Source organism: Peromyscus leucopus, chromosome 5, assembly GCF_004664715.2.
Source record: "Peromyscus leucopus breed LL Stock chromosome 5, UCI_PerLeu_2.1, whole genome shotgun sequence".
NCBI lineage: Eukaryota > Metazoa > Chordata > Mammalia > Rodentia > Cricetidae > Peromyscus > Peromyscus leucopus.
Window position 1 is genome coordinate 138,016,461 of NC_051067.1, and position 72,089 is coordinate 138,088,549.

Here is a 72,089-nt window from a genome sequence, read left to right on the forward strand (position 1 = left end):
GGTAAGACGCAGAAAGTGCCTATCAGAAGTCAACTCACAAACCCAAGCCTTTGACAGCACACTGCGACACTCGGTGGGACACATAAAGTTTGCCAGCTGGCTCAGCAACAAGGAAAACTTCATCCAGGAAGCTCAGCTTCCTCTCTCCTGCAGAAAGTGGGCAGCCCCTTTTGATTTCGAGTTAGCATGCAGAAAGGATGAGGAAGAGAGAATAATTGCTTGGGATCAAAGATTGTGAAGAAGAAAATAAAACTGTGGCAGTCATTCCGTTAATCTCACTCCTCTGGACCCTCAACAACACAAAGTGAATGTTTAAGATGGAATCCGGGCCTGGGAACATTAGAATAGAAAACAGGAGTCTACCCACGCAGACAAAAAGACAGAATGCATGTAAATGTTTGCCTTTCATTTATTTTGAGCAAACAGTTCCTTCCACGTAACAGACTCATCCCGACCAGCAGCTTCCACCTGGTGTTCTTTCAGCCAGATGGAAGTGTAAATTATTTAAATACATGATCTTCCATTAGCTGTTGAGCTTAAGTGCCTCAAAAAAAATTTAAAGTGCTTTTCCAGGATTCTAGAAAGCATTTGCACTAAGATAGATAAACATATTTTCAAGACACAACTCCAATGACGGCAATTTTTAGATTTTAAAATACAGTCAGCGCTAGCATTTATAAGTAATTATGAATTCTGCAAAAGTCTGTTTACACTGTAAAAAAATAAAATCAGAGTTACTGATATAATTAAAGGTTTTTTCCCCTCCACATGACAAGGTTCCATAAAAGCCAAGCCTCATGCTCATGACACACTGAGGAGCTATAATGACCCACCTTGAACACATAAATACTTCTACTCATTCATGGAACCCACCTTGAACACATAAACACCTCCACCCATTTATGGATCTGACTTTTAAAAAAAAATATGTTCTTAAGTGAAGGATTTTTTTTCAAAAAAGGTGTTTTTTTTTTTTATTTAAACAGTCTCCTGAGGAGAAATAGTGTCAGTACTCATGAAACTATAGTAACAGCCATGTCCATGTGTGCATGCAGTGTGTAATAAGTAGATTCAGAAGAGGAAAGATGTCTGAGATGACTTCCAGAACCATAATTACTCACTTGATTGTAAAATTAGAAAAGGAATACATTATAGCTAAGTATTTAAAAGTCATTCTTCAGAAACTGAAATTGAAGGTGTCCTGTATTGGTACTTAACAAATTGATCTTGGTAAACTACGAATTCTTGATCATTAGCTCTGAAGTGCTCCCAGCCAGTCTCCATTTCTGACATGCTCAGATGATGCTGATGCTGCTCACCTGTGACCACTCTAATAACTAAGCTCTAATTGTTAGGTGTGCCTTCATCATCCCTTTGGGGATAGAACATCTTGAGGGGGTAAAGGAATCGAATTTCACAAAATGGGAGGGAAAAAAATCATTTATTTGCCTTCATGTACCTTTTTACATCCAGCAGTCAATCAATATGTCAAATATCAAAATAAAGGTTATAGTGATGTATGGTATATTGGTTCATTTTCTGCTGCTACAACACTAGAAGACGAGAACTCTATAAAGAAGTTTGCTTAACAGTTTCAAATCCATGACCAAGTACCTCCATCTATTTGGCCTCTAGTAAGTACAAGAGGGACATCATCAGATTGTGCTGGACATTGTAGCAAGCTTTTTCATCAGACTTTCTTTGGACCACCAGCCCCTAAATAATGACCCAGAGACTTATTATTGATTATGAAAGCTTGGCCTTAGCTTAGGCTTGTTCCCAACTAGCTCTTATAACTTAAATCAACCTGTTTCTATTAACCTACATTCTAGCACATGGCTCTTTACCTCTCCTCCATTCTGTACATCTGACTCCCTTGTGTGTCTGGCTGGGGAAGTCTTTGTATGCCTCAGATTCTTCCCGAGTTCCTCTCTCTCACCAGAACTCCTGCCTAGCTATTGGCCATTCAGCTCTTTACTAAACCAGTCAGAAGGTACCTTAAACAGAGACACATCTTCACAATGTACAAAAACATTATCCCAAAATAGGCCATCACAAAGGCAACAGCCCAAGCCAAGGAGCTCAAATGGAGATGCTGGAAGCTGGAAATCAGAAACTTATTCTTCCTCTAACTCTCCTTCATAGGTATGCTCAGGTCCTACATGAACCCCTTTCATCACTGATGAGGGCAGTTTCCCCAGTGGCCTCACCTTTTCCCACTGGGCCCCACCTCTTACATACAGGTTCTACCACCTGTTAGAGTATCATCTCATCAGAGACCATATCTCTAGCACAGAACCTCTGAAAGACACATTGAACCAAACTGTCCCACACAGTTGTTTTTTTAACTTGTTTAGCATAAGAAATTAATCTTTTGAAAGACATTTACTCAGAAGTCTGGTCTTTAAGGAAAATCAAAATAGAATTATTTAATTGTGTATCTCAACTCTGGGACCACTCGCTTCTCAGCCCTAATTCACTCAATCATCAAGACTAATCCAGATGTCAGAATTCTTCAACTTTGGCAAAAAGGAGTCCACTGTCTGTGACCTTGTTTAATCTTTATGTTCCTGGGCCACGTTCCTTCTTTACCTATGTCTTGATCCAAGCTTTTCAAAGAAGTAGCCCCAACCTGACAAATACTTGGACTTGAGGTCATGTCTGAATTCAAAGTTTCACTTCATAGTCCACTTTCTCTTCCTTCCTTCCTCTATTTTTTTTTTTTTTTTTTTTTTTTTTTTTTTTTTTTTTTTTTTTTTTTTTTTTTTTTTTGGTTTTTTGAAACAGGGTTTCTCTGTGTAGCTTTGTGCCTTTCCTGGAACTCACTTTGTAGCCCAGGCTGGCCTCTAACTCACAGAGACCCACCTGCCTCTGCCTCCCAAGTGCTGGGATTAAAGGTGTGCGCCACCACTGCCCGGCCTTCCTCTATCTTTCCCTCCCTCCTTCCCTCCATTCCTTCCTTCCTTTCATTCATTCTTTCTTTTTTTCATATGACCTAATTTGTTTTAGACAATGTTTATTTGGTATGTTTTTAGTCAGTTTTTGTTACTGTCATGAAAGGATTTACCAGAAAGGATTTAAAAGAGGAAAACCTTTTTATTTCAGCTTCAGAGGCTTCAGTCTCTTGTTCTTGGGGCTCCATCATTCCTGGGTAAGGCAAGTGTCACAGCAGAGAGCACATGATGGAGCAAGGAAAGTTCATGATCAGAAACCAGAAAGCTGACTAAAACAGATCCAAAAATAAGATATGCCCTTCAAAGTCATTCCCCCAGCAACCACCCCCTCCAACCAGGTGCCTCCATGGACCATTCAGCCATGAAGTTTCGATGTGTTATCCATTAAGAGTAAGGTCATTATGATCCAGTTACATTTCAGAAGGCCATGATCTGGCAAACAAGCCTTCAGAGGACAGTTCTAGAGTCAAGTGATAAAATGTCGCTCCTTCTTTTCTTATCCTTTCATGACTGTTCTTCAATCCCATAGCTCCTTTGACAGATCTCATTCCTATTTCACTTTAGAAGACACAGAGCTCTGCTTCTGTGTCTTCCCCATCATCTCTGTCATGGAGCCAGATTGCTCACAACAAGCAGGGACTGTGGCAGTTTCTACTACATCAGCTCAGCTGAGGTTTCTGCTTTCAACAAAACTGACTTTTGGAGCTTTAGCTCTTAATAACCCTGTATTTTTCTTGCCATTATAAAGAATGAACTTAAAATCTGCTTCACTTAAAAATCTGAGGTTTGAAAGCTTACAAATAACACTTCTTTTCTCCAACCAAATTCAGAAATGAGATGCACACAGATCCAGGATGGTGAAAATGAAATATAAGTCTCATTTTCAATAAAGCCATTAGAGAATTTTTTTAAAGGTGAGAAGAATAAATGTAACCTCTCAGGATTGTTTGATGGTCTTAAAATCACAGACTGGGTCCAAGAAGTGCTGGGCACTATTCTTGCCAGTCCTGCAGCCTCATTAAGCATGTTCTACCCCTCCCAAATCTTGTGTTGAACCAGTTCCACCTAGTTTACTATATATCCAAGAACTGATATCTTCCTCTCAAACTTTTCTTTCAGATATATTTTTCTCTGCTCATGCTTCTTTCCAGAAATTCTGAGTAAGAGATGCAAAGGAAGGCGGTAAACAAGACAGTAAAAGGAGTGGAAGCAGTATTTCACCTGAGTATGGGCTCATAGATGGACATAGATGGACAATTTAATATAATTTGCTGGCTCTTTCCCTGTATCTATGTATGCTTGCCAACACAGGCATAAAGAAATCTCTATTTTATTGGCCTATCTTTATTGTTTGAATGAAAATGGCTCATATGTTTGACTCCCCAGTTGGTGGAACTATTTGGGAAGGATTAAAAGGTGTGGCTATGTTGGAGGAGGTGTGTCAATGAGAGGAGAGAGTTTTGAGGTTTTAAAAGCTCACCCATTCCCAGATAGCTCTCTCTGCTTCCTACTTAAGGATAAGGTTGTAAGCTCTCAGCTACTGCTCTAGTACCATGCCTGCCTGCCTGGTGGCATGCTCCCTGTCATGATGGTCATAGACTTGAGGGAGTAAATAAATATTTTAATAGCAATTCATGATGATACTTTGAAAGATATCACACATCAGCATGCAAGTTGCTTCTACAACAATTCAAAGTAAAATAAGAATCCAGAAGGGGAAGAAATCTTGATAGGTTAGAGCTAGGATGGTGTTGTTGCATAAGGGCATTTTAATACAAGTATGTGCTGTTTGATGAAGATCACCCCAATACCTCCTACCTCCCTCTTTCTCCCCACAACTTTCTCCCATTCTGAGGTAACCTTTGTTACCTCAGAAAATTTTGTTTCTCTTTTCATATCATCATATATACATACATACATGACTTGCACATGAGACCTGATTTTTAAAATTTGTTCATTCTAATTTTATGTGTATGAGTGTTTTGCCTGCATTGTGTACATCAACCATGTGTATAACTTGTGCATGCAGAGGCTCAAATAAAGCATCAGCCATCCCAGACTCAGAGTTATGAACAAAGTGAGCCAACATGTGGGTGCTAGGAACCAAACCCAGGTCCTCTGAAAGAGCAGTAAGTATTTTTAGCCACTGACAAATTACCCCATCCTCCAAATCTGATTTTTTAAATCTAAGCCCTAATAGCTATAAATTTTCATGTAAGGATTGTCTTTGATGTATCCCAAAGATGCTAATAAATTGTACTTTTATTTCATTTGATTCTAGAAATTATTTTTTTATTTCCTTTTGGACTTCTTCACTGACCCTCTGGTCATTCAAAAGTATATTGTCTCATCTCCAAGTATTTATGCAGGGTCTGTAGTTACTCTTGTTGATTATTTTTGGTTTTATTATATTATGTCCTCATAAGATAAAAGAAACTGCTTTTTTTTTCTTTTGCATGTGTTAAAACTTGCTTTTTGGCTTAAAGTGTGATCTACTCCAGAGAAAGTTCAGTGGGTTGCTGTAAATTTGCATTCTATATGTGTTGGATGGGAGGTTCTATAGATATTGGTTAAGTCCATTTGGTTAATAGTGTAGGTTAACTTTAAAGTTTCTTCTGAGTTTTTGTATAGATTACCATCTAAATAAGAAGGTCAAGTATTGAAGTCACTGAATTCTGTATCAGTTCTTGTCAGAACTTTTATGTCTTTACTATTGACTTTATGAAACTAGGGGAATCAACATTTGGTACCTATCTGTTTATAATTATTATAGCTTCCTGATGAATTGTTCCCTTTATATAGTGATCTTCACCTTCTACATTTTGTTTTAAATCTGCTTTATCAGACATTAGAATAGCTATACCAGCTTGTTTGGAGCTTTGATCAATTGACTTCCACCCTTTGACTTTCAATCTCTGGGTATCTTTGCCTGTGAGGTATGTTTCTTTGGGATAACAGAAAGTTGGGTCGATATCTCCTCCATATCTCTTTATTTGCTAGTTGAGGTTATTTCCATTTAAGACTACTGCTGATAGATTTTCACTAATCCCTGTGATTTTGCTAGTTGTTTTTCTGGTTGGTTAGATTGCTGTTTGTTCTTTATTTTCTACTCTCATGGTATTGTCTGCTTGTTTAGTAGGCTAGACATGGTAAATTCTTCTCTTTTTTTCTTTCCTGTCTTTCTTCTTGCTCTGTGTATAGTATCCATTTAAATGTCTTTTATGGTAGTAACCTGGTGGTCACTAACCCCCATATTTTCAGCTTGTCTTAAAATATCCTTATTTCTACATCAACTCTAACAGATAGCATTGATGAATATAGCAATCTTGGTTAGCATTCATTTACTAACATGACCTTACGTACATGTTCCCATGCTTCCTGGCTTTTAAGGTTACTAATGAGAGATCTAGTAATAGTCTAATGTTTGTTGCTGTAGGTGACTTTATGGTGTTTCCCTTACGTCTTTTAATATTGTTTCTTCAATTTGTATTTTTGACATCTTGTCTGTAAAATGTCATGAAGTTTATTTCTGTTCATTCTATCTGGGGTTGTGAATTCCCTTTGTTTGGGTTCTCCCTTCTTTCTCTAGAGTCTAGAAATCTCTTTGTGATTTCACTGATTAGATCCTCCATGCCTCCAGATTTTATCTCAGCTCCAGCCTCAACCCCACAGATTCTTAGGCCTGGTATCATGACTGTACGCAGAGTTCTCAGAATTCATGATCATATGTGGCTTTTTTTTATTGATATTTGATTGTAGTATTTCCTCAGCCTTTTCCTCTGTCCCCATTATCCTTTCTTCTGCTTGACCAAGTCTGTTGGTGACATTTTAGTGTGTTTTTTATTGGATTAATTGAATTTATTTCTATTTGGTCTTTTATTTCAAAATCAATCTCCTTGATGAATTTTTCCATGTTGCTAACTGCATCCATGTTGCTGGTTTTCTTATACATTTTGCTGCCCTTTACTCTATGCTACTGACTTTCTACCCCAGGTCTCGCATTGAATTCATCTGTTTGTTTGTCATCTCTCTAAGGTCACTGGTCATTTTCAGTAGTCAACCTCTGAAATCTTCATCCTGTGTCTGTATCTTTCAAGTCTGTAGTTAAGGGGTCATGATCTTTTGGGAACATCCTGTTGCCTTATTTTCTATGTGCTTCTTGTGTTTTTGTGTTGCAATTTGCCCATCTATCAGTTTAAGTATCTCTCCCAGTTTCATCTGGAGATCTTGGTGAGCAGCCAGCTCTTTACAACTCAATTCCCAATACTACTCAGGGAAAAGCAAACTGCTGTAACAGCAACAACGTGGAGCCATACAAGACATAGAAATGTCTTGGTTTCCTTTTCTGTTGCTCAGATAAAATAGCCTACAACAGCAGCTTAGAGGAGAAGGGGGTTTATTTTAGCTCACAGTTACAGGCTGTCATCTATAGTGTTGGAGATGTCATAGAGGCAGGAGCTCTAGAGAGATGGTCATGGGCATCCGTAGTGAAGAAGCAGACAGGAAGGAATAAATGCGTCAATGTGTCTACCTTTGCCTCACTTTTTCCTTATATAGTTCAGGGTCCCCTGCTTATGGAATGATGTCACCCACAGTGGACATGTCCTCCCACATTCTTTACAACTGTTTCCCAGCATTCCATTACCTGGGATTGTGACAGGTTAAATTCAGGATCCCTGGCTTGTAGTTGTTTCCTGTTTCAGGGTTACAGCGTAGCTCAATTTTAAGTAATAGATTCCTTCTCTATGGTCCCAGCCACTGCCCTCTGAATCACACATAATGACAAGGTGGGATTCTACCCCACTGCTACTCACCCACACAAGTGTCAGCATCTCACACAAGCAGGCGACTGGACTTGGGTTTTGTGAGGCTGTGGGCTTGTCAGGAAAGGAATGCTAGGCCTTTTTTAGCAAGGTTTCTTGGCTTACATTTTAGAAGGGGCTTGTGCTTTCCCTCCTGGTGTAGGGAGCCACATGGCTGGAGTTCTCGCTAAAGCATGGAGTTAAAGCATCACCCAATTTATCAGCTCTCCTCGATGTCCTACTTTGTGGATTTCCATGTATCTGTCTTGTGTGTGTGTGTGCCTGTGTGTGTGTGTGTCTGTGTGTGTGTGTGTGTCTGTGTGTGTGTGTGTCTGTGTGTGCTGACTCTTGTCCTTACCACAAGGCAGCTGCTAGTCTTCTACCTTCCCCAGAAGTGCTGCCCTTAAGGTTTCTGTGAGCAGTAAGACATTAAGTGACAAGGATAGCACAGGTAAGTATCGGATAACTGTCAATCATGTCTTCATTGTCACTACACTTTTCACTCACCAGTTAAACCTCTAGTGACTCCAAGAGCACTTGCCAGTTAAGTTTATTCAATATACAATTGACTTGGACTCTCGAGTTCTGGCAGCCTGATCAGACTTCACTGAGTACCACCTAAAAAAAAGAACAAACAAAATCAAAACAGGTTGGGGGTACAGCTCAGTGATAGAGCATACATCTAGCATGTCTGAGGCCCTGTGTTCAATTCCCAGCATAACAAAACAAATTCTATTATTTAAAACTTCAAATATTTGTCATAACAACAGTATATCTAGCTGTCATCCAAATTTAGTAATTGTCAGCTCACAATAGATTTACAGTTTAATCTACATGCTACCCAGAACCTTTTCAAATGTTTTATCCTTTGAAATGCTATCTCATTCTCAAATGTTACATCATTCCATCTTAAGTTTTCCATATATTTTTGTAAAAACGTAGCTACACACCCACCATGTCATTATCACACCTAAAATATGTTTACATGTTCAAACAACACAAGTAAAATTTACCCAAATGATTCTAAAAGTATTTTTTAGTTGAAGCAGATTCCAGATGAATTCACATATTGCAATTCGTTAGTGTGTCCTAAGCTTTTGTTGCTTGTTTGGTTTGTTTTTTGTTCTGTCCTTAGCCTCTAACACTGTCTCTTTCAAGGGATTGGGGAAAAAGGCTAGTCCTCAAAATGTCCATACTTAAGATGCGAATTTGTCCTGTAGAGATCTCCCCCGACTTGGTCTTGCCTTTAGTACCTGCAATGGTGATTTAATGAGCTCCTCTGTCCCCCATCCTTCCTGGTAATTAGGACTAGAAGCCTCAACAGACTCTGGCTCAAGTTTTAGCACAAGTTCTTCAGAGATGTTGCCTCCACTCCTATCACGGAACACTAATGTCCTGTTGGATTTTGCACATTAGTGGTCATTTCTGATCATTGCCTAAACTAATGCTTCATTAGTTCCAAACTAGTCATTTTCTTCTATTTCTCTTCATCCAGTATTACAATTTTATTAGCTTGAAATGTTTAGAAAAAGAAATCTCCATCAGTAATTCCATTGCCTGCATGCCTGATTTATATAAGGAGTAAATACTTGATTTTCAGAATAATAAACTGACTGACTCCCTGGTATTCCCCACAGGTGATGATTGACAACAGTTTTACTTTTGATTTGCTTTTAAATATTAATTTAATCATAATTGGAAAAGCTTTGTTTCGCTACAACTCCAACCCTCACTGATACTCAAATTACTCCACTGTTTGACAGTAAAGGCAAGCTGACCTCTTTGGTAGCCTTTGATAGATCCAAGCTCTGCAGTACAGTGAAATGCAACAAGTTCTCCTAGAGCAGTGTGTGGTGATATTTTATTTGTGCTGAAATGTGATATTTTATTTGTATGTTAATAAAGAGAGTTTGCATGGAGATCAGAGGTCATAGCGAGCCAGGAACAGAAATAAGGCGGTGGTAGCCCATGCCCTTAATCCGATCACAGGGCAGGCAGAGTCTCTGTGTGGTCAAGGACACAGCCAAGTGTGGTGACATGAGCCTTTAATCCCAGTGCCAACCATAGAAACCTGGAGGTCTGTATATAGGCAGTGATGAGGAAGTCATGTGGCTGAGCTTAGAGCCAATGAGAAGGCAGAACAGGAAAGCAATAAAAGCACAGTTCAGGCAGGAAGAAGCTCTGTCGTGTGGGAAACTATGGTTTGGTGGTAAACTAAAGGGTATTCAGTGGCTCTTCGCTAACCCTCTGATCTCTTCAGCTATTACCCCTGTATTTGGCTCTGTATTTCTTGTTTACTTACTAAGACTGTTTAAAAATTCATCTACAGCAGTGCCTACTAAAGATCCTCACTTCTCTGAGGGATCCTGCTTCTCCAGAAAGCAAACAAGGGCCTGAACATCAACTTTGCTGATGGTTTCTTCATTAGCAATGGTTTCCATGACTTTTTAATGAACACAACTAGTTGTTGTCTTATCACATTAAAATTAGATACATCATGAACTCTGTTCTAGCTCTGTTTCACACTCAGGCCTCTTAGGTTTGTGACCTAGTGTGACATAGCCTCATGGTGTTAACTAAGGTCTTTTGTCCAATGACAAGCACACTAACTTATTTGCTTCATCTAAAAAGTACACATTGAACACTCTTAAAATAATTATGCTAACACTACCACCTACTACATAATTACTGAAAACAGTTTCCATTCTGGTTTTTTTTTCTCAAATATATCCCACTAGAAAAATATGGCTAAAGAAGCCTGTTTTAAAGTCATAAAAAATAGTTTTGTGTATGTATTAAAATGCCATAAGGAAACCTGTCACTTCATATGCTAATGGAAAAATAAAATAAAATTTAAAAATAAAATAAAATAATGTCTTCATAGTATGCCAATACTCAATACTCTATGCTTTATTTCATTTTAATTTTACTTTCAAGAACTTTATATTTAACTTTGTTTGATAATTATATAAATATTTACATGGTTTCAAATTTAAAATAATGTTTACTCTGAGCAACATAAGTCCTCTGTTACACATGTGTGTTTGTATAGCTTCTGTTGAAGGTTGAATAATGTTCCTGAAAAGATACACTGGAAATGGTTCCTTCGCAGGTATGACCAAGTTGAGCTGTGATATTGGATAGTGACTTTATCAGTCAAGGCAGAAGGGATTAGATCCAGACACACAGAGGTAAGACATCCATATGAATATGGAGGCAGAAGTTGATGTGGTATAACTATAATCTAAGGACCAGAGTCAGGAAGCAACCAACAAACATCAGAAAGAGACTGTTTAAGCTCCTCCATTTGGCCCTGATGAGGAAGCATGTCCTAACAATTTGGTTCTGGGCCTCTAGCATCCAAAATTTTGAGTCATAGATCCCCTGTTGCATTAAGGGTAATTTCATATCTCTGTGCTTAAAGAGGCTAATGATATATGCCTGCTGCATACAGATCCCAACCTTGGTGTCCTTAGAGTATTGATGTCATAGGACAAATTTTTCCCTACTTTGATTTTTTTCTTACCTACAATGTATATCCTGAAGATTACAGCATATCCAAGTGGTTCTCATTCTTCCTAGTGTTATGACCCTTTAATACAGTTTCTCATGTTGTGGTGACCCCCCCAATCATAAAATTATTTCATTGCTACTTCATAAGTGTAATTTTGCTATTTTAGAAATCATAATGTAAATATCTGATATGCAAGGTATCTGCTATATGTAGCCAGAGTTTTCCTGGTCCTGCCCAGCTCCTGCAGCCCCATGGTCCTGCAGCTGCTTGGTCCCAAATAAACACACACAGGCTTATATTATTTTTAAGCTATGGCCATGGCAGGCTTCTTGCTAGCCAGCTCTTATATCTTAAATTAACCCATTTCTATAAATCTATACTTTGCCATGTGGTTTGTGGCTTACTGATATCTTTACATCTTGTTTCTCCTGGCAGGAGCTAGCAGCATCTTTATGTTCTCTTTCTCCTTCTTCTTTCTCTAGTTGGAATGCCCCACCTAACCTTATTCTGCCTCACCATTGGCCAGCTATATTTATCAGTCAATCAGAGCAACATATATTCACAGCATACAGAAGGACATCCCAGAGCACTTCCCTTTTTCTGTCTAATAAAAAAGGAAGGTTTTAACTTTAACATAGTAAAATTACATATAACAAAACAGTTATCTAGCAAGAATTACAGTTACAATATCTAGTCTATTTGTATTTGGCAAAATTAAAGAAAATATTCTATCATCTACCATATATTTGTGGATCTAAAGTTTCATGTCTAATTTATCTTTTATCATAACCAAGGAAAATTATAATTATAACTATCTAGTCTTCAACTACATCAAAGACACCAGAAGGATATAATGTTACCTAAGTAAACAGGAAGAACATTGTAAGCAACTTCAAAAATCTAGAATGACAGAGACAGCTGACTACCTGGACAGTCACCCTAAGTTCCTCTGTAACATTGGGACATCCATCTTCAGCCTATAGGCCTAGGGTCTCTCAGTTGCTTCTCCTTGTGTCCTGTAGAATGTCTGGCAGTTTCTTCTGTGAAGCAGGAACCTGAGGAGTCATCTTGCCTTGCAAAGTTCAGTGGTCATCTTCCTATGGGTCCTGCAAGTCCAGTTTATACAACATATTATCAAGCAGTCGATGCAAGGGCATTTTTTTTGCCCAGTGGCTGACTTTTGCCACAAAGAAAGCAAACTCCATAATGAGTTTCTTCGATGCCCATTATCTCCTCTGAAGTAGATTGGTGTTGCCTAGAGCAGACATGTTTCAATGTCCAGAAAGTCAAAGTTCTTAAAACATTTTAAATACCATATTCTGCAGGTCTTTGAAGTGTTTGAAGATTATCTACCTAATTGAAACATATCTATGTATACCTAACATGACTATAAGTTTGACTATCATAGAAGACTAATTATTAATCTGTATTTCTTAATTATCCCTTACAATTTAAATGAGCTACACAAACATAATACCTTAAACAAGACTAGAAATATGCATACAGGATAACAAAATTAACTTTAAATTTGTATCAATAAACTAAAATCTATACCAATATAAAACATTTTAAACAAGCTACTCTTTAAAAGTAGGTTCAACAATCCACCCTTTTATCCTATCATATCTATATTTCTATATTTCTATAACATACCCCCCTTTCTTCTTTTAGGGAGATATGGACTATGACCAATAACATTTGTAACCAACAATCTAAACAAAGACAAACATCCATAATCCATTTTTTGGGAATGTGGGCATAGTTTTCTAGGCTACTTCCTGCTATTAGAGGGTGCTGTATTCTTATGGGAATCCTGAGAAAATTAAGAATTATGTTCAAGTCCTGACTGGAGTAGTCTGTGATGCTGTATTCTCTGAGCCAGTTGCCTTGAAATTGTTTTTGGATGTTTGACCATCTGGGTCTCTTGATCAAACCATATTAGCATGGAAGCAATCCAGAGGATCTCATCTTCTGTGAAAACAAAAACATAAACTCTTTTCAAAAACAACGTATCCTTAGACATGAATTTTGAAATCAAGATATCTTTAAAATATACATATTGATTTATCTCAGCAGCTTTTACAATCAAGTGTCTCTCTGCAGTTAAAAATCCCAAAGACAGATTCACAATCCAGATTCTCTGTGTAATATCTATCTCTTTGTGGCTTGTTTTTTATATTACTTTTACTTTCTCTAAAAATTTTATTTTTTAAAACTTTCTATTTCTTTATATAGCTGTCTATATTCCTTTTCCTCTCTCTTCCAAGCCTGCATACATTTTTACACACATTGTAAACTGTTTAGGGTTTATCCCATCTGAATCTTTCTTATTGTGAACCTACTGATTTAAACTGCTGCATTACTAGGACTGAAATGGCAGCTTTGGCTGCTGGCTCCACCCACCTTCACTTTCCAACATGGCAGAACTATGTTTACCACCAGCTCTGGGGGAACTGACTCTGTGAAGCAGTGGGTCTACACTTCCAGCTAGCAGCATGTAGCCCAAAAATCCTTTTTTTTTTTTTTTTTTTTTTTCACTAGCAAAAGCTAAATCCACCACACAGTACACTGAGCGGCTCACAGACATCACTATGTACAGTGGCAGGAATCCACCATGCTGCACTCAGGCCCATATGCAGTGAACCTGCCATACTGTAGCTCAAGTCCACACACCATGGTGTCTCTGTATCACAGCTTTCCTGAGAGACACAACTAGGAACTGCTCTTGGCTCCATTTTAGAAGCCTTTTTTAAAGCTTTCTCAGGTTTAGGGTGGAAATTTTTGCCCCATGTCTGGGGACCATTTGTAGCCAGAGTTTCCCTGGTCCCACCTGGCTCCTGTGGTCCCACAAATAAATACACATAGGTTTATTTTTTTTTAACTATGGCCATGGCAGGCTTCTTGCTAGCTAGCTCTTATATTTTATATTAACCCATTTCTATAAATCTATACTTTGCCACTTGGCTTCAGACTTACCAATGTATTTACAATCTTGTTTCTCCTGGCAGTGGCAAGCAGCATCTCCCTGCCCTCTTTTTCTCCTTCTTCTTTCTCCAGTTGGAATGTCCTGCCTAACCTTATTCTGCCTCACCAGTGGCCAGCTTTATTTATCAACCAATTTGGAGCAACATGTATTCACAGAATGCAGAATGACATCCACAGCAGTTATGTGGGTTGTGAAAGGGTCTTCACAACCCACAGATTGAGAATCACTGGCATAGCCTAATCTTCACTCAATAGCAAATGTTTATTTGTGGTGTTTTTTGTTATGGTTGTTGGTGGTGTTTTTTTGTTTGTTTGGCTACACAAAACTCCAGCTTGGGCATACACAATAGTTTATTTTTACTTTTTAAATTTTTTCTCATGTATTTTGATGATATTCTTTCCCTTCCCTAACTTCTTCCATATTCAATCCACGCAAATCATGTTCTCATTCTCTAGCACACACAATTGCATGCTATCTTACTATCATCTCTCAAAAACAAAACAAAACAAAATAATAAGCCCCAAAATACCAAAACAATAAAAAAAAGTCCACACAGAAAAAAATTTAAAACCATGGAATCTGTTGTATATTGGCCAACCATTTCCTGGGCATGGAGTCTGACCTGGAGTGTGGGTGATATACCCAGAGACACGCCATTGAAGAAGAATGATAATTAATCTCTCCCAGAAAGTATCAGTTCCAGATAGCTTCTTGGTTATGGGTGAGAGTTGTGTCCACTCACCATTTTCACATTCTCAGTGCTGGGATCTTGTCTGGTTCAAACCTGTGCAGGTTTTGTGCATGCTGTCACAATCTCGGAGTTCCTGTGTGAATTATCTCTGTTCTCTTTGGAAAATGCTGTTTCCTTAGAGTCAACCACCGCCTCTGGCTCTTACAATCCTTCTACCCCCTTTTTCTGCAGAGATTTCTAAGCCTGGATACCCCATTTAAGGTTGAGCGCTACAAAGTCTCTTACTCTCTGCCACATTGTCCAGTTGTGAGTCTCTGTGTTAATTACCATCTACTATAAGAATAAGTTTCTATAATGAGGATTGCTGATCTATGGATATAGCAGCATGTCACTAGGAGTTATTTTATTACTGTGTTCCTTTTGAAGAATAACAGTAGTAGGTTTTCCCCTGTGGCCTATGACCAGTCTAGTCTCCGGTTCCTAGACACTTTGGTAGTGTCAGATATGGGTTCCATCTCATGAAGTGGGCCTTAATTTTTTTAAGAAGATGTTTACTCTCATAGTATTTGTGCCATTATTGCACCAGCATATCTTGCAGACAGGCCACTTTTGCAGGTCACGGGATTGGGTGATCTTGATGATTACTTTTCCAGGCCAGAAACATACAACATAGAACCGTGGATACTAATCAATGAGAATGAAACTTCTAGTGAGGCACCAGCTCGATTTCTCCACATTTGGAGACCTAAGTAAGTTACCGCTCCAGCAATAGGGTCTTACTGTAAGGCTTTAGAGAGCAACCAATAGGCTTGGCAATGTAGCCTTTGATGTTTTGGGGGTCTAGTGGACCTCCTAAGCCAACAATGCAAAAGATGTAGACCTTTCCTAAAGCTGAAGGTTTCACATGTAGGTATAAGGTGTCTAGTTAGTGTTTTCTCTCTTAGTTACATGGTGACTCCATTCAAATTTCTTCATATATGAATATATTTTAGGAAGCTTCTACAATAGTAGGCTTCCATATGCCTTTTCCAAATACCTTTAGTGTTAGTTGTCTCTCCCCATATTCTCTTGTTTATCCTGTCTTTCAATTCTTCTCCCTATTTAATCCTCATATTCTAGTTTTCCTTTTACATAATCACACTATATTCTATTTCTGTTTCCTTGAAAATCCCATGCTCCTACTCCACCCTCCAGTCTCTCACAAGCCACCTAACCTCTGTAATTACTCAGACTGGAAAACATATACAGAAGGTTTAAGCACCAACATCCACATCTAAGAGAAAATGTGCAATGTTTGTCTTTTGAGGTCTGGGTTACCTCACATAGAATGATTGTTTCTATGTCATACATTTACTTGAAATTACATAATTTTATTTTTTTAAAACTGGATGTTGTACTAACATTCCATATTTTCATTATCTATCATCAGTTGATGAACATCTAGGCTATTTCCAATTAGAGGCTATTTTGAATAGAGCAGCAATGAGCATGAGTGAGCAAATACCCCTAGAGCAAGATGTAGAATCCTTTGGGCATATGCCTAAGAGTGGTATAGCTGGATCTTGAAGTAGATCAACATTCAGCTTTGTGAGAAACCACCATACTAAGTTCCATAAGGGCTGTACAAATTTGTACTCCCACCAGCAATGGATAAGTGTTCCCCTTTTTCTGCATCCCTGCCAGAATGTGCTGTCATTCATATTGATCTTGGCCACTCTGAATGAGAAAAAGTGAAATTTCAAAGTAGTTTTAATTTGCATTTCCCTAGTGACTAAGGATATTGTCTTAGTCAGAGTTACTATTGCTGGGATAAAACGCCATGACCAAATGAAATTTGGAGAGAAAAGGGATTACTTAGTTTACACTTCCATATCACTGTTCTTCACTGAAGGGAGTCAGGAGAGGAACTCAAAACAGGGCAGGATCCCGGAGGCAGGAGCTGATGCAGAGGCCATGGAGGAGTGCTGCTTACTGGCTTGCTCATCGTGGTTTTTTCAGCCTGCTTTCTTATAGACCCCAAGACCACCAACGCTGGGGTAGCACCACCCACAATGGGATGTACCCTCCTCCACCAATCACTAATTAGGAAAATGTCCTTCAGTCAGATCTAATGGAGGCAATTTTCTCAATTAAGGTTTCATCTTTTCAGATGACTCTGCTTTGTGTCAAGATGACATAAAACTAGTCAACACAAATGTTGAAGAGGTTTTTTTTTTGGTGTTTCTCAGCTATTTGTGTTTCATCTTTTGATAACTCTCTCTTTTGTTCTATACCCCTTCAATTGGGTTGTTTTTTGATGTTCCAGGGTTTTTTTCTTTATATATTCTAAACACAAGCTATCTTAGTTATTGTTCTATTGCTGTGAAGAGACACCACAAACAAGCCAACTTATAAAAGGAAGCATTTTATTAGGGACTTGCTTAGTTTCAGAGGGTAAGTGCTGCAAGCCGCAGAAATATGAAGTAGGAATTCAGCTGACAGTGGCAAAAGCTGTTACCTGGAAGAATCAAGAACCTTTCCAGAGGATATAGCCAAAACTCAAGGAGTCTTAGTAATACTGGTTTTTTAATATATTAGCTATTTCCTGCAGTGGATTTCTTATGTGCTATTGTAGCTTTTCCATTTGATTCTTTTCCCAAGAACTTCTGCCAGTGTGGTTTATCATTTATTGGGCACAATTTTCCCAATACTGTTGGGGTATTTGGATAACATCCCCCAACTGTGTTGACAACAGTCACACAGTCAAGACCCCTTTTCCAGGCCTTTTTTCTTTTTTAACATTAGACTCAGAAGTCTGTCTTTCTGAAATTTTCTTCATTAGCAAACTTCTGGCCAGGGCCATCTCCAGACAAAAGTATTTTATCTGAGATACTTCTCAAACATCCAAGGACAGATTGCAGATAGGTAAGTCCATGATCATCATGGCAGGAAGCATGGCAGCAGGCATGAAGATGGAGCCATAGCTGAAAGCTAACCTCCTGATTCGAAAATTGGAAGCAATGAAACAAGGAGAAACTGGTTTGTTATGGGATTTGTAAAACTCAAAGACCACTACATGGAGACACCTCCTCCAAAAATGCCATGCCTCCTAATCCTTCCTAAACAGTCCACCAACTTGGAACCAAACATTCAGATATGTGAACTTATGAGAGTCATTCTCATTCAGACCACTGCTCCCTCTATAAGATGTAAATTGCTAAAGGTCTTTTTTCAATTCTGTAGGCTGCTGCTTTGCCCAAATGATGGTGCCCTTTGCTTTATCAAAGATTTTGCTTCATGGGGTCTCATTTATTAGTAGTTTTAATGCCTGAGCTACCAGTGTCCTATTCAGAAAGTTCTTTCCTTTACCAATGAGTTAAAACATATTAGCCATCTTCTCTTTTATCAGAGGTCCTTGATCCATTTTGAGTTGAATTTTATACACGATGATAGACATGGATCTATTTTCATTCCTCTACATGCAGCCATTCAGTTTAACCACCATCATTTGTTGAAAATGCTGTATTTTTGGCTTCTTTGTAAAAAAAAAAAATCAGATGTCTATATGCTTGTGGAATTATATCTGGGTCTTCAATTCAATTCCATTGTTCATTGTGTCTGTTTTTATGAAAATACCATGCTGTTTTTATTGTACAGCTCTGTAGTACAACTTGAAATCTGGGATGATGATACATTCAGCAGCTGGCTAATTATTCAGGATTATTTTAGCTTTCCTGGGTTTTTTGTGTTACCACATGAAGTTGAAGACTGTTTTTCAATTTCTGTGAATATTGTGTTGTAAGTTTAATGGAGATTGGGATGAAATCTAAAGATTGCTTTTGGTAACATGGCCGTTTTCACTGTGTTAATCCTACCAATCTATGAGCATGTGAGATCTCTTTATCTTCTGATATCTATTTCTTCCTTTAACGTCTTATAGTTTTTGTTATGTAAGTCTTCAACTTACTTGGTTAAGTTACATCAAGTTACCTTATTTGTTGAGGTTATTATGAAACATACAGCTTCCATGATTCTTTTTAAGTTTGTCATTTCTATATAGAAAGGTTACTAACTTTTCTATGTTAATCTTGTATCCTGCTCCTTCACTGAAAGTGTTTATCAGTTATAGAATTGTCCTGGTGGAGTCTTTATGGTATCATATCATCAGCAAATATAAATATTTTGACTTTCTTATTTATATCCCCTTGATCTCCCTCAATTGTCTTAATGTTCTAGTTAAGACTTCAGGTTCTATATTGAATAGATATAGTGAGAGTGGACATCATTGTCTTGTTCCTGATTTTAGAGAAGATGCTTTGAGTTTCTCTCCATTTAGGATGATGCTGACTATGGGCTTACTGTTACTGCCTTTATTATGTTGAGGTATGTTCTATGTATCCCTAGTCTCTCTAGGGGTTTTGTTTTGTTATTATTGTTGTTATGGGTTCTTTTTGGGGGTTTTGTTGTTGTTGTTGTTGTTGTTGTTGTTGTTGTTGTTGTTGTTTTAGTTTTTAGAGACAGCATTTCTCTGTATAACCCTGGATATCCTGGAACTCTCTCTGTAGACCAGGCTGGCCTCTAACTCAGAGAGATCCACCTGTCTCTGCCTCCTGGGTGCTTGGATTAAGGGCATGCACCACAACTGCCCAATTTAGATTTTTTTGTATCATGAAGGATTGTTGGATTTTTTTCAAAGGCCTTTGTACATCTAATGGATCATGTGTTTTTTGTCTTTCAGTCTGTTCATGTAGTTGGTTATATTTGTTGATTTATATGTGTTGAAACATCTTTCCACTCTGAGATGAAGCCTACTTGATTGTGGTGGATAATCTTATTAATGTACTCTTGGATTCAGTTGCAAGTATTTTACTGAGAATTTTTATATCTATGTTCATAAGAAATACTGGTCTATAATTTTCTCTTTTCCCCCCCTTGGGTCTTTGTGTGGTTGTAGTATCAGGGTAATAGTGACTTCATAAAAATAATGAGGAAACTTTTTTCAGTTTATATTTTATGGAATAATTTGAGGATTATTGAAGTGTTATTTCTTTGAATATTTTTAATGACTGCTTCTATTTCACTAGGAATTATGGGGCTATTTAAATTGATTATTTGATCTTGATTTGACTTGTTAGGTCATACTATCAAGAAATTCATCCATTTCTTTTAGATTTTCCAGTTTAGTGTATACAAATTTTTAAAGTATTTTTTTCATAGTTCTCTTGGTGTCTATTATAATGTTCTTTTCTTCTCCAATTTTATTAACTTGGATCTTCCCTTTGTGTATTTTAGTTAGTTTGGCAAAGGCTTTGTCAGTATTGCTGCTTCCCCCCCCCCCCCCCGGAAAGAACAAAGTTTTGTTTCATTCTTTTATTGTTTCTTGTTTGTTTTGATTGCATTGATTTTGGCCTTGAGCTTGCTGATTCCTCTCCATCTACTCTCCTGGAGCATTGTTTATTCTAGCTTTTCTTTTTGGTTTTTGTTTGTTTGTTTGTTTTTTGTTGTTTTTCGAGACAGGGTTTCTCTGTGTAGCTTTGCTCCTTTCCTGGAACTCACTCTCTACCCCAGGTTGGCCTCAAACTCACAGAGATCCACCTGGCTCTGCCTCCCGAGTGCTGGGATTAAAGGCGTGAGCCACCACCACCCAGCTATTCTAGTTTTTCTATAGATCTCATGTATGTTGTGAAGTTATTAACATAAGATCTCTCCAGTTTTTTTTTTATTTAAGCACATAGAACTATGAACTTGCCACTTAGAACTGCCTTTGTCCCATAGATTTTGATATGTTGTGTTTTTGTTTATCTTTCTTTGTTTTGTTGTTGTTGTTTCCTTTTATTGAAAATAGATTTTTTTTCTCATATAATATATTCTGATTACTGTTTCCTCTCACTCAACTCCTCCTGGGTCCTTCCCTCCTCTCCTCCCATCCACATCCACTCCCTTTCTGTCCATCATTACAAAACAAATAGGCTTCTAAGGGATGATAATAAAATAAAATATGATAAATCAAAAACTAGCACATTGGAATTGGACAAAACAAATGAAGTGAAAAGAGCCCAAGAGAAGGCAAAAGAAACAGAGTCCCACTCACTCACATACTCAGGAATCCCATAAAAACACTAAACTGGAAGCCGTAATATGTGTACAATGGACCTATAGAGTAAAAAGAGAAAAGTGTGTGTGTGAGGTGTGTGTGTGTGTGTGTGTGTGTGTGTGTGTGTGTGTGTGTGAAAATAATAAGACAATTTTTTAAAGTAAGGACACTGACATGACATTATGATACAAGAAACCTCCAACTATGCTGTTGACTCCATCGTTTGTTGGCCATCAACTGCTGGGCATGTGGCCTACCCTTAAGAGTAGTTTGTTTCCCCAGGAAGAATTTTCATTTGCAAATGGTTATCAAGCGGCACTAGCTTCTGGGTTAGGGATGGGGACATGTGTCCACCTCTCTTATCACCTCTAAGACCTCAACTGGGGCAGACCTGTTTAGACCCTATGCATGCTGCCTCAGTCTCTGTGAGTTCATATGTACATTGATCATGTTGATTTCAAGTGCCTAGTAATTTTTTTAACTTTTATTCTTCTTTTATAAATTACATCCCAACTGCAGGTTGTCTCCCCTAGTCCTAGTTCCTGCCCCCCCCCCATCTCCCCTCCAATATAGGGTCAGTGTTTGTCACTTAAGTTTCTGTGAGCTCGTATGAGCCCTGCTTCTGCAGGCTGTGTTCTTATAGTGTGTTCATCCCTGTCCCCTACAATCTTCCAACCTCCTCTTCTGTGGGGTTCTCCCGGCTCTGCCTTGTGTTAGGCTGTAGATCTCTGCATCTGCTCCTATTGGTTGCTGGGTGACAATCCTCTGATGACAACTGGGCTGGGCACCAATCTATGAGTATAGCAGAATATCATTAAGAATTATTTCATGGACTTCCTGTTTGTTTGTTTTGTTGGGTTTTTTGTTGTTGTTGTTTTTTTCAATCGTGTTTGGTCCTATCCTGGATCTCTGGCTGTCCTGCCTCTGTTCCTGGCCATCTAGGCAGTGTCAGGAATGAGCTGCCTCTCCTGGCATGGACCTCAAGTTGGACCAGTCATGGGTTGGCCACTCCCACATGTTCTGTGCTACCATTGCCCCAGCACATCTTGTAGGCAGAACAGATTGTAAGTCAAAGGTTTTGTGGCTGGGTTGATGTCCCAGTCCCACTGCTAGGAGTCTTGCCTGGTTATACAAGATGGCCAGTTCAGGCTCTGTATTCCCCCTTAATGGGAGACTTTGCTAGGGTCACTCTCATAGATTTCAGGGAGTTTCTACTGCACAGGGTTTCTATATCACCCCCCAGATGCCCTCCCCAATTCCAGTCATCTTTCCCTCCATGTTTTCCACCTCCCGCCTGATCCCTCCAGTTACCATCCCAACCTGCCCCAAGTCTACATGCAAAATCATTCTATTTCCCCCTCTTAGGGAGATCTATGTGTTCCCACTTGACCCCTCCTTGTTACTTAGCTTCTCTGGGTCTGTGGATTGGAGCATGGTTGACCTTTACTTGACAGCTAATTTCCACTTTGAAGTGAGTACATACCATGTTTGTCTTTCTGGGTCTGGGTCATCTTACTTAGCATGATCTTTTCTACTTCCAGCCATTTGCCAGCAAATTTCCTGATGTAATTGTTTTTAACAGCTGAGTAATACTCAGTTGTGTAAGTGTACCATGTTTTCTTTATCCTTTCTTTGGTTGAGGGACATCTAGGTTTTTTCCAGTTTCTGGCTATTAAGAATAAAGCTGCAGTGAACATGGTTGAACAAGTGTACTTAGCATAGGGATGGAGCATCTTTTGGGTATATGCCCAAGAGTGGTATAGCTATGTCTTGAAGTAGATTGATTCCCAATTTTTTGAGGAACCACCATATTGATTTCCACCATGATTGTACAAGTGTGCACTCCTATCAGCAATGGAGGAGTTTCCTCTTTCTCCACATCATGAGCTGTCACTTGTGTTTTGTTTTTGGTTGTTTTTTTTTTTTAATCTTAGCCATTCTGACAGTTGTAAGATGGACTCTCAAAGTCATTTTCAATTACATTTCCCTGATGGATAAAGATGTTAAATGTTTCCGTAACTGTTTCTTAGCTATCTGAAATTCTTCAGTTGAGAATTCTCTGTTTAGATCTGTATGCCATTTTTAATTGGATTATTTGGTTTATTGATGTCTAGTTTCTTGAGTTCTTTATATATTTTGGAAAATAGCCCTTTGTCATATGTGGAGTTGGTGAAGATCTTTTCACATTCTGTAGACTGTGGTTTTGTCCTAATGACAGTGTCTTTGCCATACAGAAGCTTCTCAGTTTCATAAGGTCCCATGTATTGATTGTTATTCTTACTGCCTATGCTATTGTTGTTCTGTTCAGGACGCCGTCTCATGTACCAGTGAGTTCAAAACTGTTCCCTACTATCTCTTCCATCAGGTTCAGTGTATCTAGCTTTATTTTGAGGTCTTTGACCCACTTGGACTTGAGTTTTTGCAGGGTCATAGATATAGATCTTTTTGCATTCTTCTACATTGTAGACATCCAGTTTGACCAGCACAATTTGTTGAGGATGCTTTCTTTTTCATTGTGTATTTCTGGCTTCTTTATCAAAAATCAGGTGTCCATAGGGTGTTGTATTTATGTCTGGGTCTTTGGCTTGATTCCATTGATCAACCAATCTGTTTTTATGCCAATATCATGCAGTTTTACTATTATTGTATTTATTTTATAATTTAATGTAATTTTACATATCAGCCATGGATTCCCCTGTCCTCCCTCCTCCTGCCCCCCCTCCCCAGCCCACCCCATATTCCCATCTCCTTCAGGGCAGTTTTTATTATTGTAGCTTTTTGGTAGAACTTGAGATCAGGAATGGTGATACCTCTGGATGTTCTTTTACTGTTCAGGATTGTTTTAGCTATCCTGGGTTTTTCATTTTTCCATATGAAGTTGATTATTATCCTTTCAAGGTCTGTAAAGAATTGTGTTATAATTATGATGGCGATTGTATTGAATCTGTAGATGGCTTTTAGTAAGATGACTATTTTTCATATGTTAATCTTACCAATCCATGAGTGTGGAAGATCTTTCCATCTTCTAATATCTTCTTCAATTTCTTTCTTCAAAGACTTAAAGTTTTTGTCGTATAAGTCTTTCACTTGCTTAGTTACCTCATAACATTTTATATTATTTGTGGCTATTATGAAGCATGCTATTTCACTGATTTTTTTTCTCAACCCATTTGTCATTTGTGTATAGGAGGGCTCCTGGATTTTGCTTTGGTTTTGGTTTTAGGGGCTTTTCTTGCTTTGTTTTTGGGATTTTTTTTAGAGTTTTTGTTGTTGTTGTTGTTTTGTTTTGTTTGTTTTTGTTTTTGTTTGTTTGTTTGTTTGTTTTAGTTAATCTTGTATCTGACCATTTCATTAAAGGTCTTTATCAGCTGTAGGAGTTCCCTGGTAGAAATTTTGGGGTCTCTTATGTAGACTATTACATCATTTGCAAATACTTTGGCTTCTTCCTTTCCAATTTGTATTCCATTGATCTTCAGTTGTCTTATTGTTCCCACTAGAACTTCAAGTACTATATTGAATAGATAGGGAGGGAGTAGAGAGCCTTGTCTTGTACCTGATTTTAGTAGAATTACCTCTATGGAGTTTCTCTCCATTTAATTTGATATTGGCTATAGGCTTGCTGCAAATTCATAATGTCTGTTAGCTCCAGTATTTCTCTGTTTAGTTTTTGTCTGGATGACCTTCTTGAGAGTAGGGTATTGAGGTCTCCCACTCTCAGTGTGTGAGGGTCAATATATAATTTAAGCTTTAGCAATGTTCCTTTTACAAATGAGTGTGTCCTTGTTTTCAGGAATGGATGTTAAAAATTGAAAGGTCATCTTTGTGAATTTTTCCTTTGATGAATATGAAGTGTCCTTTTCTGTCTCGTTTGACTAATTTTGGTTTGAAATCTGTCTTATTATATATTAGAATGGCTACACCAGCTTGTTTCTTAGGACTATTTGCTTGAAAACTTTTTTCTAACCCTTAACTCTGAGGTAGCATCCATATTTGATTCTAAGGTGTGTTTCTTGCATGCAGCAGAGATTGGATCCTATTCTCGCATCCATCCTGTTAGTCTGTGTCTTTTTATTGGAGAATTGAATCCATTGATATTGAGAGATATCAATGACCAATGATTGTTAATTCCTGTTATTTTGTTGTTGTTGATGATTGTGGTGGTGGTGGTGGTGGTGGTGGTGGCGGCGGCGGCGGCGGCGGCAGCAGAGGCAGCAGCGGTGGTGTGTGTGTGTGTTTGCTTTACTTCTTTTGGTTTTGCTGGTATGAGATTATTTATTTCTTGTGTTTTCATGGGTGTCATCAACTTCCTTGGGTTGGAGTTTACCCTCTAGTGCCTTCTGTAAGGGTGGGATTTGTGGAGAGATATTGTTTAAATTTGACTTTATCATAGAATATCTTTTCTCCACCTATGGTGTTTGAAAGTTTTGCTAGGTATAGTAGTCTGATATGCCACCTGTGGTCTCTTAGAGTCTGCAGGACATCTGTGCAGGCCCTTCTGGCTTTCAAAGTCTCCATTGAGAAATCATTAATTCTAATAGATCTGCTTTATATATTACTTTGTCTTTTTCCCTTGCAGCTTTTAATATTCTTTCTTTGTTCTGTATGTTTAGTGTTTTGATTGTTATATGGCAAGGGGCCTTTCTTTTCCGGTTCAATAGATTTAGTGTTCTGTAAGTTTCTTATACTTTTATATTCATGTCCTTCTTTAAATTAAGAAAATTTTCTCCTATGATGTTAAAAATATCTTATGTGCCTTTGATCTGGGATTCTTCTCCTTCTGCTATTCCTATTATTCTTAGGTTTGGTTTTTTTCATAGTGTCCCAGATTTTCTGGATGTTTTTGTCAAGAATTTTTATATTTAACATTTTCTTTGACTGATGTATCTATTTCTTCTATTGTATCATCAATGCCTGAGATTCCATCTCTTATATTATACTGGTGATTGTTGTGTCTGTAGATCCTGTTCACTTACCTAGGTTTTTCATTTACAGAATTCCCTCAGTTTGTTTTCCTTATTGCTTTCTATTTCAGGTCTTGAATGGTTTTATTCATTTCCTTCAAATGTTTATTTGTTTGTTTCTTGGCTTTCTTGGTTTTCTTTAAGGGATTTATTCACTTTTTCTTTAAGGACCTCTATCATTTTCATAAAGTTGGTTTGAATGTCATTTTCTTGTGCTTCAGCTGTGTTGGAATATTCAGAGCTACAGTAGGTAGCTGTGCTCTGGTGGGGACATATTGCCCTGGTTGTTGTTGTGTTCTTACACTGGCATCTAGGCATCTGGGTTTGGATTGATTATAGGTCTAGGTGTTGATGATTTGTTTTGTTGGGTGGGTGCTTTATTCCTTAGTTTCTGTTTCTTCTCTGGTCTTCTGGCTGGAGTGCCCTGTGGCCTTTGGTCTCCACCTGAGTTGGGGAGTGGACTTCTGCTGGCCAGTGTGGTGTCTTGTCCAGTGTGGAGTCTCTTCTTGAGTTGGGAAAAGGATTTATGGTGACCTGCATGGCCTCTGATCCAGCAGGGAGTCTCCACTCATCCTGAAGGTTGGTACACAGTGATGAGGATGGGAAGGGGATTGGGAATAGTTTGGGGCAGGGGGGACACAGGGACAGTAGAAGAGGTCTGTGCATTGGCAGCTAGCTGGAGTTCTGGCAGCAGGTGTGTCCTCTGGTCCAGCAGGGGTCCTGCACTGGAGTTTAGCGCTGGGATATGGTGACAAGAAAGGTCGTGGTCGTTGGGGGTAGGCTAAGCAGGCACTGAGAGAGTAGGAACAGTCTCGGGGTGGATGGGCTACCCGAAGGTCTGATGGCTGGTGTGGTCTCTGGTCAAGCAGGGGACCCCTGCTGGACTGGGGGATTGGTTACTGTAACAAGGAAGGGAGGTGTAACTGGGGGTAGGCGTGTCACTGAGAGAGAGCAGGCAGTCTGCAGGCAGGCAGTTTACTGGAGTTCTAGTGGCCAGCATGGCCTCTGGTGGAGCAGGGGGCTTCCACCAGAGTTGTAGGCCAGGATATCAAAAGTATTGATATTTTTGAAGACATGTGAATGATAAAAAAGTTCCACAAAAATTACTTGACAAATCATCATTATATCTTAAAATAGGGGCCAAAATCAGTGTTTGTGGTTTTGTTTTCTAGGCTTCCAATCTTAACTCATTCTTCCTTCTCTAATCTCACACAAACAGAAAGGAGACTGGGGGTCGGAAGGGAAGGGAAGAGAAGAAGAAATGTCGCCACATGTTAGACTAGGTTGGTGTCAACACAGACATCCACTGGAAGAGCACAGGCCCTAACTCTGAGGAGGATGCAGCATTAGATGCTGGCTTCCATCCAACAAAGTCTTCTGACTGGAAAGACTCATAAACATTCACTGGATGGTGCCTCCAATCCAGTTACCTGACAGGTTCCATCACATACCGTCTTACTTGTCCTCAGAACAACCTGCAACATCACTGCCATCATTACCCATCCTTTTTAAAGTAAGGTTTGAAGATCACATGCAGAAGCCTCTTGTTGAATGTGAATCAGCTTCAACTGTAAGACTCGCCACTGTTTTTTGTTCCATTAGAAAAAAAAAAAAAAAGATTGCTGATCCTTCAGCTATGACAACATGCTGCTGCTGTGACCGCCCTGGGGAGATGTTTATCTAGTCACCCCAACTAGGGAAGGAGCTAGCATACCAAAGAGGGATTCTGTCTAGTGCAGCTTGACTCCTAAATGGGTTTATTGGGGTTACTTATATGAGCATGCTCACATTAGGGAAGTCCCACTGGAAGTCTACCTTTTCTATCTCTCGTGTACTCTAGCACATTCAAAACCACGTGCAGCTGGAACAGGAAGAGCTGGTGATCTGGACCTCAGAGCAGGTGTTATTACCCTTTCTGCCTCTTCTATGCGGGACTATTAACAACTTCTTTACTACAGACCTAGCTATCAGCTGTTGTACAGTTTATCCTGCTGGAATGACTGGATCAATGTTTCTTGTAAGTCACACACAACAGCTGCTCTGCTTCATCATGGCAATGGTCATGTCAGCTATACTACACATGCAAAAATATCACTCACTGGTCACAAAACACATCCAAATTCTCCACAAGGAAAAATGTGCTTCAAATAGGTAAATGAGCTAAGTGATAGAAAGACTCATATCTGTTCATATTCCTGCTCAGGGCAAACTCTGTCCCAACTGTACCTAAGGCGTACACTGCACACTCCTGTCCAGGACAGTTGGTGCTGGGCACTATTGGTGAAATTATTAAGGCAACTCCACGTAGTTAAAAGGGAGGTTTATTTTGTGGGGTAACTCACAAATGAAGGGATAGGTAACAGGGTCTGGGAAAGGTGTAGCACAGTCTGGCAGTGTTCTCTGAAGAACTCTGCTCAGTCTACTTCCAGCATCCAGGGTCCAGGAACCAAGAGACCCAGGGATCTCAGGCCTTCAGGGCCCTCTCTTGGCCCGACCTTGTAGGCGTGACAGTTACCGAAGCCTCAGTGGGGGTTGGAACTTCCAGACCAAAGCTGGAATGGCTACCCACTACAAGGCACTGCTAGTTCTTAGTCTAGGGGGCTTTAAAAGGAAAGGGACATTTCTGACCCAACCCCCTGGTGACCTTCCTTGGAAGCTGATGAGCATTCCAAGGCAGGTGATGGAGTGGCTGACAGAAGACAGACCTGTGACTGACTGAATGGCTGGCTGGCACACAGGAGAAACTGCCTTCCTGTGTCCTTCACATTGTGAGATCTAGGCACTAGGCCATGCTCCTGAAAATAGACACGGGACGGCTCGTGGTGAGCAAGGCAATGCAACAGGGGCAGGACCTAAATTCAAATGCATTCTTTCGTGCTTGCAGGCCTGTGCTGGAGCTACTTTGGCATGCTGCTTTCTCTGCACAACTGTGGTGCTTGCTGAATAATTGAAGCCCAGGCTTTGTCCATATCAGGGATATTACTGTTTGATTTTGTGATCCCAAAGGGACAGCTGCAAACAGCTGATGCCTCTGCTGGTCCTGAAATTGCTACAGAATGTGGGAATTTTTCTAGTTTCACATTGGAAAACTAGAGTTGGGGGGGGCACCGGGCATTGTATTGAGAAGTGGGGGCTTCTTACATGATTTTTTTTAAAGGTTCAAGGATATTTGGATGAGAAAGATGAAAGGTTAGTAAGATGCTTTTCTACCAGGCAAAATTGCGTGTGATGAATATGTGGTTTAAAAAATTAATTATAAATGGAACAGCCCAGCCCCTAAGGAATTGAGATAATATAGAATAAGTTCCTGCTAATAGCAAGATGTGAATTTTAATGCACATCATACCAAGACAATCCTGGCCACATGAATGGACTGCAGTAGCTTTCACTATGACTCCTGGCTCACTCTGAGCTACAGCAAAAATAAAACTACAATGGCTGAATTGCAAAAGATAACTCCTTTGTAATTATAAGCTTCCTAGATACATATTCACAAATAGAGCAGGCGGGCTGCTGTGCCTTGCTGTGAACATGGCTTGTGGCCTCTGCCTAAATCCCCACATGGGTCACAGAGTAAAGGGCAGGCACTTCTTTGCCATGTGCACCCTGTCAACAATGTTTACTAGTTTCTTCTCACAGAAAAACTACTGATGGAATATTTACAATTTTGTTGTGTAAGAAAAAATGTTCAAGACAGGTACGGCAAATATTGGTGATTTACCTTAACAAAATAGCACTAGAATTTATCAAATTCCTGAATTGAGGCCAAAGGATACAAATGAACATCTCTTCTACTCAATGGGAAAAATCTAGGGAGAAATGGAATGCTGGAGTTCTTTTCAAACTCCAGTTCACTGATTGACTTATTTATGTTAATCGTGAGTGTGTGTGTGTGTGTGTGTGTGTGTGTGTGTGTGTGTCCTAGCTGAATCTCAAGTATGAGCCCCTCCTCCTTCACATGCCCTCTTCCCTCTGTGTTCTCAAAGTTCTCAAAGACAAAGTCCCTTGGTACATACAAATATTGCCTACACATCACACAAAGGAAGCTTTGATTGTCTTCTAAAGGTTTAGCTACATGGAGTTAATGAATGTATGAGTGGGTGAGAAATTTATTTGACAGATGAAGCAAATGAGAAAAGAAGAGTGCTAAAAAAATAAATAAATAAAACAACCTAGAATTTTGTCAAACTCTCCTGTCTGGGAAGGAAAAAGACCTGACTTTGCATCAAGGTGACTTGGGCTTTAACCCTGTCTCCCTCATCCCTCACTGCGTGGAACCTAGCTACTCAATGACCCAGCTCATGGCACGCTCATCGGTCAGATGGGGTGAAAAATACTCAAGGCATATTCTTGATGGAACAGAAACATTTGATGGAGACAGTTCTTAGTGTGTTACCTAAGCTCAATAAATGTGAGTTGAATGTCAACCTGGCAGTCAAAAACTGCAGTTTGAAGAGTAGCCTTGAACAGCAATCATTTATCTTAAAACATTCTCATTTAAAAAAAAAAAAGTCTTCGTTTGTTCAAAGGCAAATAATAAAGAAAAAATTATTTTATTTGGACTGAGTGGAGGAGAGTTTGTCTAGCATTCATAAGGTTGTAGGTACCACCACAACCCAAACTGCAACACACACACTCAGAAAAAAAAATGTTGTATGTTTATACTTTTATTTATTTTTGTAGTGCTAGAGATTGAATCCAGAGGCTTACACCAACCTGCCACGGAGCTCTATCCAGCCCTGGACTGTTTGAGATAAGGTCTGGTTATGCAGCCCAGGCTGGCATTGAACCGGAAATCCCTTCTGCCCCTACTATGCATGACTAAGAGATTCACACTTCCAAATACTCAAAACAGGTACTTGTATTGGTGAAATTATTAAGGCCACTCCACGTAGTTAAAAGGGAGGTTTATTTTGTGGTATAACTTACAAATGAAGTGATAGGTGGGTTGCAGGGTCTGGGAAAGACGTAGCGCAGTCCGGTGATGTTCTCTGGAGAACTCTGCTCGGTCTACCTCTAGCGTCAGGGATCCAGGAACCAAGAGCAGGCGGCACATCCAGATCTTGGGTCTTCAGGGTCCTCTCTTGGCCCCGCCTTGCAGGCGTGACAGTTACCAAAGCCTCAGTGGAGGTTGGAACTTCCAGATCAAAGCTGGAATGGCTACCCACTACATACTTGGTACATACTACAGAAATTTTCTTTCTAAAAGTTAGGGGAGGGGAGTTTTGCAATTGGTTCACAAGGCACTATATTCAGACATGTACATAAATAATTCCCACAGAAAATAAATATTAGCTATTGACACTGCTCTAATTTCAATATTTATATTGTCCCAAAATTTGTATGTTGAAATCCTCAGCACCAAGAGATGATATTAGGAGATGGGGCTTTTGCATCTGGCTGGAGAGAGACCCTCATTCTTTTCCACCATGAGGTTAGAGTGAAAAATCACTAGGGAATCAGGACATCACCTCACATTATCCTGATAACCTCTTGACCTTGGGCTTGCCAGCCTCCAGAAGTGTGAGAGAGAAATTTCTGTTTACGAGTCACCTGGTCTATTACAAATTTCAGAGTATCCTGAACAAAGACGGTCAATATGTGGCTACAGGAAAGCAAGGTAGAGACGAGTCCTCTCCAAAGCCAAATTGAAAGTGAGACAGACAAAATGCTAGATATCCACCTCTACCCCATTTCTGTCTGCAACTGAGGGGAGTCACTGCTGTTTACCAATGGGACTCTAGTTTCCCGTCAATTCTTCTACCTCCTGGACAGAAAGTTACCAAGACAGCCAGGCTACCCTCACATGCTTGCACTGTATCTAGCCTTCCTCAGCCACTCAGCATAAGCAGCTCCTACAGTCATGCTCCAGCCACCTCAGCATGTGTTATGGGTACCAGCAGACTAAGTAGACTGACCTGGCTGTGACTCAGTGCATGTCTTCTGAGCCATATCATACTGCCTCTAATGTCAAGAGTCAAGAGATCTCTCTGAGTCAGAGACCTTTAACAAGCTTTCTGTATATGTATTTTCAGTCTTTGGAAATCAGTTTCCATTCTTTGAGACCCAGAACCAACGAGTTTTGTGGCCTCCTGATCAGAGAGCAGTGGCCAGAGCAGCGTTAATGTCCTCTGACTCTTAAGCTGGACTTGAACAGTGTTTACCCCAGCTCTGTCCACTTCCCAGTGCACGTTTATCATCAAGGGACGAGAAAGAGAAAAATGAGTCCTCTCCTCACATGAAGCACAGCTTTCATTTAGCATCCGCAATCACATGAAAGGGTGATTAATGGAGCTAGGAAGAGTTCCTCAGCTGCGGGAAGAGAGCGGCTGGAAAATGCACTCAGCCTTCCTCAGTCCTGGCTGCAGCCTTCCCACATGATGGACAGGCCAGTTTCCTAGTCTATAACATGGGGCAATGATAGTAACGAGCCTGGTACCTTAAACACAAAAGCCATTGATTACTACCACCATGAAAAGGAACAGATCTCTGAAAGCCCAAGGAGGGTGCTCAGGGGAGCTCTTACACTATAGGAAATCCTAAAGGTCCCTTCAATGTCTGCTAAGGATCACCAAAGCCATCACAGCTGGGAGTCGGGACCAGGAACAAAAGGCAATGAGAGAGGGCTATTCTAAAATGGGGAAAGTCTCATTGGAGGCCCTGTGCCTACAAAAAAAATAAATAAGTGAATTAAAAAAAAAACCATAGTGTTCTGGGGTGAGGGCATTCTAATTTGTACATAGTATAAGAAATGGACTACAGGTGACTCCTGGTTCACAGACCCAAAGAACAACAAATTTTCATCTTCATGGTAATGCTAGAGGCTTCGCAGGCTTCTGAAAGAAACAAAATATAGGACTGTGTGTACACACACATATGTATATCTGGACATACAGCATGTGTGTACACACATATGTATATATGGACATACATATAGCATATGTGTACGTATGTGTGTGTACGTATGTGTGTGTGTGTGTGTGTGTGTGTATGAAAAGAGAGCACAGCAGTTGCTACCAGTAAGTGAGCAGTTCACTGTCTATACCACAAACCCTCCCAAACACACCACACCCTCTTCCTTAAAGGAAGGGAAAATATGAAGACAGGGCACGGGAAGGGGGGCAGGAGGGTAAAAGAAATCACTTGTTTCCAATGTGCAGTGCAGTGAGATATAAATATAATCAAAGGGGTTAATCTAATCCCTTTGTGAAGCACTGATTCAGAGAACAAGACAAAAACAAACCTGTGATCTGGAACTTGCCGAGCCCCCACTCAGGGGGATTAATGAGGAGTACATGGCTGTGAAATTACGTGCCCTCTGAGTCAGGAAAATGGCCCTACCGGTGCATGACCTTGAAATGAGGGGACGCAAACTTCACCTGATCCACAATTATGAAGCCCGAAAGGGAGGGGCTTGGGGAGGAGGGAAGGGGTGCCTCGAAGAGGCTGTACAAATGTTCAGAATATGAAAACCCACAAATCTCAACCAACCCCAGCTTGAAGGGGGATCTCAACACAGCATAAAATATTCAGAGGCCTCGAAAAGGACGCTGGCATTCGTGCGGCAGCAGTGGGGAACCAGCCTGTCCTCTTTATTTACATGAAGTGGATATTTTGTGGCTGTTGTTATGGACTTAGTGATGTTTGTCTCTGCTCAATTTTCTCTTTGCAATGAAAAATTGTGGCGAGATGATTTCTAGTCTTAGCTGCTTTACATGACAGTATTATCAAGGATTCATCAAGAGGCCATCTGTCGAATTTATGAAAAAAATATGCAAAAACAAAACAGATGAAAAGGAAAGAGCAAGGCAGCCTGGGCCAGGGGAAGATAGATGTGGCAGCATGTGCCTCCGTGTGAAAATTACAACATTTAAATACTGGAGAATAAATTACCGCGCCGAGAAATTAGCGACGCTCTCCCACTTTAGAGGCTACCCTTACCATAAGCGCACAATGGAATACATCACATACCAAATCACCCTTTCCTCGGTCCACTGTTATATCCTAATGAAAAATTAGGTGAGGAGAGGCACATAAGCCCCAAATGGGAGGGATGAACACAAGCCAGCCTGCATTTGCTCTAGTACCAAGCCACGAGACATATCTCCAAAAGGCACGGTCCATATGGAAATAAGAGCTCTCCCACCCTCATTTATTAGAAAGTCAATAAAATAAATTACAAATTGCACAAAAAATAAAATAATATATATTAAAATGACAGCGAGGCTGGCCAAGCTTACACCCAAATTAGCTGGGCTGTAAAAACAATGTGTTTCAGAAAGAAAAGAGGAAGAAACAGAGAAAAGCCTGAGGATGCAAATGACCAGAACTGCGGATGTCGCCCCCTCCAGGCGGACAAAGAGCCATGGGTGCCTACTCTTGACTTGTTCCTGAAGGACCCAGGGGTGGCTAGGTCAGGGTCCTAGCCCAGAATAGCAAGGGAATAGCTCCATTTGGAATCTCCTTCTAACAGCCCATTTCAGCAGATTTTTCTGCCTCTAGAATATCATCCTCCAATTTCCCTCCACCATGCTCTTCCCTTATAGAATTTAATATGTAGGGAAACATCTATTCCAGTGCCCTTAGATGCTTAACGATATGGCTAACAATGGACTGAAGTGAAACACACAGAACTCTCAGTGGCCTCACAGCCTCCACCCTCACACAGATCTCCAGTCTAGGGAGGTCCTATCAAGCCAAGAGCTAAGAGGGTGACAAGTCTACAGTGAAAAACTGTGCACAGTAATAGTGTTGGCACTAGTCTAAGTGCATTGGTTAACTAGTTTACCATTCACACATACCTGTGAGAACATCCTCATTCGTATTGCTCCCCACTTTACAGGTGTGCCCCATCCACAGTCACAAAGCTAATCAGCAAACGTTGAGGATTGGGACCCAGGCTGTCGAGTCCACAGCTCTAATCTACCGAGAGGTAATTCCCGTTGGAAAGCCAGTCTGGTCTGCATTCTTAAAGTTCTTTGCTCAAACTACATCAAGAATAAAACCTGCTTCTATGGCACTGTTAGGTCCTATCACCCTCAGACTGGTGTTCCTCCCCTCTCTCTCTGTTTTCTCCCCCACCCCATTTTTCTCTCTTCGCAGAGACAAAGGATAAGGGAGCTCCTTTGATTCTCTCTCTCTCATTAAAAGCAACAGACATTAATGAACATCCTAAACATTTTTGAAAGTTTTACATTTTACACACTGTTTTTCAAATTCTAAATGCATTGGTCATCTGATTAAGAACCCAGTCCTTAATCTTAAAGGAACCTCTATCTAAAATGATGCCTGTTACTGGACTGGACATTGTTAATATATATAATGGAGTTTTTTGTCTAGATCTGCCAAATGTTAATGGACTAGACATTGTTAATGTAATCTTGACTGTATATTGCATATACTTATTGAAGATAGTTTTTCTTGTATTAGTTATAAGCTTTTTTTAATTTTAGACAAAAAGAGAGGAAATGTGGTGGTATTGTGTTCCCCAAAATATTGTGTACTCTAATAAATTTATCTGGGGTCAGAGAACAGACAGCCACTAGATACAAAGGCTAGGAATTGGTGGCACTCACACCTTTAATCCTAGCATTCCAGAGATAGAAATCCCTCTGGATCTCAGTGAGTTCAAGGCCACATTGGAAATAGCCAAGCATGGTGACACGCCTTTAATCCCAGAAAGCCAACCTTTAATCTCAGGGAGTGGTGGTAGAAAGCAAAAAGATATATAAGGCGTGAGGACCAAAAACTAGAAGATTTTGGCTGGTTAAGCATTCAGGCTTTTGAGCAGTAATTCAGCTGAGACCCATTCCGGATGAGGACTCAGAGGCCTCCAGTCTGAGGAGACAAGACCAGCTGAGGATCCGGCGAGGTGAGATAGCTGTGGCTTGTTCTGTCTCTCTGATCTACCAGCATGGACCCCAATAACTCGCCTCGGGTTTGATTTTATTAATAAGAACTTTTAAGATTCCTGCAACAGATGCCCAACCTGGGAACCAGGTCATAGGCTCACCCTTCCCACCTGCTGCTAACAGATTGTTTGTCCTGACAGTTCCAAGTATCAGCAATGCTATAAGTAGCTCAGGCTAGCCCAGAGTCTCCCAGTGTGGACTTTGGTTCAGGAGACGGTAAAACTATGAAGCTACTACATTGCCCTCCAACAACTATAAAAATGGTGGACACACAAAACAGTCACCTGTCATGTGTTCCCAGACACTTCCTTCCCTGTTCTCCTCTTCCTGTGATGTCACCAGACTCGGAGGTGCCCAGTGGCCAGACCTCATGAACAGGACATAGAGAGCTGCCTGGAACTGATGTCCAGCCAAGAATTCTTTGGGAACTGCAAGTTTCATCAGTTTATTTCTTTGTGTAAGAGTGACTCTGCTCTGTGAGCCACAACTAGACCTGTCCTTGCTTCAAAGGCCACTCAAAGAATAAGCACACAAGAGACGGAGTTAGTGGCCCACACAGCTGCTTCCCGGTCTCCCACTAGTCTGCCTTTTCTTTACTTCTGCCTCTGTGGAGAACTGGATTTTGCCCATTATACCAGAAGTCCATGTTTGCCTAGGCCTTCATCCATCTTCAAATTCAAAGCAGTTACCGAAGACATCTCCCTTTCTGGAAAGCCCGAGCACTTCCCATCCACCAGGCTATCTTCCTGGCTTTCTCGGGTGAGATCTGCTGGCTGCATTCCTTGAGGACTAGTCGGAGAGGTAGGTCCTTTATGCACTGCTGCTGTACTCTGGGTTTTTTCCCTCACAGAACAGACCTTAAAGAACTATTTGGACTTTAAAAGGCTTATATATGTTTGCTAAATTTAAGCAAATCCTTGATCATTGTTTGCAATTTACCTACGTAATCAACAGTTGTGTTTCTAATTTATTTATCTCAGTACTGAGTCAGAGGCTTCTCAGATGTCATTAAAAAGCTGTCTAATACATACAAGTGCACACATGGGCATGATAGATATATTATTTTACATCATAGCTTTGATATAAATGTGACTATAACAGTAAGTCATGCGAATGTCCACCACTTCAGAGCATATAAGAGGAAAAAGTAATAAACATTTCAAATTTAGTATGTTCTAAACAGAACTCTAAATTTTTCAAATCCAGAAACTCTCTCTCTCCTGCTATCCATCATCTCTAAAAATGTCACCATCAATCAATTATCCAGTTTCTTAAAACAAAACTCTCAAGTTGTCCTTACCTCCCTGCCCCCTCTGCCCCTCGTCGCTGGCTTGCTTTGGGCATTTATAAATTCCCTTGTTCTAAGAACAATGCTTCCCGGCTTTGCTTTAGACAAAGACAGTGTCTCTTCTACACGCTGAGCTTTTACCCAAAACAAAGTTCACAAAATAAAATATGAATGACTACAGTGGCCAGGACAGAAAAGCATTCCATAGAGGAACCAGCTTTCATTTGGGGTGTCTCTAAGTTTGAAGGGCATGAGGGTGCTTTACCCAGTGGCTGTAGATGAACTGGGCCACCAGCACTAGGCTGCACTCCTGTCCTGTTAGTGACAGCATCTTCTGTCCCTGTGGTGGTTTACAGTGGCTGGCCACGTTATTTCTGCATTACTCTGCGCTGTGACACCACATCCACCATCTCACAGACAGGGTGCCGGTCAACACACCCCAAATGTCTCAGTGCTAAAATTCACCACACTACTTCAGGTTTCAAATGCTTGATATGGTACTGACTCCCCCATGTGCAGCCACAGACCACATACATGAACGTGGAAGTTGAGCTCCTGAAGGCCACCAAAGCAGCTGACTTGCAGGGTTCCCTCAGCCGCCTTTGAATAGCAATGGGGCAGAATTGCTTCCTCACACTGAAGTGTTTTCTGAAGAGGTGTGGCACTCATCTGAGACCCTGGGATTAGTGTGGATTAAATGAGTCAGATGCCACCCCACAATGAAGTCCCTGTCCAACACGGAGCCTGTTAGGAAGAGAGGGCGCTGCAGAGAGGAAGCACAGTTGGATGCTGGAGGTGAGAGGCGGATATCCTGAGTGGCAGCCCTGGCCCAGCTTGTGTTCAAGTCCGTTTTGTTCATTTAAAAGCTGTGCCCTTTATGGAACAAATCTCTCCCAATCTGTGCCTGCTCAGCACCTGAGGAGGAGGCTGGGGAGAGGCAGTGTTATCTCAAATTACCACATTCCAAATAAACAGGACGCACCCTTGGGTCGCACAAACAGAAGACATGTCAACAAACCCACAAATCATCACAAGTATAAACGTGCTCTTTCCAGCCAGGGCTTTTAATAAAGACTCCCCCGCACTTTTTTTTTTCTTCTTTTCAGACTGGCTCAATTACAATATCACTATCAGTTCGTATTACAGGTCAGAGATACGGAGCTTAATGTATGAGTGCCTCTTCTTTCTCCTAATAGCCTGTCATTCCTGGGATTTGAATGTCAGAATACAGCCTGCTGCGGTAATGCTAGTCGGCAGGCGATGATGAGAACTCTGGACGGCTGGTGAGGAGCGGTCCAGATCCCCATCTCTGGAAGGTTACCGGGGAGAGCCTTTCATTCCGCTCTGACCCCCTGATCTGACAGTGACACCCTACAAAATGAACAGCTCTCCTGCTTACATTGTTTAACTGTAGCCTGATCAGTTTTATTATCTTCCTAATCCAGATATCAGCGCTCTCATCAGAACGGAAGATATGCATAGCATGAATTATTTTGACACAGGGACCTTTTAATTTTTGCCAGCAATATTTCACTGCCCCAATCAGGGCCCACAGTCACTGACTCTGATCGCCTCCTGGGATGTCAGCGGACAGCACTCTCCGGCGCCAAATCACCGGGGAGCTGCACAGAGCCCTCGCCTTGGCTATTATCATCTGCAGTGGTCACGCTCTCATCACTGCACAGGCCCTGGGGCAGCTTCTCTGGGTAGCTCTGATGGTTTATGGCCGTGCTGGGCTCTGGGGTACCGTTTCCCTTTTTTCTCCCCTCAATAGACAAGGTAAGGTGCGTTTCTAATAAAAACAGAACACGAGGCAGTCACTGAAGAAAGCAAGCTCCACAGAGGGATGTAAGCACTGTGGATTTAAGCAGCACTAGACGACTGAATGGCCCACTTGAAGTTTATGGAAGCTGAGGTTAATCAACAATGTGGCTTGCTCCAGAAGGAAACAGCTGGCCCTGGGGGAGGACTGGAACACGCCCTCCTGAACTGTAAAGTTTGGAGGATGATTCTTGAGCAAGTGCTCTTGCTTCTTAACCACCCTCTCTCCCTTACCAGCCAGGCCTTTCCTTCTGAATTTACGTTCTGTCAGGATCCAGCACCCCTGGAGCCAGGCCCATGTTGTCATTGCTTGTGCTCTGGCATGGTGCCCCAGCCACACTGGGCGCTCAGGTAGTGCCGGCTGCCTTGACTCAAAGGCTGCTGAGCATCCTGTTAAACAATACAGTGCACAGCACCTTCTTTGCAAGAACCCACCAGCAGCTGCTCTTCTGCTCGCCCAAATAACTCATCCAATTTTTCTCAAGGACCATGTCATTTACTGTTCCATTCTTTGCAAGGACTGCCAGAAACTTCAAAGGCAAATTTGCTTTTCCTTAAACTATTAAGTACAGAGGGGCCAGAGAGAAGGCAGTGAAGAGCACTTGCTGCTCTTGGAGAAGATGGGAATTTGGTTCCCAGCACCCACATGAGGCTGCTCACAACCACCTGTAACTCCAGCTGCAGGGGTTCCTTAGCCCTCTTCTGGCCTCCCAGGATGCCTGTACTTCTGTGCATATAGTCACACTGACATACACATAACTTCAAATAAATATTTTTAATTAAGCATAGTATCATCATATGACATTAAGTTTGCTTCTGGGTTGTATACTTAAAGTACTGTAAGCAGGGACTCAAGCAGGCATTTGCACAGTCATTGTGGCTCTGAACACAATATTGGAAAGGTCGAACTAGCCAAGGGCCCATCAGCAGATGTGTAGGGAGCCGCTATTCAAAGATGGCGCTGGCTTCCTGGTAGCCTAGCTGTAAACAACTCCATATTTGGCTATGATGCACGAGTATGGTAATTGGCCTTATGTCCTCAGCCTATCCCGTGGCTCCCCGTGCTAGCATTCTGGCGGGACCCAATCACAGTACGGCACGTTTGCCTGATTCCCTATATAAGCAGCGGCAGTTTAGTCCTCGGGGCCCCTCACCTCCCGCTCTCCCTTAATCAAGAGGTGCTCCAATAAAGTGTGTTCTGAGAAGGATCCTCGCATGGTGGTCGTTCTTCCTCGCTGGCCGAGGAGCGCGCCGCACAGATGGATGAACAACGTTTGGTACATACCCACGATGGAACATTAGTGAGCCTTATAAAGGAATGCCATTCTAATGTATGCTACAATACGGATGAACTTGGAGGAATTTATGCCAAGAGAAACACAGAGGACAAAAATAAGATAGACACTGTGTAATCCTGCTGGCATGAGGCACCTACACTAGTCAGATTCACAAAAGAAAGTAGAATGGTGGCTGCCAGACACGAGGCAGAGGGGCAGTGGGGGTTGGGGGAGAGGATGGTAGTTTACAGGTAGCAGGTACAGAGTGTCATTTTTGTGGGATGTAAGGCTGATAGAGACAGACAGCGAAGTGACAGTTGTACAGAATCACAAGTCAAGACCTCTGTACTTTGAAAATCAAAATGACCAATTCTGTATTATATATATTCCATCAAAACAAAATTTGTTAGCATTGTGACTGAATGCTCACAAATGTAAAAATCTTGTGGAATGTATACTATATAATTACATCATTATTGGCTTTCTTTATTCTACTACACTTACATTTTCCTCACTAGATTTTTTTATATCCTATATTTTCATATGTGAATTTATGAACTATTTTTTTTTTACATAACAGGAAGGATTTGAATAGTAGAATATACTCAGACTGGCATGGCAAAGCCATCGGATTCTGTGTCACAAGGAAATATGTTTCTGAACCGTAGTGGTGGTGCTGTGAGCCTGTCCCATATGGCTGCACTATAGGCTTTACAAACTGCTTTCCTGAGACTTGCCCCAGCCTTGGGTACCTTTATACCAAACCCCTGGCCACAACCCCTGGCCCTATGGGAATGCAACCTTCACAGCTTCCTGGATCCCATGTCCTTGGTCTTTTCTGCTATCTAATACTAAAAGTTTTTAACAACTTTTAAGCCAAGCACTCACTGTGTTTTTCACACTGCCTCATAAATTGTGTTGTTCATCTTGCCCTCAGTGAACTAAAAACATCTTTGGAGAAATCAGCCTGCTTTATTTCTATCAGATCCCTAGCCTAAACCATGCTCCATAGGCTGTGTTGTAGGTTTCACTGATGCACAATCAGCCCTCCACATCCATGGCTTCTGCATTTGTAAGTTCATACAATCACGGACAGAAAACATTTCCAAAGAAAAAGCCTCAACCATAGCAAAGTTGTGCAGGCTTTCTTCTTGTCACTAATCGATAAACAAAGCAGTACAATATTATTTCCATAGCGTTTATAATGTATCAGGCAATTTAATCAACTTTAAATACACAGGAGATGTGCTTTGATTATATGTAAGTACTATGCCTTTTTTATAAGGGACTTGAGCATCCGTGGAGTGTGGCACCCAGTTGGAATTACACTTGGAACCAATCCCTCTGGATACCACAGGTCATCTGTATCGACTGAAATCACATCAAGTCTCTATCTCAAAGAATGAAAGTTTCTTTCTTCAAAATCACTGAATCAAACCCACTCCAGACAGTGCTCACAAAGCAGGAAGGCCAGGCTGAGCATGGGGAGGGGGTCTCATGAGTACAGCCATGAGCTAAGAGGACACTGTGTCCTTGGCCTTTCTAGGCTGGAGTCCATACATGGAAATCACTATGAGAACATGGCATGTCTGACACCCACAGCCCACATCCCCATAGACCAGGTCACATTCACAAGAAAGAACCGTATGAAAATCATCCCATAGTGTCGTCATGAACATCACTTTTAAACTCCACAGAGTACAAATGACTCTGTATACTAACCTAAAAATTTAATTTGAAAAGTCAACAACAACAACAAAATCTCTCTGGAGATACGATTTTCAAAGCCTCTGTGGGTGGTATGGCCTAACCATCCACTCTTTCCCATTTCCCTGGGAGGTAAGATTCTAAATGGCTCCTCACTTTCGCTACAGAGATGCAGAGAACGAAGAGATCTCGAAGAGCAATGTGAGAAAGGTGTGTGCTAGGAAGGAAAGGTGAAGAGCAACTGTAGCCAGGTCTTGCCAGCTCAACCCACTTCACGTTCAAGGCTTGCATGCCATCAGGTTTACAGCAGAAGCTGTCCAAAAGCTGACATCTTCCATGTTCTTATTTCTCCAATCCTAGCAAAATGTCAAGAAATTTCAACCAAAGAATGGGCCACATGGCAGAAAAGTTTGTCGTTTAATTTCTGTTTTCATGGGCGTCAGAGAATGAACAAATCAGACATTAATTTGAGACAAGGAAGAGGGAAGAAGTGGGGGGCTGGGTGTGGGGCCAGAAGGGGACCCAGGAGGGCCCAGGCCAGCATTCTTTCTTTTGAAACTCACACTGAGCCACCCCCCACCCACATGCTCACTCTGTTCCTAACAGCATCTTCATCAATTAAGATTCTCTGAGACTGGCAGGCTCCAAGATCAACAGCACCATCCACATATTCACTATTCCACTGGCACAGCCAACAATCCGAATATTAAAGTAAAGCAGTACACGCTGCCATGTCTTTTGTATACAGACAGCTGAAGCTGCATCGAAGTTTGGCACCAAAAGGCCAAGTCCCATATTTTCAGCCACCCACACGCCAAACCCTATAATAACTACAGATTCTAGATGTAAGATTTTTCAGACGCTCGCAGCAAAGGAAAACTAATAGTCATGTTTCTTCATGTGCTTCTTTTTCTAACAGGGCAGTTTCTCAACTCGAGAAACTCGTGGATGTAGGAAATGAGAACAAAGGGTGCTTTGGAGACATTTTCACCAGATGTCAAGTGGCGCTCTATTTATTTAAACAGAAAGCCCCACTCTGTACATTTGGTTCACTCTATGGTATGGGCTCCATAACAAGTATTTTTTTTTAATCAGTTAAAAAGCTGCCATGAGCGTGCTTAAGTTACAATAGGGCGCCGGGAATGTCTGTCGGCTGAGACTGAGCGTTGCTCTTTTTGCTTTGGGTTGAAATGCAAACTCCTCTCCCATCCTCCTTCTATGCTAGAGGAGACGTTACAGCAAAAGTTCTTCCCAGACGAATAAATAACTGCATGTGGCCAAAACTAGAAACAAAGGGGCTCAGTCTTGCTGCACTCTGAAAGGTAGGTGTTTAAGCTGGAAAGTGCCCTTCCATGTGACTGGGCTCCTGTGGCATGCATGGGCCATCAGAACCTGGATTCTGAGAGCTTATGCTGCACCTTCAATTAGAGGAGAAAAATGCCCACCTGAAACTTCTCTGAGCTTCTGCAAATAAGCAAGTGTTGGGGGTTATTTTTTCCTGCATCAGACATGCCTTGGCATCCAGAATTCTGCTCAACAGAGAATGTACTTTCAGGTCAGATCCATCGAGGGTTGCTCCACCTGTCAGAAATGAGCACCCTTCCTACTGACAAGGCGGAGGCTGTTGGACAGAGAAGACAGACTCACTTGGCTTATGTTAGAAATAGACAAAATGTTTCAGAGATGAGCAAACAGAGGCACACGTACTCCCAGACTATCAAACCATCAACTCCAGGTTCTGCGGAGCACAGAGCAGCGTGCCAGAAACAATGAATGAGCAGCGTGTTGATAATTTGAACAAGCACAAAAGAAACTAGAGAGTTTTGAGTAATTTAAAGACCGTGGTAGAAGACAAAGCCTTCACCTACGGAATAATCTAAAATACAAATGAAGGAGGGATCTAGGAAAGGCCCAGCAGCCCTGGGACTGTGTAAGAAGGGGACTCCCGGCTGGACTTGAATAGACTAGCCACTGAGTCACACTCCCTGCCCCCAGTGGATGGTCCCATACCAGTGCACTTATGGACAGCAATAATTGGATTCAGTAGGTAGTTTTTAAAAGGACATAAAAATGGGGGAGGGGAGTTAGAGGAAGGGAGGGTGTGGGTGGACATGATTAAGATGCACTGTACATATCTATGAAATATAAAAAAATCAAAAAGAAAATTAGGTATCTGGAAGAAAAATGAAAAAGAAATGGAGTAGACAGAAATTAAGTAGAAAACAACATGAAAAACAGGTTAGAAAATATGAAAGGATAATGGTAAGGATGCAACGTTAGCTCTGAAGTTTTGATCTCAACTGCCAAAAAGCAAAGAGAACAGAGAGTGAGGGAAGAAAGTAGCAATTAAGGATTTCCTAAAACTGTTGCAAGATGCTCATTTTTAGATTCGGGAGCACCAAAGAAAACAACACAAACTTCCACCCAGATAGCAGGGAAGTGGCGCAACTCTCGAACACTAAAAGCCACTGCGTTATCCTGCAAGGGTGAGCTGAGCTCGCAGCCAGATCTCAAGAGCAACCAGAGGCTAGAGGCAGATTTCATACCCAAATGGCACACGAGATGGGCAGGAAACTAATTTCTCAGCAGCAGCAACGGATGCCACCGAAGAACAAAATGATAGCAAAGCCATCTTGGCACACTGAATGACTTGACATGAACAATCCTAAACTAAAGAAATACCTAAAGGTTGCATTTGAGAAAAGCAAGGGTTGAATTGTGAGAACACAGATGATGGACGCACATGGAGAAATCTAAGAAAACATTGTCTAAGCATCAGAAATACTGCTATCTGCAGTCTGGCAACTAGATATCAAACACAGAACTAAAGTCATCACACTCATTTGAAAGAAGAAAGCATGGGGGTGCCAGGCCACACCTGCAGTGGTGAAGAGTGTGACCACTGGTTGTCCATGGATGGGGACTGAACTCAGTGTGAGGTCACATCTGTCTGCAGGGGAGCCTGGAATAAAGAGAGCACTAGGCAGAGCAGAACACAGGCTTAGTAATGGTGAGCCAGCCTCTGCCACAGCCTGCCCTTTCTTTTATTGTTTTAGTTTCTTTTTATCTTTTTAAAAATGTTTTATTATTCGAAAGAGGTTTTCATACAATATATTTTGATCATATTCTTTCCACCCCAACCTCCCTACCTACCACCACACTCATTCTCTCTTCTCTCTTTTCTCTCTCTCTCTCTCTCTCTCTCTCTCTCTCTCTCTCTCTCTCTCTCTCTCTCTCTCAAGAAAAAGAAAACCAAAACAAAATTTTAATAGCAGCTGTATTGAGAAATTGTTAATAGACCATAAAAGTCACCCTTTTGGAATGTATAATTTGGACTGGGGAGAGAGCTTAGTAGATAAAGGTGCCTGCTACCAAGCCTGACTGCTTGAATTTGATTCCAGGACCCACAGGTGGGGAGAAAAGGAAAAAACTGACTCCCACAAGTTGTTCTCTCTCTCTCTCTCTCTCTCTCTCTCTCTCTCTCTCTCCCCACCCACCCACACACACACTAAATGTATAAAAATTAATGTATGTAATTCAAAGGCTTATAGCATATTCACAAAGTTTTGTAAGTATCACCACTAATTTTAAGTCCCTTACCTGTTAGAATCCCTTTTCTTCTCTCCCTCATGCCCTCAAAATCACTAATCTATTTTTTGGCTTTACAGATTTGTCTAATTCAAACACTTCATATAATTACATATATATTTGATGCAATATGTGGCCTTATTTCTTGCTTGTTTTAGTTTATGATATTTTTGAGATTTATGTATGTTAAGGTATGCACCAGCACTTCATTTATTTTAATGAGCAAAAAAAAAATTCCAGTGGCTGGATAGGCCACATTTGTGTATTCATGTATTACTCACTGAGTATTGGAGTAGTGCTATTTTCTACCATGTATAATGTAGTGTGAATATTCAAATATAAGTTTTGTTCTGTCATCTATTTCCTGTTCTCCTGAGTATGTACATACCTGGCAGTGAAATTACCAAGTCACAAGATAATTGTTCTTAATGTTTGAGGACCTGTAACACTGTTTTCCAAAGTTGTGGTGATATTTTATATTCTAATCCGCACTATTTTAAGTACTAAATTCCCCACATCCTTGTCAATACTTGGTGCTTTCTATTTTATTTTGGCCATCTTATTGAGTGTGGAATAGTGCCTCTAGTGACTAATGACACAGAGAATGCTTCAATCCTTACTGTCTATATATTCTTTGGAGAAATGTTTATTCAATTCATTTGCCCACTTTTAAACTGGATTGTCTATATTTTATGTTTATTTGTAAGTGTGTTTATTTGTAAGTGCTCACTATCTGCATTCTGGTAACTAAATATCAAACAGAGAAGTTTGGATCCAAATACTGAAGTGGAAACATACAGCCTCTTGACCAATGAAAAAGTGTTTAATCTCCCATTTTTGCTTAAATTTATTTGTAGATTCGGGACAATTCCAATGAAAATCCCATGGCTTTGTGTGCATGTTTATAACAGATATTTGATAATGCAACTGAAAATTTTCGATAAAAGATTAATGGACAAGAAAAAGTCTTCCACAAAACAACAGAAGAATGGGGTTTGCCTTGCCAAGTACAAAGCTTAATAAAGATATTCAGATGTTAGTGGGGTAATGAAGATGCAGATAGGGATAAGCAAAATGGATCATAAGGAGAGAATACAAATAAAGCCACATACATGCAGTTTGCACCTAATTCTGTAGATCCATCAGGATCAGATTCAAAAAAATGGTTAGGCACCTGTTGCCCATTCTGAAGAAAAAAATTAAGTCTTTATACCATACAAAAATAGAAAAAAAAATGAGGATGGATTTTAGGTGGATCAAAAATTTAAATGTGGTCTACTTAGAAGTTCCATGACAGCTAGAGCTACAGAGACACGTCTCAAAGAAGGGTAGGGTTTTGCTGGGTACAGAGCTTCTTCTGTATGGAGTGATGAAGAAGTACTGGTGTTTACTACACAAAATATATATTTCCACTTACTTGTATACTTTTGTTCAAAGCAACAAATCTTATGTTTCTAATTTGGAATCTGTGTATGTGTGGCCATGTATGGTGGTCAAAGGATGATTTGCAGGACTTGGTTCTTTCCACTCAGCAAATGGGTTCCAGGAATCGAATTCAGGTCGTCAGGTTTGGCGGCAAGTGTCTCTGCCCATGACCCACCTCACCAGCTCCTGGAGTGTGTGTACTTTTTCACAGTAGTCTGTGTTCAGCCTGAACCATAGTTTGGTAATGTCTAAAAAATAATGTGTAAAGCAGGTTGGTGGTGGCATATGCTTTTGGTACCAGGACTTGGGAGGCAGGTGGATCTGAGTCTGAGGCCAACCTGATCTATACAAAGCAAGTTCGAGGACGGCCAGAGTCACACAGAGAAACCCTGTCTAAAAAAAAAATTATAAACTTTTACTAGTTTATGTAGATATTCTAATAATTCTAATATTAAGTTGGTCTTGCATGTATTTTTCAATCATCCCATTTTTGTCATCTTGTTGTATTTGAACTTATCAATTTCTCACCTAGAATTTTTTCTTTGTATTCATAAGAGTAGTGTTGATTTGTAATTTTCTTTTTATATTTTGTGAGGTTGAAATTAAATCTACAGGGCTTTCAAGGAAAAAAGAAATCTCCATTATTTTGAGGTGGAGAGTCATCTGATGGTATGTATGGTAAAACACATACCAAAATGATACTGAATATCCTCATGAACCCTATGAATATCCATGTTCATTATGAACCCCACCAGCTGAGGATTCATGTCCATAATTTATCTCAAAATTCCTAGAAACCAGTAAGAAACAATTCAAAAGAAAGTGAAACAAAACACTTGAAGAAGCCCATCACTGTAATAAGATGAATAACCATAAATATATGAAAAGTGTTCCAACTCTCAGAGAAAACACATGCTGAAACCACATGAAATGCCATTTTCTACTCACCAGCACTGCAAAGGCTTGGAGTCTGACAATATCCAGAATATGGAGAAATGGGGCTTTAATTAATGTAACTACTGTAAGAATCCTGAAGTTAGCTGATAAAATAAAAAATAACTATAAAGTTCCCCTCAGATTTATGTTGCTTGAGAAATTATTGCGGAGTTCACCTAACTATAAATACTGGAAGACTAAAAAAGATGCAAATGTCAGTCAAATATAGACCAAACACATCAACTGGGATGTGTGTACATGAGCATATATCTGGTGCAGTAGAGTATAATAAACAGCGAGACATGCAATAGCAAAGGTTACTCTCCAGAGCCCAGTGCTAAGTGAAAAGATGAAACTCAAGACAAGCATGAACTAGATGGTTGTGTTTCTGTGAAAATCAAAAACACACAAGAGTAAGCAATATCTTACTAAAGTATGCAAGTATATATGGGAAGACGTAAAGAAAAGCAATTTAATTGAAACCAGAAAAATCTGAAGAATGATAAGCTCTGACTTTGTAAGAACCACTCATGGTTAAAAATGATGTTCCTCTGCACGGGCTGGGGCAGGCATGTACACATTCTCTACACCATTTATAAAAGGTGTGTGGGTGTGTATGCATGCATGTGATTAATATATAATAGATTAATATAATAAGAATATAATATATATTTTCTCTTTTATGCAATCCATTTTGAACTAAAACTACTCCATTAAAATACTTGCTATCACAACCACCGATCACCGACCCCAGGCATGCAGTAAAACCCTAAAGCATTGGCTTCATTCTCTGTATTTGGAGCATACACAGCTTAACCACAATGTAATTCTGTGTGCATCTCTTGACATAAGTTTTTGTCAGAAACTCCCTGGCTTCTCAGTTCTGGTCATTTAAAACTTAGAAGAAGGCAAGGTGTCGTCACGGACTCATTTAGGATAAGGCACTGCCAGCCATGCTCTCGGTGTTCCTCCTTACAGCCTTAGCGTCAAACACTGTGAAACTGAGAGCAGTTCCAAAAGAAGTTAGAGGCAATTAACTATGGGCCAGTCAGATCTAAAGAGAGCGGAGGGATTAGCTTGGACATGGAAAATGACTGGCATTCCTCCAGCAATCTGTTGATAAAGGTACCGCAAAGGGGCTAATAACAACGAATGGCCTCAAACCATCCTCTGTCTTCAGTCAAGCCAGATTCCTAAGTCCCAGAGTAAGGGTGGTTCCAGTGTTGGAAACTGGACAAAATTCTTCCACAGACTATTTTCATGGTGTGAATATGAAATGCCTCCCTGGGCTCACATACTGAGCTTTTGGTTGGTTTGGGGGGAAGTGCTTGTATCCTCATCATTAATCCCTCAGTGGATTCATAGTATCTTGGTATTGTTACGATGTGAATAAGGTACAAGTCAGGGCCTATCTGGAAAAAGTAGGTCACTGGAGATGTATCCTTGACAACTGGATCTCAACCTCCACCCTATTCATGGGCTGCCATGACATAAAAAGCTTCCTCCAGCATATTTCCCTGCTGCCTTAATGTTCTACCAGTAGCATAGGACCGAGCAACCATCAACTGAAACCATGACCCCAAGTAACCATTTCCTTCCTTCAGCTGGTTACACAAATGCTCTTCCACAGTAAGTCTGACTAATATGGCCACTGTATCCTTCAATGAATACCCATGGCATTAAAGCCAAAATTTCTCTATGAAAATTGACAGGATGGAGAAGGAAGGCCAGAGGGTAGACGTTCCATCCCACCATGAACATCTGTGTGGTCTTGGGACACATCTCAGAGCTACTCTGGGCATTAAATGAGTCACTGTATTAAGCACTGATCACATGGTAGATGCTCCCAAAAAGGCAGCTGTTTTCTCCAAGCATTGTCTGCCATAGCCAACAAAGCCTCCACCCACCCCACTGTAACAAACATCTAAGGTACAGTTAGTACCCGATATTATCAAGGGGGATAATTTAAAGGCTACCTAAATACCTGAGCTTACTGCTATGACTATTTTATGTCTCCGAAAACTGCTTCCTAAGCATAAAGCTTAGAACAGCTGTGTGCCCCGACCTTCCATCGCTAGAAATTCCCCATTTTCCTGAAAACTCTTGTGAGAAAACAAAAGTGAAGGAGGAATAAACCTGCCTGAAACAAGTGTGGCACCCAGACACAGGGACATTGTCTGAAATCTATCTACCTGTTCAAAAGTTGTTTTAAAGATGTTTGGATTCTTTTGATCTAATTTTGTGTTGTTAAATATAGATAACATTTTGACAATCTGGGAAATGAACTGTTTTTATGAAACTTTGTTACTGCTAAATATAGATTCTGATAAACACAGAAACAAAGAGCCGTTTTCAGCCTGTTATTGGTGCCTCATGACTACAGGGCTTTGCATTTTCCTTTGTAGAATATTAAATGACATGAAAACATTAATTCTTGCCCCCTAAGAGTTTATATTCAAGGAGATTTCATTCATTGGGGAGAAAATAATTATCTCGTTTTGAAAATAGTAGGCAGATGGCTTAATCCACTGGGTTTAGTTTCAAACAAACAAACAAAATATTTTTGAAGTGTAGGAAAACTAAGAGAAACAGATAAAAACATGTCAAGAGTTTTACATATAATTCAGCTGTATGGAAACATTCAGTATTAAGTGTTAAATATGCACAATATTTAAACGTTTATCATCAGTCTAATATTGTTCTCTAGTTCCTGAAAGAGCCCATCGAATTCAGGAAGTTTTTTTTCCAATAGCTACAATGAGGCTGGTTGCTACACTAAATTTCATCATTATTGCCTTGCCTGGTATTTATTAAACACCCACCTTGTGCACAACAAAATTCTAAGGAATAGAACAAAGGTTTGATAATGTAAACTTCCTGTCCATTAGTGAATTCAGTGGAGATGGGGAACTTGTAAATCTGGACTTGGAAAAGAAGAGTGTTTGTCCATTGCTTCAACCTCACAAAGAAAAGTGCAGAGACAATGTTAGAATGCTTTCCTGCCAAACACACAGGGAAGACTGCAAGGTGAGTCACAGGAGTCTCTGTGCAGACTGGAGCCTTCCCAGAAGTCCGCCCACAACTTCAGACCTAAGCCTAGGCATTGTACTTCTACTGACCAAAGAATTATGTATTTTGAGACCCTTAGTGGATACCTGAGATCATGGATGGTGCCAGCCCCTGTCTGTGCTCACTGTGATAAAGTTTGCTTTATAAATTAGGCATAGTAAGAGATGAGGAACATGGCTAGAGATGAAAAAGAATGAGTATAATAATCCACTACAATGAAAGCTACCTGAAATTTATGAATAGTTTATTTCTAGAATTTTCCATTCAATATTTCCAGGGTGCAGTTAACTGTGGGTAGATGAAACCATAGAAAGTGACATTGTGAGTCAAGAGACAAATAGTGTCAGTCTCACAGAGGTTGGAGCTCAAGGCTGAATGATATTTACTCCATCTAGAGACAAGGATAATAATTACTAACTGCAACAAAGGATGCTGCAGAATGCCCTCTAAGAGACAGATTAAAAGCAGCAAGAAAAGGTACTGATGAGAGCTTCCTGTCAGGTTGCAAGCTCTTGTCTTGACCAGCTCAGCTCAGATTACCCCAGCAGCCAGAAGGAACTTCTGAAAACATACACCTGTTGACAAGCTTGCATCCATTGTACCAGTGAGGTGCATTTACTGAGAGATCTCTTTACAAGCTCACTTTATGTTCCCAGGCCCAGATGGGGACCCTTTTGCTCATCCTAGGGCATCCCAGGAGGCCAAGCACCTTCACAATCAGGATCTCGCCCTAGGGCATTTGTCCTCTCTTTGGGGCACATACATGTGTTACCCTTCTGCTTTCTCTGAAATATTTTTCCCCTGGCCCTATGCTTAGTCAATGACAAGTCATCTTATATATCTCAGTTCATGTTGATTCCTGAGAGACGTCTTCTAGACCTACCCACCATGGGCTAGATCCCTGTATTATTCAGCTTTCTGTTACCGTGACAAAATCTGGAATAATTGACTTTAAAAGAGGAAACATGTATTTTGGTTCAGTTTGGAAAGTGTGGTCCACTGTTGGTTTCTTTTGGACCCATAGCAAAATAGCACATCATAGTAGAAATTTGTGCTATAGGAAGTCCTTGCCCCACAGCTTGATGAGGAGGCACACATTTGTAATTCCTGTGCTTGAGAGATAAAGGAAGTCATGGTCAGCCTTTGCTATGTAGAAAAATATAGGAGGAGAAGGGCCAGGGACTAATACTCCCTTCTAGGGCACTCCCCTCCCCGCCCCCCACAAAGACAGGATGACCACCATTAGACCCTAACTTTTAAAACAGTGTTTAATCTGTGGGTCATGACCACTTTGGGGATCACATATCATATATGATGCATATTAGATGCTTATATTACCATTCATAACAGTAGCAAAATTGCAGTTATGAAGTAGCATCAAAATAATGTGTTGGGGTCACCACAACATGAGGAACTGTATTAAAGAGTCACAGCATTGGGAAGGTTCAAGATCTACTACTTTCAGATTGTATCATGAGCTGAGGACCGAGCCTTTAACACACGAGCCTTTAAGGGATATTTATCTATTCCCTAGCAATCCCTCTTTCATATTTTCCCATGTTCCTGGTCTTGGTCCTTCAAACCATTATTTGTTCATAATTGTGAATAAGTGTTTGTTGAACTCCACTTCTACTACTAAATTTTAAGTCTCATGGAAGCATAAATCTCTTGTGTGTGCATCAGCAAGATTTCTCACTGTGTATAGCAGCACAGTGCCATGCTACATTCTGTATTTACTGAGCACCTCTTCGATAGGAGGGACCATGACACCTGCTGTAAAAGCAGAACTTGAAGGGGAGGATACAGAAAAACATATGACCAATTTTGCTATGTGTATGGTTTGTCTTTCTATATAGCTACATCCCAACATTGAATGTGTATGCAGCAGATAACAATAAACAATGTATGCTCAGAGTAGCAAACAAATAAATGAGTCAATAGATCAATTACCTCTCTTCAGTCAAGAAAAATTTGAAGGACTTCCTGTGAACGTATCTCCCAGCTTTCTGTGTCATTTACTAAGATCACAGAGCCATGCATTGTGAATAGCTAACTAGTCAGGTAGATTTCTCAAGTGTGAATGGATGATGTCTTTGTAATTCTGTTATTCAACACTTTACTTTATACATAATACAGGTTTGTAAATGATTGGTGAACAATGGGTAGATGATGGGTATGTGCATAAAAGGAACCAATCTAACATTTTGATTTGCACACAGATATATGTGTTCTTTTATGGACATATATTGGAGGCTAGAAAGACAGCTCAGTAGTAAAGAGACTTTGTTGCTCTTCTGGGGGACCAGCACCCTCACCAGGGAGTTCAGTTACCTATGCTATAATTCCAGCTCCAGGAAAACTTGATGCCCTCTTCTGACCTCCATGGGCACTGCATGGAACTGTACAAGAGTGCACGTACATAAGCTCAGGCACAAACACATACACACAAAATACAAAAGTGAATTTTTTTAATGACATATATCATCATCCCCTTCAAATGAGCCAAACAATTTTGCATGCATTTCAAAAAAAAATTCAGTGAGATTAAAATTTAGGGAAAAAACAAAAGGAAAAGTATATTCTCTTTATGGCCAATTCAAGGCATATTATTTATAATACACATTTGGCACTCAAATACTAAACTGTGGGTTAGCTTTTGCATATGTGTACACAGTTTATCAGCCCCAACTACACACAAGCTCCTTAAGATCTAAACATGTGTTTTCCTGTATCCCCTCTCCCTCTGTTTCTACATCAGCTGGCACAATCCCTCCCATGTTAGAGGTACTCAGTAAATATGGAAAATATCGGACATGTTGCTGCTAGACACAGTTGAAAACTGAGTGTCCCGTTGAGTCTCATATTCTGTAAATACATGCTAGTTTCTTATCTGAACGTCATCCTTATCCTGACGTCGCATCTCTGGCTGTTACAATGTTGCTGTTGTCTAGGCAGTAAAGACAGATGGATAGAAATGAACATAGTCGCTTCAGAACTCAAATTGCCAAAATTATCACTTACTTCTGCAATAATAGCCAAAATTACAATACATTTTAATAATCTTTTTAGTTTTAATCCCAATAACTATAATTCACATTTTAGTTTGATTTCAAAATCCAAAAAAAAGATATGAAAATGTGGCTTCTTTTTTATTAAGGGTCGGGTTGGATAAGGACTCATGCAGTACAGGATGGCCCCAACTTGCTGTGTAATAGAGGATGACCTTGAATTTCTAATCAGTCTGCCTTCACCTGCAAGAGTGATGGGCTTACAGGCATGCACCACCATACCTGCACATGAAAATACAGTTTCTGAAAGAAAAGACAACTGAGATGTTGGGTATTTGTGAAAAGCTGCTAAAATCCTAAAAGTAAATATTATATTGTTACATTTATAAATAATATTTTTTTAGTTGGTGCAGTTTATATGGATTAAGAACATTTTTTGCAATGAACAAACACTAGATCCAATCAAGAAAGAAAGACAGGAGAGAGAAGGGACAGATACCAGCACAAGAGCACTGTGCATTCTTCAAAGCTGGATTAACCGGTGGATTAATCTCTCTGTACCTAGGCATGAAATACAACACCCCACCCATAAAACTGATTTAATACTCCTTATACACATATTTATCTTCAAATACTTGCTTACATGTAAACTACATATGTTATGCTATAATAATGTAGTATATAAAATGCTTAAGAGCATGATTGTTTACGCATAGATGAACAGGAGTAGCTAGCCTTCAGTCCTCAGGGTGACTATGCCCCGCTTGGAACCTGTGCTGGAAGCTGCTCTGAGGTCATTGCCCTTTTCCATCTCTGAGCTGCATCCTGGCTTTTCAGCTTACACTCCAGCTGTCTTCCTGCCCACCAAGGGCAGAACACACTCTTCTAAACCCCAGCTGGTTCATCTGGATGTCAAAATTTTCTGTTTTCCTGTCCCAGCCTCTTCCTCCTGTGAGCATAGACCCTGCTCCCAAATCTGAGTTTGATCTACAAACATACAGAACGTCCACAACCAGGGAGGTGTTGGTTACAGCACTCAGGTGCAGCGTCTCTGGTTTGGGTTCCATCAACATTCCTACCAATCATTAACATATACATAAAATAAAATATTCCTTTGTCACCACATTTTGGGTTTGGCTGGCTTTTCATCTTCATGCTATTTAGTGTATCTTCTACTACACTCTCCTTCAAATGTGTCATCCAGATTCGGATGCCACAGCTAAGCAAGTACCTTCAAAAGAATAAGAGAACAATTGTGCTGAGCTGTCTTGAAGTGTCAGTCTACTGCGAGTCAGATGTCAACAATCACATAATGTTGTAATGCAGTTACAAATCAAATCAAATATGAATGCTTGGGAGTCTCCACTGTATTAAAGAGTCAACCATTAGGAAGGTTGAGAACCACTGCTGTAATGCTTAACACCCTCAGAGCCACAGGATTCCCTAACATCAAGATAAAGGGGCCCATGTTTCTGGTCTCAGCTCCTCTTCTCAACCTAAAATCTTGAAAATTTGGGGTTAGTGTATGTTTAAATTTGGCTATCTTGCTGGAAATGTTGCAATAAAGAAAAACAGAAAGAAAAATCATCTCTCTTTTTTTTTTAAAGATTTGTTTATTTATTATGTATACAGTGTTCTGTTTGCATGTATCCCTGCAGGCCAGAAGAGGGAGCCATATCTCATTACAGATGGGTGTGAGCCACCATATGGGTGCTGGAAATTGAACTCAGAACCTCTGGAAGAACAGCCAGTGTTCTTAACCTCTGAGCCATCTCTCCAGCCCAAATCATCTCTTACAGATGTGCAGAAGCAGCAGCTGCAACGCTGGTGGAAACCCATAATAAACCACCACCAAAGAGAGAGGTACCGAGGGCACAGACACGCTCATCTCCAGCCACCGCTTCACATCTCACCTGAGAGTTGATGAACAAGTATGGAGAAGCCCAGGCACTAAGAAACACACAGTCCAAGAAAGCAAAATAAAACAGAGACACTTGTCAACACCATGTTGTTCCAACAAGAAGTAGTTCACGGTTGCAACACATCTGTAAAACACGACATCGAGTCTTAGCATTACATTTTTCAATTCCATAGAATTCATAATCTACCTCTTCCAAATATGCAATGCTACTCTTTACAGTTTCCAGCTTTGTGATGAAAGTCTGAGTTTTACCTCCACCGGCCTGCCTGAAGCCAGTCTGCTTCTGGTCATTCTACTCTCCCGATGGCCCCTGGATCTGCTTCAGAGGTGTGCTGTTCATGGTGGCTCTAATTTCTGCTTCCTTGCGTCTTTGTGTGCATGTTATCTTCAATTATATAATTGATTTTGGAACTGAAAAAGAAAATTGACAGTAATAGTTTAACGACCAGCGTGACCTTTGTCATCTCTGTGAGAGGATGTTCAGTTACTTCTGCCTGGAGCCCGGGCACCAGCAATGTGAGTTCCTCTGAGAGTTCAATCTGTGTGTGAGCTTCAGGATCTGAAATCACAGATGCCAGAAGGCCTGGCCAGGTGCAGTGAATGGCTTGTGTCTGCACTGTTGTCGTCCCTGGGTCATCCCTTGGGCAGCCCACCCTCAGTCTCAGTGTTCAAACAAATCTCGCTTCTGCAGGACCACCAGCCTCCATCTGTGGTGTGCCACACACACACAGTCTCCAACGCTACCACAAGCACAGCTCGGCCATCTTTGGCCTATCTGTCTTCCACACATTCCAGGGTAGCAAAAGCCCCCTCTTATCCCCAGATAAAGGTCATCTCAAGTACTAGGCTTGTGTTTCTAGATTTCTGTCTTTGAGGTCTTGTCAAAATGAGTCTTTACCATTTTGTTAGTTCTTAGCTCTTTGTAGATAGAACTTTTAGAGATTTTACAAGATGTTGCCCAGATTTTTTTCAATAAATCTCAATAGGACCAGGTTGATCATTAAAAGTGACAAAAAACCTAAATATACCTCAACTTTAAACACTGAAAATAAAGAAGCCTAGAGTATCACCAATCTTCAACAGCTTCCTTATGGGCAGCCACTGCATGTCATAGTTTAATTACTTATATCTAATTCCAAAATAAACTATTTGGCAGGTTGTAAGCATTACAGTGTGGATGGAAAGGTATGCTGGCAGCTGGGAACCAAGGCACACCACAAAGTCACACCACACAACAAACCTCACACAAGTGATTTATTAGGAGGGAAAAGCCGGGAGAGTGGCTGCCTCTGCTTGGGCAAGAAACAGCAGGGAACAGAACAGAGACAGGGTTTATATAGAGTTTCAGGGATAGGGAACAATTGAGAGTGACGCTCTCCAGGGTGAGGACTGGTGGGATTTCAAGTCCAGAGCTTGGGCTTTTTATTCTGTAGGATGGGGGCTGGGTCCAGCCGCTAGGACAGGCCAAGTGTTCTGTAGGTTAGAGCCCAAGCTCTGGGTTTTGTAATGAACTGGTGAGAAAATAAGAAAAAGACACCCAATGTGACCCCAAATATTAGTGATAGAACCCAGGAGAAAGTTGTTTTCCACTTGAAAGTTGGCAGTTGACCTCTGAATTTACAAAGCTCTGGGGCCACATCACTTCCTGTGGGACAACCAAGCAAGTTTAGGAGTCTTGAGGCAAAAATGACAGCTATCTCAGCAAATAGAAATAGATAAGGATTACTGGTGAGATCATCCCATCCACAGTTGAATTTCAAAGACTTTCAAAACTCTTCCTAAAGAAGAGAATGGAATTACACAAGAACAGAGCAGAGCTTTAACTAGGAGTCCAGCCCTGCATTTTGGATCTCTCCTGCAGCAGAATCTCCCTCCATCTGCAGCTGAGTTCTCCCCTCCGGGTTTGGTTTCCCTAACTCTCAAATGAGGTAAAAAGAAAGGTGAGGTGGGTAGCTCTGTTCCGCAATGCCACTAAATCCTGCAGAGGAAACTGAACTGCATTGCTTGTTTTCCTCATTGCTACAACAAAATACCTAAGCAAAGCAACTTACAGAAGGGGTTGCTGAGGATCACAGTCGGAAGCTTCAGTCCGTCAAGGCGAGAGGTGGGCGGCAACGGAGCAGGATCATGAGGCAGCTGGGCACAATGCATCCACTGTCAGAATGGTACTGCCTTCATTTCTAATGCATCTTCCATCTCAATTAACCCAGTCTACAGAGTCTCTCACAGCCTTGTCTTCTGCAGGATTCTAGATTCTGCAAAGCAGCCAGTTGATAGCAACCATCACAGAGGCCCACAGGCCAACTCCAGCCCCAGGCCTGGGCCAACTGTAAGCAAAATGCTTCCATTTGAGCCTTTGTCATAACCTTCCTAAAAGGCTCTTGCGCTGGTTGGAAGACAGAGGCTCGACCACTCTCTAGAATCTAGTAACTACCAGAAAAGACATCTCCCATCCTTCGCATCCCTGACAAGCCCCACGCCAGTGACTCACACCCCTGAGTAAGAAGTGTAAATGGATACTACGACTTCTTCCAGATGGCAAGCAAGAGCAGAGGGAGTAGTAAATTCTCATTGATGGCGGGACCAAGAGTGGCATCTAAGTAGGCCACCAAGCCAGAGTCCTTGTTTCCAAAAATTTCAGGGCACTTTATTTTAGGAAAAAAATTCTGTCGGGTGATTTGCTTATGTCACAAGGAAATATGCACACAGGCACATGATGTGGTCTCAGTTTATGAAATCATTTTACATAAAAGGCATGCATAAACATTTGAGGCAATATGTTTGGAGTCCATGGGCATCTGTAATTAAAACGACTCCAAAAGCATTCTGGTTGCTCTCCTAAATGTAGGTTCCTCCTTCCGAATTCTGGCCTGCTCTGAACCGGCCCATCCTTTCTGAGTTTGGGTGCTTACTAATATTTGATTCTGCATCTTCCAGCTACAGTGTGATGAATCACAGGGGGAAAAATGCTACACAGAAAACTTTATTACGGAAAGTGTGACTGTTGGTTAAATTAGCATCTGATGGATGGTTGTCTTTTACTCTTTTTTAGGTATCAGTTTCATTTAAGTGAGGACAGCACTGTTGAGTTAAAGATGAAGCATGATCCGAACAAAGCAGAATGCAGAAAACGTGAAGCACCATTGTGACTGTTAAGGCTTCCTGAACTCACGTCTGCATTCGTTTCAACAACTAGCGTTAGTGAGACTGTGAAGGTACAGGAAGCTATTACTAGAGGTTTAAAACTGGAACCAGGAGTGGGGTGACAGCACAGTTGGTATCGTGTCTAACTTGACAGCGTTATGGCCTAAGTTCAGTCCTCCAGAACCCCGATGAAGATAAAGCCAGCCAGATGGCCATGTGGACCTGCACCCCCAGCACTGGGGATAGAGGCAGGAGGGTCCCTGGGGCTCACGGACCATCAGTCTGGCCTCATCGGTGAGGTGTAAGGTAATAAGAAACCCTGTCTCACAAGCTGATGGGACCAGTGAGATAATCCAGGAAGTCGAGGCGCTCGCTGCACAAGCCTGATGAGCTGAGTTTGGTTTCCAGGATTTCCACTGATCACCTTTACACTAAGGTGACAGTGAAGGGCTGACTCCACAGAGTTGCCCTCTGACCTCCATACACATGTGTGATACACTTGGACACACACACAAATTTCTAAAATAAAAACGAGGCTGACAACACCTGAGAAACAATGGCCAAGGTTGTCCTCTGGCCTCCACGTGCACACACACATATGTAATTGCACACACACACACACACACACACACACACACACACACTTATTAAAGACTGAATGGGATAAAGTATGTAATGCACTTAGAATAGTGCTTTGCATGTGTTAGTTTAGAAAGTAATATGCAGGAAGTAGGAGAGATGGCCCTGCAATTGAAGGCCTACTCTTGAGAGGACCTGAGTGAAGGTCCCAGCACCCACATGGAATAGCCCTCGCCCACTTGTGCTCCAGCTTCAGAGAATCCAAAATCTTCTTCTGGACTCTAGGGACTCCACTTCCAGATCCACACATTTACACACACACACACACACACACACACACACACACACACACACACACATATGCTACCCAGAAAAAAAAATCTGTCTTGTGTAAGCCACAAATATTTTAGGGTCACTGTTATACACAGACAAATGTATCCTGAATAGAATAGACTGCTTCCACTAACATCAACTCCTGAGAAGAGTGTAGAATTTCTTTCTCATAGATAAAACAGACATTGTTTTCTCAATGGGAAGCAACAAATAATGGGATAATTCAATTAGTCAGCATCAGCTTTATTTTTAATTAATTTTTAATTAATTAAATAAATTTAAAAATAATTTAATTTTTTTAATTTTAAAATTAAATTTTTTAATTTAATTTTTTAAAAAATTTTTTTTAATTTTTAGTTCTAGAAATTTAATTTCTAATTTAAATTTAATTTTTAGTAAACTTGTCTTCCATCTCTCTTCTGCTCTCTTTCTGAATAATTCAGTCTGGAAAGCATGCGGCCTGTAAACCAGATGTCTTAGTGGTGTGGTAGCTGCACAGTGTACTGGAGCACTTCCTGTGAAAAGATGCAGAGGTGATGTATGTCGGAAGCACTGGTCTACTTCAGTGGGTACAGAGGAGCGATTGGCACAATTCAGTACATATAAGGGGGAAATATATGAACTAATGAAAGCCAGGAAGATGGTGTGAACCTACAGCTGTAAGCACAATGTGTATATGTACATCTCTGCATGTACTTCCTAGCTGAAAATAGCCCAGTGACAGTGTTCCCGCCCAGTGCCCAAATTCCAATGTCTAAGTACTGAGTTCCACTAAAAGGATTCAGGGATTTGTACAGAAATAGCTGATGAACCGGCTGGGTCTAGGAAAACCGAGCTGGTCTGGAGTTTCCTTCGCTTAAAGAACAGACTGCCAGAGGGCACAAAGGGGAGTCTCACAGGACAAATATGGTGCCATGAGTGTCCAGTGAATAATGATAGTATTGTTGGTAAATAAAAGAATCTCAGCATCTATTCAGTACTGGATGGATGGATGGATGAATAAATCAGGAGAGGAGAAAGATTTTCCTTACAACAAAATGCTATCTGATTACTGTGAAAGCAGTGTGAACTCAGAAAGTCAGCATTACTTCAGTGAGACACACCAATGGCCCCACACCTATGGGTGAAAGTTTGACAGAGATTATTTCCATTATCTCGTGGGAATTATCCCCATAATCTCAACAGTCTTCCACACACACCAGATACTTATTAATTACAAACAGGGTACAGCAGTTTTGCAATAGGCCCAATGGGATCTCAGGAGATCAAGATTAGTATTATGGTATTATGGAGGCCTGGGAAGCTGACTTATTGGGTAACGTGCCGGCTGAACAAGCATGAGGAGCTGAGTTTGGATCCTCAGCACCCCAGTACAAACCAGGAGTGGCAGCTGGAGGCTGTACTCCCAGTAATGAAGCAGTAAAAACAGAAGGCTCTCAGGGGTGCCAGTCTAGGGAATTGATGAGCTCTGTGTTCAATAGGAGATCCTGTCTCACAAAAAAAAATGGCTAGTGACAGAGCAAGACAGCAACCTCAGCCTCTGACCTACACACTCATGGGCTTGTGCACCTGCCTGTGCAGACACACACACACACACACACACACACACACACACACACACACAGATGAGTAGCAAAGAGACAAACAAAACCATGTGCCATTTGATAGGAGCCAATGACAACACAATCAGTTCTTAGATGTTCCTTTCAAAAATATGCAGAATGGCTGGGCGGTGGTGGCGCACGCCTTTAATCCCAGCACTCGGGAGGCAGAGCCAGGCGGATCTCTGTGAGTTCGAGGCCAGCCTGGGCTACCAAGTGAGTTCCAGGAAAGGCGCAAAGCTACACAGAGAAACCCTGTCTTGAAAAACCAAAAAAAAAAAAAAAAATATGCAGAGCATGAATCTCACCATGAGGAACGATTACTCAAGCTATTCTATAGACTAGGCTGTAATTCCAGCACTCAGCAGGCTGAAGGAGGAGGACTGGGAACTTAGGACTATGTTGGGCCACATAAGGAGCCATCACCTCAAAAAAAAAAATACAAAGCTGAAATGTTCTATTAGAGGAATCAATGCCCCAAAATAAAGAGCAAAGAGAACTGTTCCAGACTGGATGGGTTTCCAAAGGCATGGCAACTAAGGACAACATACGGCCCAGGGTCTGTGGGTTTCACAGCTGTCATATTGAATCTGAAGGTGCGGGATGCTGAGGTGAATACACTCGATAAGATGTTCTGGAATGGTGGAGCATCATGGCTGCAGCTTGCTCTCAAATGGTTCAATAAAAAAAAAATGGTTTCTTAACTGCAACTTTTCTGTAACCTTGAAACTACTCCAATTAATATGAAAAATGCAATCGTTTATTTTGAGAACAGTAAACACTATTTTAAAACCATCTATTCCTAAGTCTGTTGTAACAACCCAGTGAGCTAATACCTACAACCCACTTAGCCCAATGCCTTCAGCAGGATAAAGCCTTGAAAACGCAGCTGGGTGCAGTAAAGGGCACCGCAGACACATGAGCTCCGAACTCCTGGCAAAGCAGTCTGCAAAGTCAAATGAAAGGATTCGACCAGATTGTAGACTCGTTACCCCAAGAAACAAATGTCGGGACCAGATGACCTTGAGGCCTCATTTGTACTTAATTATGCTGAGCTGCACAGTGCTAATTACTATGTTTCTTCAGCCCTTGCCCAGGCAGCCTCCTGATTAAGATCACTTATTAGGCAGAAGATGATGAGAGCCACACCAGCAAAGCCTCACAAAGCTTGATTAAACGTCACACTTTCCTGGGTTCCTTTCAAACACGCCCTTTCCCTCGCCCTCCATGGGGAGAAGCTGGTTTGAAGCATCTCTCCCAAGGGCACAGAGCAAGCTGCTGGCAGAGCCAAGAACAAGTACCTGGAGACTCATTGGCCTTGTTTCTCGGGCTGGTTCCAAATGACCAGCTCAGCTTACCACATCTCAGGACAAAGCTCCAACTCAGCCAAGTTTGGATAATAATAGTTAACCTCAGCGAGCTTTGTCCCTTTTCAACTCCAACTTCGTACTTAATTCCATCTCCAAAAACATTACCTCAGGGCTTGACACAGCTTCCTGAAAATAATTGGAAGGAGCTTATCCGTGCTCGCTTCTCAAAACTGCCCTCGCTTAAAAACAAGAGGAGAGGGAGGCAAAGAGAGAAAATCGCCGCCGCCGCAGAGCTCAGCCCCAGCGCCGCGTTCTCCTCACACGGCAGGCACCGTTTCTGGCACACTCAGCTCGCTTTGACATGGAGAGGCACTCTGCCAGCGAGGAGCCACATGGACTGCCGAAGGGAGTCACAACCTGACCCTCTCATCTCCTGCCCCTCCCCCTCTCCAGGGCCCCACTGCCAGCTTCACCAACAGTTAATTGTCTTTTCATGCAACGACTTTGACAGCTCCTCTCCCACAAAGCGCACTCCAATCTTACCCCCTGTATAGTTTGGGGAGGGGAATGTTTCCATTTTTAGGACAGCATAAGACCTGGCCCATTTAATTTAGAAATTAATAATAATTCTGAGTGCTCTCTTCTCCGTGTTCTGGAAGAGCAGTGAAGCAGCTCTGAAATGAGGCATTTACTACTGTGCCTGCCAGGACAAAAACAGATGGACCAAAAAAGTTTAGATGGATGATTCTGAAAAATTGGATGACCTTTATTATACCCCAAAAGTTATAAAAAATTAGAAGTGCAAAACTTTCACTTGCCAAAAGTCTCTCCAATTTGCAAATTTCATATTGTGAACGCAGACGCAGGAGGGAGCAATTCCCATCATTCTCCAGGCCACCCGATGTCATTTCGTGGGCACTAGCCCACGGGGTCTCCTTACCTGGTGGTAAGTCTCGAGAATGGTTCTGTTCATCAAGGCCACTTCCTTGCTTCAGTGAAGAGAAGATTAAGGAATTCATGGCCATGTGACATCCTCAGACTGGGTGCAGCTCTTTAGAACGTGAACCAAACGAAACCAAACCTAGCACAGTTCTAGAGCTGACGGGCTAACTTCACGCCTGTTGCCTACTCTTAACTGACCCACTACCTTCCCAGATTCACCGGTGTTCAAGGTGATGCAGAAACCACGGACTTACACAAATAATCGGATCAGTGCAAGTCTAGCCACAATTACGGAGTCCATTTAAAGTGCCCTCTGTGAAGCCTAGCACTGCCACTGAGGTCTGGGGACATATGCTGCTGTCACCACTGCCTGCACTGGACACTTGATCTGTAATGTATGGTGTGCAGATACCAAATCAAGTCTCATTCTCCAGTGCGATGTGACTTAGCAGAGTATAGAGCTGTCATATCCCCAAAGAGGCCAGAGATACGTGTCCGAGAACCTGAGACATCAAGTCTCATTCTCCAGTGCGATGTGACTTAGTAGAAAGAGTATAGAGTTGTCATATCCCCCGAAGAGGCCAGAGATACATGCCCGAGAACCTGAGACAAGGAGGGAGTCAGGACACTCAGCTTCCTCCTGCAAGAAGAGTCTGGAGACATGAAGCCGGTCAAGTTGGAGAGCCAGATATGGAAAAGGAAGCAATTCCAGGCCCTTGTGGGGAATGCTGAGCCTTAAGCCGTGCACTACGGATGTGCTTGGTCACTAGATGGTTCCATGGCGCATTGACTCTTCGTGCTGTTTCTGATAACTCTGACTGGCAGCGAATTGCATGCACAGGGAATTCCACTTCCCACCATTCTGTGGAAACGCTCTGCCAGCTGTGACAACAAAGAGAAGCCCCCAGGTCTTTTCCATCTACAATCTCTTGGGATCCAGTTAATCCCACTCAGTCATCTTTATTCATTTAATTTCATTTGTTTTTAAAATGCCATCCAGATAAGAATCCTTACTACAAGCAACCTTTACCATTTATCTCCTTCTCAAAATATTAATAGTAGACCCAAACACCAATCTCCAGCCCGAACTATTAATTCTCCCTTGCTCCTAGTGGGACCAGAAACTGTTACAATAGCAACATAGGTAGGGCGTCATGGTATGTTTAAATCTCAAAACAGTCTCAGAGCTAACACATACAAGAAAAAAACTGGACATTTGGGCTTTTGTATCAGTTACGTCTGTATAGTGAATAAAATGGCAAAGCATCATGGGCGGGGGTTTCTATTAATATAAGCATAGCAGGAAACATTTTACCAATAGTTAAAATGCAGGCTGCTGGTGTCCCTCAGGATTTTTATCATTTTTTCACATTCTTCTGCTTATTAGGAAATTTGGACTGTGGTTTTGGATGCTGAGTCAAAAGAACTAATTAAATGATAAATGTCACTTTTTCTCCTGACTTACACAACCAGGATTTGAATAAGATATTCTTCTATTATGCCAAACCAAGAGAGAAAACACTATTCTTTTGGTCCTTAGAGGACAAGGGGGTTCGTAAAAAAGTGAGTAGTTAGTAAATAAACAGAACTCTCTGTGTCGCTGTTTATTTACTGAGGTTTACCCACTTGTGCTTTTGTACAAGGTATACTTCTAAGGAATTCCTGGCCCTTTGAGCAATTCACAAACATTTACTCACTACCTTGGTGAAATCCTGGATGGCTTTAAATTTATCGGTCTTCCCATTTACAAATAAAGCTCACAGAAACAAATTTCTGAACATCAAGGTTACCTTACTCAAGCTTACTCTGGTTTCCAATGTCACCATTTATAGAGTTGGGTGTTTCAGCCACAGAGTTCCATACTTAGCTTTTTCTCACCCTCTTCACATTCCCTACAGCAAAGAGTGGGAGAGAAAATGGAAGGGGCTGAAAGGGGGCAAAAGGAGGCTAGGAGAGGGAAGGAACAGGGGACAGGGGAAGGGAGAGGGGACAAAAGACACAGCTACAAAAGGTTTAACAAACAAAGTCTAAAGTATTCCTTCCCTGCTTCATCTTTACATTGATCATATATGTTTATAGCATTCTTCAAATTATTAGTCCCCTGACAAGACAAAACAAAACAGTTAACATCCCGGGCCTGGGCACTGTATCAACTCACAGTTGCTGGACATAACCACTGACTTCTGTTGGCATTGACAACATGCCAGTGCTGTTCCCATGGCTGGAGACATTAGCTCACAGCATCATCAGACATCCTACGGCCCCCACACCGCCTAACCACCAGCACTCAAAGGTGAGGAAGGCAGCATGCAGCAGCATTTAACGTGGCCCTGGAACAGTCTAGATGCAGACCAGGACCACTGGGTGTCAGAGTTCACTGTAGTTCATCCTCACTCTCCTGTTGATTGGGTACACTGCTTATTTCATAAATCCATGCATTTTCTAAATACATCGGTGGGAATGTCAGGTGGGCAGGTTCTAGAAAAGCTACCGTCTCAGGTCTTGTCTGATGACAGGCTTCACTCACCTCACGGTGAACCTAGTTCATACGTTCTAAAAGGTTTTCCTTGATAGTCAAAGGATGCTAGGTCAGACACACAGGTGGGCTGTGAAGAGCTAGTGAAGAGACTAAAGACGACCCAAGACAATGTGGTCCTGAACCCGCAACATTCCAACTCTTCACCGTCTTAGAGTTGCAGTCAATCAGTTAGCTTTGTAGAATATCTAACATGGTTATGCCATTTTTACCCGGTGTGTTTTAGTTCACACATGAAAATATTAAGAGATTTTTAAAGCAGAGTAACAAAACATAGACAAAATGTTTCGGCAAAGTCTAATCAGTAGTATGTGTTCAATAAACGGAAGTGATTACCACATGATTTTAACATTTGCAAGAATACTTTGTATTCATGGGTATTTCCAAAAATGATGTATAATGACAGAAATTGCTGCTAGAAGAATGAATTCTAGATTCTTCCAATAATGCCACACATTATAATTATAGCTCCTTAAAACAAGAAATTCCTAAGGACCTCCTGTGCACTGGGATTTTTATGATTGGTTAAAAATTCAGTTTCCCACTGCATTTGGGAGATTTTTGTTTAAATTGTCTTGGTTATCCCCAGCCAGCCATGGCTAGGGAAGCTCCAGCACTCCGTTTCTGCAAGCCCAGTGCCTGCCAGGGGCTTGTCCACAATTGTCCCAGCCATCCTAACATTAAAAAGGACATTCTTTGTAAAGTGGACAGCTGTGCCGATTTAAATCTAAAATCTTTCTAATATTTTGTGTGTGTGTGTCAATATTCTTATAGGAGGAAAGTATAAATGCTGATGCCATCCTACTGCACTCCTTCCCTTGGCTTGAAAGGCAAGTCTACAAGCTTGTACAAATAGCTCAGCCATCTCCCCCACAGTAGGAGGAGGTCACTGTAAAGGATTGTCTCCCCTTGGATTTCTATCTTAACAAACACTGTACCTGGCTTCCGGGAGACAGCATGTCACAGAAAGGCAGACTCACTCAGAATATGGCTCTGTTTGATCCTTTATCCACAAAAGAATGTAGCCAGAGTGGAGGCCACTGTAATAAGCCAGCATGCTCACCTTGCTGAACCCTGACCTTGCTGACCTCTCTGAGAGAAGTGCCTCTCTGTAGTCAGCCATGAGCCAAGCTTGGGGGGCACATGTAACCTAATCAATAGGCAATAAGAACAACAACATATGGCACTTTTGTAGTATTGGGGCCTTCACTCTTCGTATAGTAAAGCCAGGGCATATGCAACCCAACACATTTTCACACAATTCTACACCCATGGAACCCCACCCACAGCAACATGTAGTGTGGGTCTCCTTCTTCCTCAGGGATCATTGGCCTCCACGAGGGTGGAGGGAGCAGAAGCAGAAAATGGGGTTTGGACGGCTATAGATACCATGGAGATAGCCTCCCAGAATGTGACTTCAGTGAGACAGCTCAGCTTTGTTCCAGAGTATAAGAATATAAAGGACCGTAGCTGGGGAATCACCTAATTGCATTAAACAGTGCAATCCTTTCATAAAGCCAGGTGAGTGGCATCACAGCCCAGTGAAAATAGCTAGAGCATGTTACTTAATTACCATGTGGTCATCAGGGGAAGAACATTTGCAGAAAACTATGTCAAGGGTCATCTTTGAGAAAGGTCGGGCATCCACGCCTAAAGACATCTTCCAAATACAGGCAGGTAGAGGACAGGAAGCCTCGCTGGGTAGGTAGTTCTTTATGTTGCCGAGCTTGGAGAAAGCTGCCAGGCCATGGTAGACTGCAACCTCTAACCAGCAGGGCCTCCCAACAATGTAGAACATTCCCCGTGCCCCAAAGTTGCTTTTAATTATTTCAAAATTGTATATAAGTTGAACATCATGCCACGCATCTATTTAGGATACAGAAGCAGAAGAATCCTGAGTTTGAGGCCAAACTGGACTATGTAAAAACAGCTATCAAAGAAAATTAAAAGTAACAATAAAATGAAATTGTATCTAACAGAATGCTGTCATCTGAGTATATCCCCCAATATTCAAATGTTGGAATTGAATAACCAAGAAGACTGTGTTAAGAGATTAAGAGATGGGACATTCTGGAGAGCAGTCCTGGGTGGAAATGGAGCCCCAACACAGGGCTTGGAGTCGGGGCTCCTGCCACTGATGCTTCTACCATGTGCATACAGAGCACTGGATTTCAGACATATGTTGGTGCCGCAAGGCTGCAGAAGAGGCTGATCTGATGAGGGTTGAGAGATTTATCACTCTAGGACAAGTCATTAGTGGTCATTCTAACCCCGTGTTCATTTCACAGAATAATCGTAGTAGGTTCTCCCCACGTGGCCATGACCTCTCTAAGCCAGTTTCTTGGTCTAGATAAAGATTCTGTCCTATGGAGCAGGCCCTAAATCCAATCAGAAAGTGGATGCTAATCATTTATGACGTGAGATGTGTGTCTGTAATCCTATCTCTTAGGATGCAGAAGAGGGAGCTTAGGAGTCTAAGGTCATCCTTGGCTGTATAGCAAGTTGAAAGACAGCCTGGGATACATGAAACCCTATCTCAAACTCCCCAAAATTGTTTTCAATGAGGCTGTCAACCCTTCACTTCTAACAAGACAATCACCCTTGAGGTCGAGCTCAGTGACATCATAGAGAATGTCAGGGCCAAGACTCAGACAAGGAAGGCATCTGGCAGACCAGTGCTGACCCACATTTTCCACAAACAGCCAGAGGATGACCACACTCCAACTAAAGTGTCCATCAAGAATCCACCCTGTACCTAGTGCTGCACCTTAACAGCACTCCATCATGGAGCTGTCCCTGTACCTGCTCATTCAGGACACCAAGCAAGATGATCTGCCCCAAGCACTATACTGTCCTGCACCCAACCCCTCAGTTGACACAAGAGGTGCAGCCACACCCACAACCCCCCACCCCAAGAAGGTCAAGTAAAGCTGAGGCAGAGCAGCCTTCTGGGCCCATAGCAATGGACCCCTAATAAAGCCCCCCTTTAAAAGTAACCATTATAACTGTCAGTAGATGTAGCAGTTGGACCAAAGTGTCTTCCTGGTTTGGGCTGCTGTCCTTTCCTGTGACCTTGCCTACTGGCCTACAAGGGTCAAGAAGTAAGATTTGTACTCCCACAATTTTGATTTAGCTGTTGAAAGAAAGCATGTTTCATTTGAACTGCTCATTTTGAAAGCCATTGCTAAGAATTCAGAGAGAGTCAACCCCTGTGCCCGTCTCCGATCACACAGGCTGTTGTCATCAGGAGGAACATTCTATGACGATCGAGCTATTTGTTTATCAGACTTTCCAATGTTTGAAACCTTAAATGTTCTAATTCTATCCACCACACAATTAGTACACTCTACAAAACAAATCATAGCTGTAAAACCAAATTAGCACCTTTCAAGAGTGATCTACCAGTTCGGAGCCTATGGAATGCTTTATGACCATTCCCTAACTTCTTAACTAAATCTGAAGCCTGAGAAAGCCCCCCCCCCACAAGTGGTTTTAATTTGTTCAGAGATGCAAAACTATACATTCTTATGAGAAGCAAGTACAAAAATGAAACTTCTGTATATATAAAATCCTTCCTTCAAGTCCCTGACCTCCACTACAAAGCTAAACTGCCTATTGGTTAGAACTGAAACCAAGATTTTGTGAAAATGATCAGAACTGAGACAAATGGCTTAGATGTCTTTCTAGCCTCCCATTGTGGGAGAATTGTATTCCAGACCTGCAGACCTCATCTGATGTGTTTCCAGCAGCATTTGCCCTGCTTGCTCCACACAACTGCGCTGCAGCCTTGGTTCTGCACACACCATGTCCACATTTGCAGTGCATGCACCACCATCACACAACTGCACTGCAGCCTTGGTTCTGCACATGCAACATGAGATTGTGCCCTTCATAGGCCACAATGCCATGCAACACCAGCGAGTGCTGTCTGCTGAAACCCCGACTCGGCTTTGAGACTATTCTGTAATGAACTGCAGTGTTTTTACAGTATATGCAAAGTTTTCTGCTCTTACAGAAACATGACGGCTTGATTACAGAAAACAAAGACTTCTCATATTTTCCTATCATCATTCTTCAGCTTGTGAGCATCAAATTAGTCTATCCTTGGATTGTATTATGTTAGAATGTTTGATTTTGAAAGCTGCTCTTTGAGTTGCTGACTTGAGTTTCATTAAAAAAAAATGTTCAATGAATTTTGCCTTAAGATTAGGATGGAATTTCCAATTTCTAAAATGTCCCTAAACATACTTCTACATATTTATATAAATTAGCATTCTCAGCATTTATAAAGTCAAATTATTGGACAACTCCAAAAAATGTTAAAGATGTGCTATATGCTACATTAGCAAATATTCATCCAGGATTTAATTCTTTATGTAAAAATAAACAAGCTACCTATCTTAGTTAGGGTTTCTATTGCGGTAAAGAGACACTAGGACCATGACAATTCTCATAAAGGAAAACATTTAATTGGGGCTGGCTTACAGTTCAGAGGTTCAGTCCATTTTCATCATGGGAGGAAGCATGGAGGTGTGTAGCCAGACATGGTGCTAGAGAAGAATCTGTGAGTTCTACATCCAGATCAGCAGGCAGCAGGAAGAGATAGTGAGAGGCTGGACCTGGCTTGGGCATCTGAGACCTCAAAGCAGCCCCTAGTGACACACTTCCTCCACAAAGGCCACTTCAACTGCAACAAGACCACACTTCCTAATAGTTCCACTCCCTATGGACCTATGGGAGCCATTTTTATTCAGACCACAACACCACCCATCTCATTGCAAATTTTTGCAAAATTTGCATTCATCTGCAATATGGTCTGGCTATATACATCAAATAATTAAAATAAATGTATGATTTGTTATCAATAAAAAATTTTTTTTCAGGGAGCTGGAGAGTTGGAGTTGGCTCAGTGGTTAAGAGCACTTGTTATTCTTGCAGAGGACCCAGGTTTGGTTACTAGCACCCTAATGACTCATAGCTATCTGTAACTCCAGTTCCAGGGAATCCAGTGTCCTCTTCTGACTTCTGTAGGCCCCAGGCATGTCCATGGTACATGTACATACATTAGGGGAAAAAAAACTCATACACATAAAATAAATAAACCTAAAAAAATTTAATTCACCAATATCCATGTTAACCTGACTTTAAGGACTGAAATGTAAAAGAATGTGCCTACCCAAAAAGCCTTGGGTCAGATCCGTGAAGCCGAAACTGACCTGTGCTCCAGGAAGTACTTACTGAAAAGTACTGAGGACAGTGGGAAGATCCTTCCTCATCAGTACCAAGAACCGAGAGAGCCTTCAAACTTCTTCTTTCTCTTGAAATGGAAGCTATGGAGGCGTCTCTCACAGCTCCTTCTCTGATGAACTCGTCTGGAGAGAGAGACTGACAGGGAACTTCTCCGTGTTTTTTTCTTCAATAAAATTTAAGGAGTGCCTTTATCTTAAGAGGAAAGGAAAGAAAGTATCATCATCATCATCATCATCATCATCATCGTAGCCATCGTTGTCACTGCCATCATCTTATTATACCAGGCCCAGGGCCTTGGCATGGAAGCTAATTGATTGTTGTCACATGAACCAAGATACAAAAACTTTTTGAACTGACAAATGGGAGACTAACAGAATAGTTGTTCAAAAAGATACAAAATCACACTCCGGAGGTAAAAGGCAGACAGGCCAGGCCTGGGGCCCTAGAGCAGGGCTATAGAAG